Here is a 60,948-nt window from a genome sequence, read left to right as displayed (position 1 = left end):
CCTCATGGTCAAAAAACAGCTTGTAAAATTTGGACCACTTAGATCACTGCACCTGAGAGCACTACATATCCCAGAAGACCTCCCCCTCCTTGGCTATGTTGCATGCTGGGATTTGTAGTTTCTACATGGATCAGGGTAGGTGGGAGTAGAGACAGATAAGGAAGGGAGTGGGTCAAAACAAGGCTGCAGTTGCCTCAGAAAGGAGTTCCAGAGCAGTAAGGGGTGGTGACCCAGTTTTGTGATTATGTAGCCCCGATTCCTGCAAGTTCGGTGTGGTCGGCAGGGAGGGTTAGGAACACATCCTAGTTTTTTCCTAACCAGCTATGCAGTTCAGAGGCCAGGATCATGTTTCCCAGCCCACATCTGCTCAAGTGAGCTGACATCACCCCCTGGGTGCTTGCAGTTGGCTTTCTTTTCTTATTTTCCCCCCTCATCTTTCCCCCTACTGCCATCTCAGTAGGGAAGAACTGTCCACTGGTCCTTGAATGAACACCAGGGACATCTGTAGGGACACCTCCTTTAGGGCTACCCTCAAGCAGCCAAGAGTGTAGAATAAGCCTGAGAGCCAACCCACCACACCGCCTTCCTTCCACCGCCTTCCCTCAGGTGATGGGCATTTGGTCTAGAAATTGTTGTGACAATCCATTTGTTTACTTCGCTCTGGCTTCTCTTCCTCTCAGTAACATCTTACTTCTGCGCGGAAGGCCTTGTGAATCCCATGAACTAGGTGTGTGGTTTTCTAAAGAGTAACAGATAGAAGCCATGTTGGATACTATGGCAGCTGGCATAAAGGTCATGTTCCGGGTCTTGCCATTTCAGCTCTAAAGGGCTGGGATTCCGCAGGGTCTGGGGCCAGAGTACGCGGGTCGTGGTGATATATTCCTGTGTTATGTTCATGGCTCCCCACGGTCCGGGCTCTGTTGGTGGGTCACGTGGTGGGTAAGTGCTCACTAACTCGGGTACACGTGTACCACGAGGGCTGGTAGAGGTTTCTTATGGCTCTGCAACTTTCCCGTCTTTTTATTAATACCCTCAGTATTTCCCCTACTTTTCAGAATTGAAAATCTATAGAAACACATAAGTAAAAACTACAAACTAAGAAACAGGTTTCAGACATATTAGGGTTAGGCAGAGGGTGGGAAGTAGCACCGTACTTTTAATTGGAGCCCTGGTGACAGAGGGGGTCAGACAGAAGAGTTTGCAGTGGCAAATGGTCCAGGCTGGATAGGGTTGAGCCGACTTAGGGTTGAGGGTGGTGCTGATGATAGGCGGCAGGAGATCTCTCAGCATTCCTTTTTTTTTCAATCTTTGAGTGAGAGAGCGTAGGCAGGGGAGGGGCAGAGAGAGGGGGGAACAGAGAATCCGAACCAGGCTCTGTGCTGATAGCAGCAACCCCGATGCAGGGCTCGAACTCAGGAACGGTGAGATCATGACCCGAGCTGAAGTCGGATGATTAACCCACTGAGCCACCCAGATGCCCCTCTCTGCATTCCTAACGGGGGCTTCTCCTGCATCTAGCTTGCCAGTGGTGTTTTGCTTCTAACTGGGGTGCTTATTTACTATGAGCATCAGTTTTCCCATCTGTGAAGTGGGATAGCACTTGGTTTACAAGGCAGTAATCCCCCTTGTAGTGACAAGGGAGGGGAACTGGCCACACCCCCCTGGTTCAAACGCCTTGCCTTGGTTACTGGCGACACACTGGTGTCTGGGGCACACTGCTCTCCTTTCAACTTCTGATTCTAGTGCTGTCAAGACCTCGGACAACTGAAGTTTCTTTTTGTTCCAAACATAAAATCTGATTAAAACAGCTTAAGACCCAAAGGAAATTTCTTTTTTTTTTAATGATTTTTTTAAAAAGTTTATTTATTTTGAGAGAGCGAGAACAAGCGGGACAGGGACAGAGAGAGAGGGAGAGAGAGAATCCCAAGCAGGCTGTCAGGGCAGAGCCCGATGTGGGGCTCGAGTCCACAAACCGTGAGGTTATGACCTGGGCCGAAGTTGGATGCTTAACCGACTGAGCCACCCAGGCTCCCTCGAAAGGAAATTTCTTATAAAAATACCAGGGTACTCAGTATTTGAAGGAAGGGTTGACTTAGTACAGAAGAAAAAGGGCAGTTTTGAGACCTCAGAGTTTCATGGACTTTGTCCCTGAGTGTGGCCACAAACACCACTTGGTCAATCTGCTTTCAACCTCTGTGTCTCTGGGCTCCGACGTTCAGGTTCCTGGAGTCCCGTCTCGTTGGTCTAGCTTGCAGACAGGTCAGCTGTCTCCCTGAGAACCAACTTTCTATGGCTGGTGGCCCAGTGTTAACAACAAACAGATAATTTATATGAAGCACTAGGGTGGGTGTACGAGAGGTGTTGGGGACACTCTTCCCACATAAGGTAGGATTACTGAGAAGACACCCCAAGAGGTGTTTGCTGTCTTTCCCTCTATACAGACCACTTTCTTTTTTTTAATGTTTATTTTTTTATTTTTGAGAGAGAGAGAGAGAGAGAGAGAGCAAGCAGGGGAGGGGCAGAGAGACAGGAGGACAGAGGATCCAAAGAGGGCTCTGTGCTGTCAGCAGAGAGCCCAATGTAAGACTCGAACTCATGAACCATGAGATCATGACCTGAGCCGAAGTTGGACGCTTAACCAACTGAGCCACCCAGGCGCCCCTATACAGACCACTTTCTATACCTTTGACCAGCATGATCCGGCCAGCCCGTTCATGACCACACTTGCACTCCTTGACTCCTCCTTGCCCCAAAGGGTCAACCCACAGTCACACTCCGCCATTGTGGCCACAACATCATGAGCTGTCTTATCTCAGAGTCCAGCATCTCTGTTGTTTGTATTTTGCTGACTTGTTCTTTAGCACATGACCATGACCATGATATCGAGGGCTGCATTATGACTTCTGTGGGCTCTATGCACATTTGCCTTTCTGGACCCTTTCCTCAAAAAAAAAAAAAAAAAATCAAAACTCTATTTTATGACTGTGTTCATATACAGATAAATCTATCAATATTATATATTGATATATTAAGATATTTTCTTCAACCTAAAAGTTCATTTTCTATCTTTTTTAAGTTTATTTTTTTATTTTGAGAAAGCACAAGTGGGGGAGGGGCATAGAGAGAGGGAGAGAGAGAAAATCCCAAGCAGAGAGAATCTGCACTGTCAGCACAGAGCCCGACATGGGGCTCAAACTCACAAAACATGAGATCATGACCTGAGGTGAAGTTGGATGCTTAACTGACTGAGCCACCCAGGTGCTCCTAAAAAAAATTTTTTTTTTAATATTACTTTTTTCAGTTTCCATTTTGAATACTGTAAATATATATAACATAACATATACACAAGGAAAGCCTTTTGGGGTTTTCAATAATTTTTAAGAGTATAAGAGAATCCTCAGGGGGTAAAAATGGAAAATCACTAATCTAAAAGAACTCTTATAAAGATTACTCATGCCCTGTCCCCACCCTCAGAGATGTGGATTCAATTAATCTGGCATGGGGCCCGGGCAAAGGTACTTTTATACAAGTTCCCCAGGGGGTTCCAAAATGCAGCCTGGGTTGCAAACCTCTGCTTGGAGACATGTGTGTAAGAAATAAGCAAAGGGACAGAGGGAGAAAGGCCACCAAATGCCCTAGGTCTGAAAGGGCCTCTTGGGACCTGCTGCATCCAGCAGAAATGCCTGCAAAGGCAGGCACAGAAAACCCAAATAACAGTGGCCAAAAGCACATAGAAATTAATTTTTCTCATAACACAAGAAATCTGAGGAAGACATCTGCTAGTGTTGGTTTGACCACTTGTCGGTCGATGCTATCAGACTCCAGACTGTATCTTTGTACTTCACTATCTCACAATGTTACCCTTCCTTCCATATGCTTGTCACTTCATGTCCCCAAAGTGGTTGCTGCATCTCTAACTATCACTTCCTCCATCATCCAAGATGGAAGAAGTAAGTTACAGGGATAGCAACATCTATCGCTTTAGCAAGCTTCTGCTTTTGGGTCACACAGCCATCCCTAGTTGCAAGGAAGTCTGGGAAAGGGAACAAGGGGTCAGGACGAGTGTGGTGTGGGGTCAGCCAAACCACAGTGTCTGCCACACACTAGTTGAATCAGTATGTGGGAAGTCAATATCCAACTTCCTTCCCCGGGCAGGACTTGCAAAGCTGAACAATGGTGTTAATTTTAGACCAGGTTAGCCATTAAGTCAGCAACGTATGGCACCACTGGGCAAATTCTTACATATTTTCTTTGGCTAAACTATAAGCACATTTTTTTTTTTTTTGGTTATAACTGTTCTGTTTTATGTCACTGTCAAACATGACACTCGTCAACTAAGAGAAGGTGTGTTAGAACTATCTGACACCATGGGAATGCAAGCTGGTGTAGCCACTCTGGAAAACAATATGCAGGTTCCTCAAAAAACTAAAAATAGAACTACCCTACCACCCAGCAATTTCACTACTAGGTATTTACCCAAAGGATACAGGTGTGCTGTTTCGAAAGGACACATGCACCCCCATGTTTATAGCAGCACTATCAACAATAGCCAAAGTATGGAAAGAGCCCACATGTCCACCGATGGATGAATGGATAAAGAAGATGTGGTATATATATATATATATATATATATATATATATATATATAGGATTATTACTCAGCAACCAAAAAGAATGAAATCTTGCCATTTGCAACTACATGGATGGAACTGGAGGGTATTATGCTAAGTGAAATTAGTCAGAGGAAGACAAAAATCATATGACTTCATCCATATGAGGACGTTAAGAGACAAAACAGATGAACATAAGGGAAGGGAAACAAAAACAATATAAACACAGGGAGGGGGACAAAACAGAAGAGACTCATAAATATGGAGAACAAACTGAGGGTTGCTGAAGGGGTTGTGGGAGGGGGGACGGGCTAAATGGGTAAGAGGCATTAAGGAATCTACGCCTGAAATCATTGTTGCACTAGATGCCAATTTGGATGTAAATAAAATAAAATAAAATAAAGCTATAAACAAATTAGAAAAAAAAAAAAAGAAGAAGAAGTATCTGACACCATTTGGGCGGTAGGGACGCCCAATACCGCATTGTTGCGTCTTTAAAGAGCAACTTTAGGGTATTGCAGTTATTTTGCAGATACTAAGTCTCGTATCCAGCGCGCTAAGATGCGGCCCGGGAAAAGTATAACTGCCACTGAAGCGTGCTATTGATTTATGACCACAAATAAATCTCCAGCAGGTCCTGAGGGCTGGCCCACACTCAACACCCGCCCACCGGCACGAGCGGCAGTACGTGATACCCTTCCCTGTCCCGTTTCTGAGGCTCACGGAGCCTCTTCGCTCCTTACTAACAAGCACCGTGGTGGCGTGCGGCGTGAGACAAGGCACCGCGTAAGGTGTGATTGATTACCCAGAAGATGAAGAGCTTCTGAGCAAGCTGTCAGTGAGAGGCCTGTGCCAGGACTGGAGGAAGGCATTGCGTCATCTTCCTGTATCTGATGCTGGAGGGTGATGCACACAGTGAGAGGGCCATTTTGTATGTCTGGGCGTCTACTCTTGTTACGTTTTGGCTGTGAGCCAGAGGTGCGGTGCGTATCGCTTCGGCTTGGTTTGAGCTGGGAGAAACCGAAAACCCCGGGAGCAGTAATGGCTTAACCAAGACAGACGTTTATCTCGTTCTCACGCAGAACCCCAGGGCTGGCAGGGTCTTTAACACTGTCAGGGATTCAGATTCCGTCTGTCTTGTTCGGCCAGCCTCACCATTACTCTTCCTGCTCTGGTCCGATGTGACTGCTTGAGTCCCAGCTTTCGTTGTCTGTATTCCAATCAGCAGAAAGGGGGAACGGCAAAGAAGGACCCATTTCTCCCTTTTTATAAGGCCACTTTCCAGAAGTTGCACACAGCAATTCCGCTTACGGTTTGCTGGACAGAATTTGTACCTAACTGCAGAGGAGGGTGGAAAACTAGTGCTTACTCTGGAAGCCGATGTGCCCTCTTAAAATGGAAAGTTCTATCAAGGAATCAGGGATTATGGATATTGGGGAACAATTAGAATTCTGTCTTGCCATTGTCTCTAAACAATTTCTTTTTTTTTTTTTTTAACGTTTTACTTATTTTTGAGACAGGGAGAGACAGAGCACGAACGGGGGAGGGTCAGAGAGAGAGGGAGACACAGAATCTGAAACAGGCTCCAGGTTCCGAGCTGTCAGCACAGAGCCCGAAGTGGGGCTCGAACTCACGGACCGCGAGATCATGACCTGAGCTGAAGTAGGCCGCTTAACCAACTGAGCCACCCAGGCGCCCCTGTCTCTGAACAATTTCTTGAGTAAGGTCCAGAAACGGGGGGATTGTGCGGTGGCTTTTACCAGTAAAGCAGTGTCATAATTTCCATACAAATCAATAGTTTAAAAAGTCTTTTTTGCCTTTATGTGTGTGTGGGGGAGGACATTCCAATGAAATCTACCTACCGGTTCTAGGCAAAGCATTAAGCGGCAGTTTAAAAACAAACAGGCTGCCTGTTTTGTTTTGCTGACAAACTTCCCACTAGGGATTTCTTGAAGTCTTTGGAAGCTGGTTTGGAGGCACCTGGAGCTTGTATCTAAGACACAGCAACACACTTTCCTCCATGTCTCCGCCATGAGTTGCCTCTATTAATACGCTTGTCTTGAGGGTCTGAGGTCATTGGCCTTACTAGAACATCAGTAGAATAGCTCCAGTGTGCATCCTTTCAAGATGATTGTAGTTTGTTAGCAATGCCAGCCAGTTGAATTCTCAGAGATATATGCCGTATAGTTATGTATTCCTTGCTCAAAACTCCAGGGATCTATACACCTGTTTGGCCTCTAAGGCAGTACTAGCCAATGGAACTTTCTGTGATGTCAGCGATATTCTACATCTGTGCCATCTAATACTGTGGCCACTAACGCCATGAGGTTATTGAGCACTTGGAATGTGGTTAGTGCCCCTAAGGAACTTTATTTTTAATTTCATTTAATTTTAATTAACCTAAATAGCCAACGTAGCTAGTGGCTGCTGTATTAGCACAGCTTGAAGGTATCTTGCAGTTTAAGGACTCATCTAAGTTTGGAGCCATTTTTACGAATTTGGTGAAGAGACCCAAGGTTAATATGGATGTGGGATATGCAGTTTTTAGAATTCAAACATACCAATTAATTCGTGTTCCTCTTTTTTGGGGGTAGGGAGTTTCAAGGACAAAGGGTTTTGCCTGATCTTGGGAAGAATTTTTCTTCCCAAAAGTTTACTGAAAATGTAATCATAAAATCGATAGGGGAAGACAGAGTTTTGGGGTGCAGTGCTTTTTAAAAATCAGGATTACTGAGATATAATTTATGCACAGTAAAACTTATCCTTCTTAACTGGATTGTTCTATGAGTTTTAAAAAAATGTTTATTTGTTTATTTTTTGAGAGAGCACAAGTGGGGGTAGGGGCAGAGAGAGAGAGGGGGACAGAGGGGCGAGCCCAATGTGGGGCTCGAACTCACTAACCACGGGCTCATGACCTGAGCCGAAGTCAGACGTTCAACCGACTGAGCCAGCCAGGCGCCCCTGTTCTATGAGTTTTGACAAACATTCATTGTGTAATTGCCACCATAATCAAGATAAAAGATATCTCCTCTCCCCCTCAAAAAAAGTTCCTCATGGGCACAATTGTTTTCAAGTGAACCCTGGTTAACGTGTCACTAAGTATAATGAACAACTTTAATACTTGAGGTGGATTTAGGTCATCTGTTTAAATTCTGTTTTATGGGATTATGCCTCAGGGTAGAAGAATTTACTGTGGTAATATAGCCAGCGTGGCTTGTTGGGGCAGCCAAGTGAAAGCAAACGGCTGGTGGTGAACATAATTTATTGGCATTAAAAAGAATACATCAGCCAGATGGATGCATGCATGCTGATCAGGGACTGATTTGGCAAGATGCTTTACTGAGGAAGTGATATCAGGTACAGGGCTGAACACATTTTATTTATTTATTTTTACAACTAGGTGAGTTAAATGTATGGACTCAGAACAGTTCCTGGTGCTTGGTAAGTACTGCTTAAGTAAGGATTAGCTAATCTTCCTAATATTGCTATAATTCACAGTTAACCCGAGATCCACCTACCTTTTGACTGGCTAGAATAAGCTGTCAACGAGTTCTGTTGGTAGGATTGGCATCTCCAGTTTCTCCAACTATTTTATCATGATTTATATTTTACATATTCTCCTAGAGACTTGACACTTTCAGATTTACATATATATGCATTTTTTTTTTTTTGGAGAAAGTGGGATTCTAGAGGTTCAAAGCGGAAGCTTTTCCCATTTCCAGAATTGCATTAGTAAATTCAAATAACACACCCAGGGAAGGGTGAAGTCACCGCTGAAACTTTTTTGGTTTCCTGTAATCTCCTTTAATGTTACTTCAACCCATCATCTTAGATACTTTGTCCTCCACGTGCCCCAATATTCAAAATAGCCCCCTTACTAGGTTAGGTTTTCCTAATTGAAAGTTGCTCTTGATCCATATCCCAAGGTTCCTAGAATTCTAGGATATTTTCCTTAGTTCAAAAGTGTTTTAATAGAGTCTAGGGTGTCTCCAGACAGATTTAACATTGCAACAGGTCTGGAGGGACAGACCTTGGGGCCATTTGTGCTGTCCTACGGGAGGATCTGGCTTGATCTTTAAGGCAGAGCTCTTTAAAGTCACAGGGCGAATCAGCGGAAGTGTGCTAAAGTGCCCCCTTTTCATGTGTACCAGGAGAAATGTGTTGGGAACGTTTATGAGTTCTTTGTCTTCGTGATTCCTTTTGGCTTGGTTCCCAGCACTTTTAAACCACGTGAGTTGAAGGTTTGCCAAGATTATTTGTATGTCTGTGGCGTCTGTATGTGGTAGAATTGGATTGTTGATACTTCCTTAACCTCTTTTGTGATTTTTTTTTAACATTTATTTATTTATTTTTGAGAGACAGAGAGAGACAGCGTGAGCAGGGGAGGGGTAGAGAGAGAGGGAGACACAGAATCCGAAGCAGGCTCCAGGCCCCAAGCTGTCAGCACAGAGCCCGACGCGGGGCTCGAACTCACAAACCACAAGATCATGACGTGAGTCGAAGTAGGACGCTCAACCGACTGAGCCACCCAGGCGCCCGTCTTTTGTGAGTTTTTTAAACTTGCTAGTGGGTCTGGTTTTGGAATTCTGATATCCCCAAATCTAATGAGCTGTGACCTGACCAGGCATTTTATTTCCATCTTCCCTTGCTTCTCAAATCCCTTTTCATTTTTCAATTTTCTAGCAGTTTCGCCTGAAGGTGGTCCTGCCTCCACGGAAAGCTACTAAGAGAGAGTCTACATATTTTTAGAGAAAGATTGTAAACCGTACTGGCGAGTCCGGAATGGTAGCTACTAGTCACATATGGCTATGATAATTTAAATCTAAATAATTTAAAATTAAATGAAAAAATCCTACTCCTTAGTTGCACTAGCTATTAGCACTTTCAATGCTGAAGAGCACATGTGGCTAGTGGCTGCTTTATTGGACAGCTCAGACACAGGACATTTCCACCATAGCAGAAAGTTCTATTGGACAGTACTCTCTCTAGGTGTTTTCCGATGATCCCACTAACTTTACAGATACTAGCGCTCTCTAGTTATGTAGTCCTTCTCCTTTCCAAAGTTGATGTTGAAGGGTTTCCTTCTGTTGGTATGTTTTCTTTATATTCAGTTATGTAGACATGTGATCAGGGTTTGTTTAGTGACAGAGCAATGATTAGCATATTTTCACAGCTGCTGTTAAAGGCATAGCCAAAGCACAGAAGCGCTGGCGCTGCCAAAGCATCTACATTTGGCCACATTTATTTTGGTTTCTGTACGCCTGACTTTTTCTCTAACTTTTTTGTTAAAAATGTTGGAGTATTCCCAAATTGACAAATTCCCTCGCTTCTTATTCCAAGTGTAGATTCCACTGTTGGCCACTAGGTGGCAATAGGCTCCTATTTAACATTCTTGAGCTTCAGAGACCATTTAAAACTCATTCAGATCCTTGCAATGGGTAATCTGGCTTTTTCCTCAGAAAACTTAGAACATTACTCATGAGGATTAAAAATACTTTCCCAAGTCTCTGTTGTACGTTCTGGCATGGAAAAACAGTGGAAATTCACAGTGACTGAATACATATGCCAAACCCTAGAAGCCTCTTGCTTCTACCTGGTACCAGTGGGTTCTTCATTTTTTTCCCTCCTAATTTAATTGTAGAAAGATAAACTTTCTTCTTCTCTTAAGAATATTTTTATGTTTGTTTTTGAGAGAGAGGAGAGAAAGCAGGGGCAGGGTGGAGAGAGGGGGACCAAAGCAGGTTCTGTGCTGACTATAAGAGACTGATGTGGGGCTTGAACCCACGAACCACGAGATCATGACCTAAGTCAAAGTCAGATGCTTAACTGACTGAGCCACCCAGGCACTCCATCTGTGATTTTCAAACTAAAGAAGTACTTTTTTACCTTTTTTTCTCTCTCTCTCTGCTTTGAGTCCTCACTCATTTGATACAAGAAACAATGCTTAAACTCAGAACTGTTTCAAATACAGCATCAATGTAGATTAAAAAAGAAAAAAAAGAGGAAAGGACAGAAGCACTAAATAATTTACCTGTTATAAAAAAAATACCTATTATGTTTACATGTGACAATCCTCTACCTTCAAGAAGGCAAGCTTCAGAACCCTACTCAATGGTTAGAATTCAGAGTTAACTCACAGTGTTATGACTGTCCTCTGATGATACCATGTTAGGAGGAATTGTTGGCCAAACCAAAAATCAGGGAGGCCTCCTTCTCCTTGTCAAACCCTACATTAATGTACTGGTGCTGCTTTATAAGCAGAGGGTGAACTAAGTCCCTTTTAATTATGACTCAAGATAACATACATATATATGTAAATATATATATATTTGCGGCTGAAATACTGCTCATATTTATTAAAAAGGCAGAACATAATGCATCTGTAGGGATCCAGAAGATAATATTAAATTAATTATTAAGCATTATAAATGCTGGTTTATCAGTCTTATGCTGACAAGGTTTGTTTGTTTCTTATCAAAATTCCAGGGGCTCCTGGGTGGCTCAATAGGTTAAACCTCTGACTTCGGCTCAGGTCATGATCTTATGGTTCATAAGTATGATTCATGGTTCATGAGTTCAAGCCTCGCATCAGGCTCTCTGCTGTGAGTGCAGAGCCTGCTTCAGATCCTCTGTCTCCCTCTCTCTCTGCTCCTCCTTGGCTTGCATGCACGCACTCAATCAAAAATAAACGTTAAAAACATCCCAAATAGTGAAGTCTCTCCTTTTTAGGCAGGGGCAGGCAATGAGAGTCTCATTCAGAGTCAAACTTCTTGGATGTAAAATTCTTTGGATTGCCTCCCTCTGTTTTCCAAGATGATTGACAGTGGATATACTGAATTACAGCTTCACTTTCTCATTTGGGACCCTGAGAGTTGGGAGACTATACTCTCTGCTAGAAACGTCACAGACTAGAAGACATGTGTAATTTCTCATGGCATTGAACAAAATAAAAACCAAAACCAAACCAACCCCCCCCCTCAAAAAAAACCCCAAAACCTTCAGAGAATAGAATATTTTCATCTGCATCCTTTGTACTTCAGCTTTTCAAACACTGTTAAATCCAGGGGCCCTTGGCTAGCTCAGTTAGTGGAGCATGTGACTCTTGATCTTGGTCATGAGTTCAGGCCGCATCTTGGGCACAGGGATTACTATTTAAAAATTGCTTAAGTGCTGGGGCGCCTGGGTGGCTTAGTGGGTTACGCATCTGACTTTGGCTCAGGTCATGATCTCACAGTCTGTGAGTTCGAGCCCCGCGTTGGGCTCTGTGCTGACTGCTCAGAGCCTGGAGCCTGCTTTGGATTCTGTGTCTCCTTCTCTCTCTGCCCCTCCCCTGCTCATGCTCTCTCTCCATCTCAAAAATAAATAAAAACATTAAAAAAGTGTTTTAAAAACTGCTTAAATGCTAATAGAAATTCATAAAACATTTGTAATAATAATTCCACATCATGATAACAGAATGAAAAATAATTATATGAATTTAGCTCCATGTCTTCTGCAATAACCCGTGTTTCCAGGAAACTAGGATTTAAGGGTGTTTTCTGTATCAGTGTATGTCTTTCTTTGATAAAAATGGATACTCGTGTGATTTTGAAAATTGTCACCAAAATGGATGGTTTGTTCCTGTGCAGAAAAGCAGTAACACAGCAGGCCCGCCTACCATTCTTTGAAAGGTCTGCTTACAAGGTTGGTCCCTGCCTGGCATCTGGGAACTTGGATTTTGAAAGGGTTTCCACCATTCCCAGACCCGTTAAGAATATGCCTAAATTGTGTCTAAACCGTATAAAAATTGGTTTATGCTGAACACCTGCTTTCCTTCTGCGAGTCTGGAATTTTGGAACGTGCTAGGCAGAGGGTGCCTCCACCACCAGGCCCCAGTAAAAATCCTGAGCGCCGAGTGCTGAGCTTTCCTGGCAGACAGTATTTCACACCTGTGGTCACACTCATGGCTTCAGGAATTAAGCATGTCCTGCGGCTCCAACAGGAGAGGACTTTTGGAAGCTTGCACCTGGTTTTTCTGGGCTTTGTCCCATGTGCCTTTTCCCTTGAATGACTTTGCTTCATAAACTTTGACTGTAATAAGTCACAGCCATGAGTACAATTATATGAGTCCTCCTAGTGAATCACCTAATCTGGGTGGTCTTGGAGACCCCTGAAATGGCCTCTTACTTGATCACAAGATGTCTATCTTGTGATAGTTAAAATCACCAAAAACTGATGTATGGTCATAGTTTATGATGATATTTGCTCAAACCGGGGGCGCCTGGGTGACTCAGTAGGTTGAGCGTCCGACTTAGGCTCAGGTCACGATCTTGCAGTTTGTGAGTTCGAGCCCCGTGCTGGGCTCTGTGCTGACAGCTCGGAGCCTGGAGCCTGCTTCGGATTCTGTCTCTCCCTGTCTCTGCCCCTCTTCCACGCACACTCTGTCAATCTCTCTCTCAAAAATAAATAAACATTAAAAAAAAAACCTGGTTTTACATAGTCCCATGCAAGAAGGTCAGTTAAGAAAGGAAAATTCTTTAAGTTTGGTTAAGGCCTTGTTGGTTTTGAAAAATGACACTGATCTATGAATATTACAGGAATTAGAGGTTTTCCTGATTACTATTATATAAAATTTGGGCTTAGATGGCACATCATGCCATGAAATGACTGAAGCAAATATGATTTCTATCTTCGTCTCAAACATCAACTAAAAAGATTTACAAAAATCATAAGAAACTGTATTCTATAAAGCAGGCCTATGTCTGAAAAACCTGGTATCACCTCTCTTTGATGCTTTTGAAACTGGAGATGTACTTCCTACTGCATGGCTCAAAGGGAAAGGAGTTTAGGGTGATCTGATAAACATGGAGTCATGGGGTAAGTCTGTTTCTATACCCTGATGTGAATAATATAAAAAGAGAGCTATAATGTTAACATACTACACCTGTGATCTACACCTGTGAGCAAATATCATTTGCTACCAATTCTGATCTTATGTTGATTTTTGCACTTGGAAAGCATATTCTTCATGGTTGACATGCTTTATCAGTCCTGTATGAATGTCAATGGCGAAATCCAGGCTCAGTGTCTGTTCCATCTGGGATTTCTAGGAGTGATGGTTCCACCCCTCAACTAGTAAAAATGCAGAATGAATTTGGTCATCTACAATGAAGTAAAGCGAATTTTAGGAGGTCCTCTATCAGTTGGCCTCTTATTCAACAAGGAGAATCGATCACCATCAAGAAGTGTATTATTTCTCCATGCCTGGGTAAAACAACAATGACCTGTCCAGTGATCACCAAACCCTTCAACCATAAACATGGCCACATGATCATCTCCTTCCTCTCAAAAAGAAAGAACAACAATATTCGATTTAGATGGTTCATGTTCCTCAGGAAAGGTCCCTCAATAGACTGGAAGAACTTGAGAAAGAGTAAGTACATTGAATTAAAATGCAGACACTCAGAAACTGGTGTCAGGGGCACAATTTAGCCATAATATCCTTTTTGGAAGTGGAGGATTGCTGGACAACAGGAGTATTAGAATCACTTGTTCCAAGGCTACATGTGATAGTTGAGATCAGTTCCGGAGTCCTGTGAAGAATACGAAGAACGTAAGGGGTGTCTGGGTGGCTAAGTTGGTTAAGCGTCCGACTCTTGATTTCTGCTTACAGCTTGTGAGTTCAAGCCCCGTGGCAGGCTCTGTGTTGATGGTGTGGAGCCTGCTTGGGATTCTCTCACTCCTTCCCTCTCTGCCCCACTCCCCGCTTGTGCTGTCTCTCTTTCAAAATAAATAAACTTTAAAAAAAGAAGAAGAAGAATTTAAAACAATCTAAGCTCAAAGACTACATTTCCTTTCCCTCTGGAGTCCCAGGAGAGAAAAATATTATAGAGAGAGGCTGAATGCTGGCCTAAGAAAAATGGAAAAGTTTCTGGACTTTCCTTCAGTAATGGGGCAAAGTCATGTTCTGTGGCCACACCCACTTACAGATGAAAATGGGATCAAGAGTTGGGGGCAATTTGACTCAACTTGAAAAAAAAGGAGCAGCCTCTGAGAGTTTCTCCTCATTCTCACGGCACTGCCTATGACATATCCTGAACACAGCATCCTTATTGAATGCTCCCAAACTTATGTTGCAATGAAATGAATTATATCCCAAGAAGGAAGAAGGAAACAGAAATACCACCTGTTGGCTGAGGTCCCTGTCATCCTGAAATGAAAGTAAGAGGGGAAGATGAATTTGGTCACTGAGAGAGTAAAGAGTGACAACACGTGAGAAAATTAACCAGATGTTTGCGCTGCGGCCCCCGTGTCACCGGGAATGAAAGCAGGGCCCACTCTGTGGGTGTGAGTCTACCCCAGGCTTCAAAGAACACCCTGCAGAATAGGGTGACCAGCAGCTTCAGGTGTCTTACTGGGTCAGATCTCCGTCTAGCTGTCTTCCTCCCTACAGGCTGTCTTTGCCTTAACAGAATCTGATTTCAGTGGCCTCTTTTGCTCTGTTGTTTTGTTTTTCTGTCCCAAGTTCATGACTGAAGAAGAGGGGAGTGAGACAGTGGAAAGACAGTAGCAACCACTTTCAAGAAGTTTCTTACCTCAACGGCTTCTAAAACGGAGAAGGAGGCTCACTCCGAGAGCCACGAACCCTAGCACGAAGCCTCCGACTCCAGCCAGCATCTTGCTCCGGGCAGAATCAGACTGTGCCTCTGAGAAGAACGAACTCAGGGTCAGTCCTGTCTTCACCTGCCACAACCCCAAGGCCTTGTCTGATGCCTGGACCCTGATCTAATCCACTGTGGAGAGAAAAGGAAGAGGATAAGGCCAAGCTTGGAGCCACTATGGAGTAGGAGCAGATGTGGACAGCACGCTAATGTTTTGGGCCTCAGAGTGATGACTTCCACAGGAGGCAAACGCTGGTTTTATTCAGCCCATTAAGTCTGAGCTTATGGGACTGAATGGAGACGAAAGAGAGAGGCAGTTCCCATGTGTGAGGGCCAGTCATGAATGCAATTGCCTTTCTGAGTTTTTGCTTTGACAAGGAGAGATCCTTTAGACCTGCCCAGGGCAGGATACATGTGTGCTCGAATCGCCAGACCTTTACTGCTCCAGCAAAGATGGCGGTTAGGTTGATGAGGAACAATATGGGGTGGTGTGACCCCAATGTATAGTGAGTGACACAAGACAGAATGAGAAGCCCTCAGAGCCTGGAGTTCAGGGAGCAACTCACTCCACTCCATGGTGACAGGACCGTCCAGGCTGGGGTGCTCCACCTGGCAGGTGTAGACATCTCCCTGCTGGGGGGTCATTTCCAGCATCACCAGCATCTGGAAGTTCCAGTCTCCATTATGGATCGGGTTAGTGGATAAAACCCCAGCTGTTTCCTCCTGTCCATTCAGGAACCAGCGGACTTGAATGTGGCCGGGATAGAAATCTGACACATGGCAAACAAGCAGGTTGTGGTGCTGCAGGTGCCCCTTCTTGGAGGGGGAGACGTTCACGTTAGGCTGGACTAGGAGGGAACAAGAATCTTGTTACGACAGCTGAGACCACCAAAAACAGTGCATTTAGCGATTTTTTTTTTTTTTGCCAAAATGACTTCTTAGATGTTAAACGTGAATCATATCTATTAAGGTATTTAGAGGCATAAGATGGAGCACATAGTAGGAAAAACAGAATGAAACATTCAGTTGTTCTAAGAATGACCTTGTCATACCCAATAAAGAAAGAGCAAAGAAGAACAGGAGAGGGTCAAAGTTGGTGCTAACACTTTTGCTGGAAATGTAAGAGACAGCAACTAATATTTTTTTGATCAGAAATGTTTGAACAGGCTATGCCTTGAATTTACATTTTCTCATCTTGTTCAAAAGGATGTATAATCTTGTCAAATATTATCTCGGAATCAGGATATAGTCAGTCAATAGATTTCCTTTGATCTTGCAGTCTGATATTTTCATTAAAAAAAAAAAGTCTGGGGGCGCCTGGGTGGCTTGGTCGGTTGAGCGTCCGACTTCAGCTCAGGTTATGATCTCACGGTCTGTGAGTTCGAGCCCCGCGTCGGGCTCTGTGCTGACAGCTCAGAGCCTGAAGCCTGTTTCGGATTCTGTGTCTCCCTCTCTCTGACCCTCCCCCATTCATGCTCTGTCTCTCTCTGTCTCAAAAATAAAATAAAAAACGTTAAAAAATAAAATAAAAAAAAAAATTAAAAAAAAAAAAAAAAAAAAAAAAAAAAAGTCTGTAGCCAGATCCACAAACCTAGTGTTCTTCGCTCTTTCATGTTTGATTAGCAGGGAGTCTGGCCCTTTCCGCACTGATCTTGGCTCCTGTGCACCATGACGGGCTCTGAGCCCGGGTGGGGTGGCCTCCCCAGGGTGGAGGGGGGGGGGTCCCCTCTCCTCTGCTGCCCAAGCCCACCCCTTCCAGAGTCGTCACCTTCCCACCCGCCCGTCACCTCTGCGTTGCAGCGTGAAACCCTCGTCCAGCTCGAAGTTGTGCTTGCACACCGTGTCCACGGCGCTCCGTCTCAGCTCCAGGAACTCCTTCTGGATGTTCCAGTTCTTGGCAGTTTCTCGGCCCAGCTCAGACTCCGCCACAAACACCCCCGCGGCGCTGTCACTGTCGAACTGGATGAACAGCTCTCTGTTGTACACGTATTGTTCCAGGAAGCGGTGTGTCCCATTCAACTCGTAGCAGACACTCCGCCTCTGGTAGAGGTAAAGCTCTATGAGGAGTAGACTATGAGGTTAATATCAGAATGGATAGCTGAGTGTGATAACGAATAGGGGGGGTGAGGAAGCATTTCTTGAGCAAATTTGAATCACAAGGCAAAAATAGAATGAAAGGAATGACATTAAATTTCAATACTTCTGTTAAGCAAAGTGCACCACTAAGAAGTTACTAGGGAATAGGAATAGACTCGCCATGCCTACAGTTGACATGGGACTCATATCTAAAATATATAAGCAACTCCTAAAACACAAGCAAAATAAAGGACTGTGATAGAGAAGTAGGTAAGGAGCGGGATGGGGATTTGTAGGAGAGGAAACTTGCAAGGCAGACTGCGGCTCATCAGTGGAAAGAAAATCGAAAATTCAGAAGGAAATGAGACTGAAATCTATCAGACTCAGAACAATTAGAGAGTTAGATAGTTCCAAACTGGTGGCTGGGGGTATGGAGAAAACTCACATATTGCTTCATGGAGTGTAGCTGCCTCAGATGGTCAGAATAGCACTCAGGGGACACTCGGTCAAACTGAAGAGATGTATGTCATATGACGCAGCACTCCCACAACTTGTTAGACATCAAAAATGTTCACACAGGCCCATAAAGGGACAGCTAGGGGCTGCTGCTGGCTGTGGCAGTATTTGTGAAACTGAGGAGTTGGCAGAAATCAGTCGGTGTGATCATCCCTGGGACAGCAAATACCTAAACTGTTGTCATGTGCACCGTGGAATATTATGCAACCCTTAGAAGAAACCAAATGATTGTACTCTTAACTCTCTTGTCAGATCTTATGGTTATTATGCTGAGTGACAGAAAAAGAAAACAATATACTTTATAACATTGTGTAGGAATGTTAAAAATATAGACACATGGGGGGCACCTGGGTGGCTCAGTCAGTTAAGCATCCGACTTCAGCTCAGGTCATGATCTCACGGTCCGTGAGTTCGAGCCCCGCGTCGGGCTCTGTGCTGACAGCTCAGAGCTTGGAGCCCATTTCAGATTCTGTGTCTCCCTCTCTCTCTGCCCCTCTCCTGTTCATGCTCTGTCTCTCTCTCTCTCAAAAATAAATGAACATTAAAAAAATATATATATATATATATAGACACATGAGAAATACATATTTTGAAAGAATGCATAGGAACAAAAACTATGTAGGAAACCCATTAGAATGGGTGGGTGTGGGGCGCCTGAGTGGCTCAGTCAGTTAAGTATCTGACTCTGGATTTCAGCTCAGGTCATGATCTTGTGGTTCATGAGTTTGAGCCCCATGTGGGGATCTGTGCTGACAGCTCAGAGCCTGTTTGGGATTCTCTCTCTCCCTCGCTTTCTGCCCTTCTCCCACTCTTGCTTACTCTCTCTCTCAAAATAAATAAATAAACTTAAAAAAAAAGAATGGGTGAGTGCATTCTCTGTGTGTTTTAGAATCTTATCACAATGATCACATTAGGGACACTCAGACAATGTGATTTTTTTCCCATGTCTTATCCTGTTCTTTACACTTGAACATTTTAAAGCAAGTTACTCTTTTGTTTGTATCTGTATACAGCATCTAACCTTAGTCTTAGTAAATACTTATGAATCAGAGAATGGGCAGATAATTGATTTTGTTTTTTTACATATGTTTCCAGTTTTATTGACATATATTTGATGATAAAAAACCACATGGGGTGCCTGGGTGGCTCAATTGGTTGAACGTCCGACTCTTGATTTCGGCTCAGGTCATGATCCCAGGGTTGTGGGATCAAGCCCCACCGGCCTCCAGGCTGAACATGGAGCTTGCTTGGGATTCTCTCTTTCTCTCTCTCTCTCTCTCTCTTTCTCAATCCACCTCCTCTCCCCCTCTTCCCCACTTGTGCATGCTTTCTCTCTCTCTAAAATTTAAAAAATCATGATAAAGCTTGATGGCCTGATACACGTGTACATTTTGAAATAGTCACAAGCCAAATGGCATATTCACCATCTCATATAGTTACCAGTTACCTTTTTTCTTTTTTTTTTGTAGTGAAAACACTCAAGATCTACCTTCTTAAATTTCAAGTACACAATACGATACTGTCAACTATAGACACATTGCTGTATGTAGTTCTCTAGAACTTAACTCATCTTGCATAACTGAAACTTAGTACTCCTTGCAAAATACCTCCCCATTTTCACCTCCCCTAGCCCCTGGTAACCACTTCTATGGATTTGACTATTTTAGATTTCACATACAAGTAAAATCATGCAGTATTTGTCTTTCTACATCTGGCCCGTTTCACTGAGCGTAATGTCCTACAGATTCAGCCATGTTGTTGCAAATGTCAGGATTTCCTTCTTGTTAAGAGGCTGAAGACTATTTCGCTGTGTGTATATGCCACATTTTCTTTATTCATTCATCTGTCCATGGACATTTAAGGTGTGTCCGTATGTTGGCTATGTGAATAATGCTGAAGTGAACATGGAAGTGCAGATATCTCTTCAAAATCCAGATTTCATTTCTTTTGGATATATACCCAGAAGTGGGATTGTTGGATCTTGGATCATATGGTAGTTCTAATTTTACTTATTTGCTTACTTAATTACTTAATTAATTTAGAGAGCAAGAGAGTGTGAGCAGGAGAGAGGGCAGAGGGAGAGAGAGAGAGAATCTTAAGCAGACTCTATACTCACCGGACTCTGGGATCATGACCTGAGTTGAAATCAAGAGTCGGACACTCAACCAATGGAGCCACCCATGCACTCCTATTTTTAATTTTTTTGAGGAGCTTCCATACTGTTTTCCATAATGGCTGCACCAACTTATATCCCCACCAGCAGCGTGCAGGGTTCTCTTTTCTCCACATCCTAGAATCATTAATCTTCCATCTTTTGATACTAGCCATTCTACCAGGTGTGAGATGGTATCTTATGGTGGTTTTGATTTGCATTTCCCTGATAATTAGTAAAGTTGAGTACTTTTTCATATACATGTTGGCTAACTGTATGTCTTCTTTGGAGAAATGTCTATTCAGGTCCTTTGCTGGTTTTTTAATCAGTTTTTTGTTTGTTTGTTTTCTATTGAGTTACATGAGTTCCTGTACTTTGAAAATAAATTTAGTAAATTTAGTAAGTTGCTTGTTAGTTTAATGCAATTTTGTTTGTCTGTTTTTGCTTGTTGCCAGTACTTTTGATGTCCTGTCCAAAAAATCATTGCTCAAACCAATGTCAAGAAGGTTTTCCTGTATGTTTTCTTCCAGAAGTTTTATAATTTCAGATTTTACATTTAAGTCTTTAATCATTTTGAGTTGATTTTTATATATGGTGTGAGATAAGCATCCTATTTTATTATTATGCATGTGGATATCCAGTTTCCTCAGTATCATTTATTGAAGACTATCTTTTCCCCATTGTATGTTCTTGGCATTCTTGTTGAGTATAAGTTGACTGTAGATGTGTGGATTTATTTCTGGGCCATTATGGTCCACTGCTCTATACGTCTGTATTTATGTCAGTATCATACTGTTTTTTTTTTAAACTTTATTCATTTATTTTGAGAGAGAGAGAGAGAACAAGGGAGGGGCAGAGAGAGGGAGAGAGAGAATCCTAAGCACTAACAGCACAGAGCCCGACATGGGGCTGAACCCCACAAACCCTAAGATCATGACCTGAGCTGAAATTAAGAGTTGGATGCTTAACCGACTGAGCCACTCAGGCACCTTAGATTATACTGTTTTTAAAAAAATTTTTTTTTAACTTTTTTAATTTTTGAGACAGAGAGAGACAGAGCATGGGTGGGGGAGGGTCAGAGAGAGGGAGACACAGAATCTGAAACAGGCTCCAGGCTCTGAGCTGTCAGCACAGAGCCCGATGCGGGGCTCGAACTCACAGACCGCGAGATCATGACCTGAGCCGAAGTCGGATGCTTAACCGACCGAGCCACCCAGGCACCCCATAGATTATACTGTTTTAATCACTGTAGCTTTGTAATATATTTTGAAATCAGGAAATGTGATGCTTTGTTCTTCTTGCTCAGGATTGCTTTGATCATTCAGGATCTTTTGTGATTCCATATGAATTTTAGAGTTATTTTGTTCTATTTCCATCAAGAATATTATTGGGTTTTTTTTTTTATTTTTTTTTATTTTTGGGACAGAGAGAGACAGAGCATGAACGGGGGAGGGGCAGAGAAAGAGGGAGACACAGAATCGGAAACAGGCTCCAGGCTCCGAGCCATCAGCCCAGAGCCTGACGCGGGGCTCGAACTCACGGACCGCGAGATCGTGACCTGGCTGAAGTCGGACGCTTAACCGACTGCGCCACCCAGGCGCCCCTATTATTGGGGTTTTGAAAAGGATGGCATGGAATCTGTAAATCATTTTGGGTACTATGAATATTCTTCCAGTCCAGTCTTTTTTGATTTCTTTTGCCAATGTTTTGTAATTTCCAGTGTACATGTCTTTCACCTCTTCGGTAAAGTTTATTCCTAAGTATTTTACACTTTTGGTTGCTATTGTGAGTGTGATTGTTTTCTAAACTTCTATTCAGACAGTTCATTGTCTGTGTATAGAAAGGTGATTGATGTTTGTATGTTAACTTAATATCTTGCAACTTTACTGAATTTTCTGAAAAGTTCTAATTGTTTTTTTGTTTTTTGAGTCTTTGGGGTTTTCTGTCTATATGAGCTTGTCATCCACAAACAGAGATAATTCTACTTCTCTGTTTCTGGTTCGGATATCTTTTATGTCTTTTTCTTGTCTAATTGTTCTGGCCAGGACTTCCATAACTATGTTGCAAAGAAGAGGCAAGAGTGGATATCCTTGCCTTGAACCAGATCTTGGAAAACTCTCAGTTTTTCTCCATTGATAAGGTAGGCTGTGGGCTTTTCATATATGACCTTTACTGTGTTGGGTTTGAGTTCCCTCTATACTTATTTTGTTGAGAGTCTATTGTGACTCTCACAAAATTGTGAATGGGTGCCAAACTTTCTCAAATGTTTTTTCTGTGGCTGTTGAGATGATCATGTATTGTTTTTCCTTTTTGTTTTATTAATGTAGTGTATCGCACTGATTGATTTGTTTATGTTCAACTATCCTTGCATCCCAGGGATGCGTCCCACTTAGTCATGGTGTATAATTCCTTTAGTATGCTGTTGAATATGGTTTGCTTGTATTATTTTGAGGATCTTTAAAACACTTTTACATGTTTATTTATTTATTTTCAGAAAGAGAGAGAGAGCATGAGCATGTAGGGAGAGGGGTAGAGAGAGAAGGAGAGAGAGAGAATCCCAATCAGGCTCTGTGCTGTCAGTGCAGAGCCAAACATGGAACTCAAGCCCACCAACCATGAGATCATTACCTGAGCCAAAACCAAGAGTTGGATGCTTAACCCATTGAGCCACCCAGGTGCCTCTCTTTTGAGGATCTTGAATATATATTCATTATAGATATTGGCATGCAGTTTTCTTTTCTTGTGTTGTCTTTGTCTGGTTTTGTTATCAGCATAATGCTGGTCAACAAAGAGTTGATTATACATTACTGGCTGCCATTGGGGGTCCACAATTGTCTATTGAAGGAGTCTTTAAATTGCAGCTTCTCTATGTGACTTAAAATGTATCATCAATGGAAACTCCAGAATGAATTTATGGCACAACTTCCCAGACCACAGAAATGAGGGCAATGCGGCACAGTGGCAGAAGTAAAGGATGTTTGAAGAGCATGTCAACACGAGGCTCACCATGTCAGTTCAGGGTTGAGCTCGGGGAGCCCAGCTCCAGATGAAGCTTCTCCTTCTGCTCAAGACCCTCTCCGAGTGGCTGTCAAGGGGCCTTAACAGGCCCTCCTAAGAGTCAGAGAAGGGTGTGTGTGTGTGTGTGGGGGGGGTCTAGCCATTGTCTCTGTCACTGCAGAGATGACTAGAGTTGATTTGGGTGGTCTCTTCAGAATCCTTGTCCTTCCTCAGGGCTCCATGTGTCCCAGTTTGAAGTTGCTCAACTGGTTGCTCAGGCAGGGAGGAGGAAGAGTAGCCTCAGGAGCCACCACACAAGCCTCAGGGAGCCCCATTCTACTTTTAGTGGCTGTGCCACAGGAGCACTTCATTTCTCTCAGTCTCCTGAGCCTGTCTTCTTGCTCTATGCTCTGCCCTCTCAGCCTCTGAGCCTCTGGCCCCATCCAGTTTGGAGTCTGTGATATCTATCTTCTACCTGCCCTGCCTGCTCTCCTCCCCCACATCCAACTCCATTCCCTGTTCCACTAAGAGGTTTCCCCACCTGTTTTTCCATCAGAACACAGTTCTGCTAGTTCTCAGTAGTGGTTGCAATGCTTTCTTTTTTTAAAGCAATTGACTTAAAAAATTTTTGATGTAGTCCCAATGGTTTGTTGTTGCTTTATTTTCCTTGCCTCAGAAGACTTCTCTAGAAAAATGTTGCTATGACTGTTGGTGGGAATGCAAACTGGTGCAGCCACTGTGGAAAACAGTATGGAGATTGCTCAAAAAATTAAAAACAGAAATAGTAAAAAGTTAAAAATAGAAATAAGAATCTACTCATTGCATTGCATACCCAAAGAATATGAAAACACTAATTCAAAAGGATATGTGCACCCCTGTGTTTAATGCAGCATTGTTTATAATAGCCAAATTATGGAAGCAGTCCAAGTGTCCATCGATAGATGAATGGATAGAGAAGATGTGGTGTATAGATACAATGGAATGTCATTCAGCCATAAAAAAGAATGAAATCTTGCCATTTGCAATGACATGGATGGAGCTACAGTATAATGCTAAGTGAAATAAGTCAGTCAGAGAAAGACAAATACCATGTGATTTCAGTCATATATGGAATTTAAGAAACAAAACAAATAAACAGAGGGAAAAAAGAGACAAACCAAGAAATGACTCTTAACTATAGAGAACAAACGATGGTTACCAGAGGGAAGGTGGATGGGGGGATGGGTGAAACAGGTAAAGGGGATTAAAGAGTACACTTATCTTGATGAGCACTGAGTAATATATAGAATTGCTGAATCACTATATTGTACACCTGAAACTAATATAACACTGCATGTTAACTGTACTGGAGTTAAAAAAATTTTTTTTAAAGTAAAGCAATTGACTTTCTTTTTCCCATAATGAGATCTTATTTTCAAAGCAGACAGATGTCATACAAAGGGTCTCTCAAAACTGTCTTGTATGTGTACTTGAAAAGTATCACAGAGTTTGTAAAACTCTTGAAAACATCTGAATTTTCTAAAGTAGAGCTAGAAGAGTTCTGGCATAAAAGAAATCATCTTTTCAGAATAGGACATATTAAGACTATGTAATTACTATAGGATATAAGGAAGGCAATGTGGTCAGGGCAGTAAAGATGTCCACAGACCAGCTGTGTGGCCTTGGGCAAGTAATCAACTTCTCAGAGTCTCAACTTTTTTACCTATAAAAAAGGATGTTGTTATCATTATTATTTTTTTACCTTGAAGGACTACTTTGATTTAATTTAAAACTCAATAAAATGATATAAATAAAACCTAGAGCATAGAGTCTGGCCCTGGTCACTGGAGGCTGGAGCTCTTCCCCTTGTCAAGCTGTGATGGGGTAGATTATGTGGAGACAGAGAGAAACGAGGGACAGAGCCTGGTTTGTTCAGAATGGCTCAAAAGGAGCTGCCCTTTGAAGCACGACATTAATGCTTGAAAAGGAGCTTTTATTAACTTAATGCTGATAGTTTTTCTTTCCACCTCTTCTTTCACTTGGGAAAGGGAGGCAGAAGAAGGGGAGTAAACAAAAGCTTAAATCCCCAGGTGTCTTCTGCTGCCCAGGTGTGTGGTAGGCCAGAGTCCCAGGGCCTAAGTGCCAGGATGGAGAATGCCCTGAACAGAGGATGTTTCAAGCGGCTCTTAGAGCTCCTGTTTCATCCATGAGTCGGATGCTTCCTTTCTCCACAATTTTCTTCATGATCCAATAGGCACTAGTATTTTCTCAACAATCTCAGTGTCACCCAGGTCCCGTTAAGCGAGGTTCTCCCCTTTTCTCTCTTTTTATTTCTGCTCTGTTGGAAGTTGAGGAAACCCCGAGGAATTGGAAACATATGAAGGAAATGGAGGAATATGCCCAGGCCCATTGGGTCCAAGTTTCCCGGACTCCACGTTTCACCCAGCAGTGAGTTCCTCAGCATCAAAACTGTGCCGAGAGCTCTGGGCCCACCTGCTCCCACCCCCCAGTGGTCTCTCTTGCAGGGCAGGGAAATTCCATTTGTTCCTCTTATGTCTGAACCCACTGGCTTCTCCACCTCACCCCACCCCTCCCACCACCCACCACTCTCTGTTCACTCCAAAGCAGACCCCAGACCTGATTTCAAATGTACTCATATCAACGTCCACCGCTATCACTACCCACCACACCAGAATGGTGATGCCTCTCCTCTCACGTCCTGTGGGACACTGTCCCATCTCACCAGCTACTTCCACAGCCCCTCTAGCAGTCTAGGATTCTCGTTTCTCCATTTCTTCTCTTATGTGCAAGCACACGTGTATGGCTGAGATGCCCTGTCCAACTCTCTGTCCATCTGAGTCATAAATGTCTGAATTTTTCTTTTCCCTCTATCTGAGAAATGGGTATATTGGGATGGAGTCTGAGCAGATGGATTTGGGAGTTTCAGATGCTACTAACTCTGGAAATTGAGGAAAGAGCCCCATAGTACCTGATCCTCAGGAGGAAGTGGGGCTGGCCTTATGGATGGGGATGAAGAGGCTGAGAAATTTTAACATAAACAGATTCACCTTTCTATCATACATGGTGGTGAATCAGAACTAGAAAAGGTCATTTCCTGTTTCTCACTTCTTCTCTGGCTCTGTCCTGATGTGCCCTGACCTGACTCCTGATGTGAGGGACAGCTGCAACTGGTATCCTGCTGGCCTTAACCATAGCTTGTGCCCGTCACCCTCTTCTGCTACCCTGGCCAACAATGGTCATGGAATGAGGGTTCTTGCCTGGTTCTGCGGACCCTTCCACAGAACCTACCAGCACCTAGGTTCTGGAGCGCCTACCTGGAGCACTGATTCGATAGAGAGATCTTCAGATTGTGGACAATGCAAACTAACCATAATTTCCCCTTTCTGATCTTTGATGTTGAAATGCCGTTTTGATGATCCCTCTGTGAGAAACTTGTCCCTCCAAATCACTCCAGATCACCAGGTACCATTGTCCCTTGATTTCCTTTCCTCTCTGGTGAGACTAGCAGCTTTGCACGATATCAGAGCCCCAAAGCCTTCCTCAGGGAGTGGGCCCATATGGAAGGCCCCCTAAGATCATTTCCCTGAGGGAGGTTCTCCAAGAATAGCAGCTCTGCACTTACCTGGGGTGTCTCTGCTCTGAACCAAAGGGGAGCTCAGCGTCATCAAGGACATCATGAGAGCTGCCATCCCCGGGGCCCCAGGGACCCTCAGGACCACCATCCTGGAGCCTGGGAGAAAGAATGGGGGCTGAGATATTTGCAGTCAGAGCAGTTCTCACTCAATGGGATATCAGAGAGGTTGGACAGCCTTCTATAGCCTCTGGGAGTGGCCAGATTCTGAAAAAGGAACCAATAATCAGGAATTGTCACTCACCCAACAGAAGTTTGGGGCAAAGCACATGATTCTTTAAGGTGTAAGATTCACTGAAGACAGTATAAGGAGAGAGATTCTCATTTTGAGCAACTGGCTGAGCCATAAAGCTTGATTATTTTATATGTTTTCCTCCCTAGGAACATCATTCCCCCTCCATGGTGAACACCATCCCCTATTTAAAATAAAAAAATCAAATCATCTTCCTCTTAATGATATTGTTTTGAAATATGTCATTGAAGTTATCTTGTATTTTTTATGGGTAGTGACTTTTGTGAATGGATAACTTTTCTTTAAAACTTCATGTTGATTCTTAGTATCGTACAAGAATTCATTTGTTATCAAATGATATTATGTGTACCATTTTATGCCTTTGATAATTTTTATATATACCTTTGGTAATTTTGGAGGAATTGTTTGATGTTTCCAGGCAGATAAGCAGAAAGCAAAAAATACTTAATTGCTTCATTTCTAATTGTTACTCTTTTATTTCCTCTTCGTATAGAATGTGGTGATATAAGGCACCTTTATTTAAATGTTAAACATTTAAATGTTACTATTAAGGACAAATTCCCTAATCATTTCACGTTAAGTCTAATGGTACATCTTTCTCTGACGTGTTGTTTTATTATAGAGGGGTTTGGAGCTACAGTAAAGGAGGGTGGATCTACAGAAAGTTCCTCTGGTGTTTATTGTTAAAATTACAGAATTTATATTAGTGGAGCAAATAATACATTGCATTTGATAAAGAATTTCATGTGTTCTGAACTAGTCCTGCATTGTAATAATTAACATTTCTTGATCCCTTACTATGTGCAAGGCTTTAAGAGATCCACAAATTCTGAGTATCATCCCAATTAGATTTCACAATAAACCAATGACATAATAATTTCCATTCTACATGAGAAGCAGTAAGTCACAGTGGGTTTTTAAAAAAAGGCAGGAAGTAGCAGAAAGGGCCTGATGCTTTGCTATAATGTATCAGGAACAATTTCCTAATAGAAAACTTAAATAATTTTATCTGCTTTTATTCAGTTCATCAGCACTTTATTTAAGGACTTAATACATTAGTTGGAAATTGTATTTGTTTTGTCATTGTCTTTTTAGGTTGTGTGTTCTGGGGGAGTATATTTCAGGAACAATCTGTATTGTTTGTTGGGATTATTTGGTGTTTAAAAGTTACCAAAAGTATATACATATGTTGAACTGAAAAAAAAAAAAAAAGAATGGTCTTTGATAACTTCATTGGTCTATTCGAAACTCTCAGATCTGTAACTTTCTGAAGCATTTTATATGGATGCTCCCATGTCACCCTCACAGAATTACTGATACACAAGTGCGACCATCTCCATTTCAAAAATGAAACTGTGGCCCAGAAAGGCCAAGTAATTTGTATAAAGTGGTACAGTTACTTCCATGCCTTATCTGGTATAATCCAGAGACCCTTAGTCAATCCCCTTTTTACTTCTAAGATCTACAGAACTGCTGAGAGGAGAAAATACACACCACACACCTTGAGTGACTGCCTGTACAGCTCCCAGGACTAATTCTGAGTTCTGGGATCGACAGTCTAACCTTCTAAATGGTTAACACACTGCTTAGGACTTGTGCTGTCCCAGAACACGTCCATGCAAGGGGGATGGTGTTCACCGTGGAGGGACCTTAAGTAGGATCCATGCCCAATGTGGGGCTTGAACTCACAACCCTGGGATTAAGAGTAGCATGCTGTTATTGACTGAGCCAGCCAGGCGAAGAGGAAGATGGTTATGATGTCTCTTCCATAGTTTTCTTTCTCTTATTCCCAAATCCCACATAGGTTGGGACTTTCCGGGCCACCTTCATCCTGACAGCTCTCCCACTCCCTCTCCCAGTGGTTCTATCATTTTCTTTCCCGGCCAGAGATGCCTCTTCTGACATTTTCTGGTTGAGCTGTTTCACCTCCACCCCTTCTCCCTCAACGGGATAGGGAAGTAAGTCCTGGATTCAGAACTCCGCCCTGCCCTGCACTACCTCATTCTCTCTTCACAGGCTGGTTCACAGCGGTCACTGCAGATGCACCTTGAAGACATAAGGTGCCAGACCCAAGTCATGATCCTGTGTCATCTCCCTGGCTGCCCTTCTGAGTCCCCATGGAACTGGGGCCATCAGGGGTGAGTGCTCTGGTGGGCCAGAGAGGGTGTGGACTATAAGGAGATTTGTAGCCCACAGGTGCTGTTTTCTCTCCTGTTTCTCCCCTTCCTTCTTCTTCCTCTTGTATGAGGTGTTCTGCTTTTTTCTTTCTGACAGCAGCAAGAACCAGTGTTTATTGAACCTGACCAAGTGCCAACTCTCATTTCATTTTCACAACAGCTTTTGCAGGAGTGCATTTATTATTCTCAACCTAGAAATTAAAAGGCAGAGAACATGTCTCATGAGCTCCATGTCACAGTGTGGATGAGTGAAGAGCCATGGCTCTGTGTCTTCTGGACAATCTGTGTGTCTCTCTTAAATTTCAGAGGTAAACTTCTTGAAATTGGAGTCTGGAATGCCTGTTTTGGACTTTCCCCTGCTTCACTCAGTCCTCAGCCCACTGCATTCTCCCTTTTGTCTCCTCACATCTGATGCTGCTCTCAGTGGGGCCACTAGTGGTCTCCCTACAATGAAAACCAGTGGTCACTTGTCCGTGTGGATCTTACCTGTGTCACTAGTAATATTTGCGACATGACCACTTCCTCCTTCCTGGAATTTTTCTCTTGTTCTTTGTCTTGAGGAGCACACTTCTTCCTTGTTTTCTTCCCACTCATTAGTCATCTCCTTTACAGACTCTTTTTAAGAACATTTATTCAAGTGATTTCTACACCCAGCGTGGGGCTTGAACTCATGACCCCGAGATCAAGAGTCACATGCTCTTTCAACTGAGCCAGACAGGTGCCCCCAGCCTCTTTTTTGAATGTCCATATTTGTTGCCAGGACGCAGGACCACACACTCCGACCCTACTGTGATGACTTTGTACACTTCTTGGGTGACTCAACCCAAGCTTTTAACTTCACCTACCATGAGGACTCCTAGTCTATGTCACCGGCCCAGTCTAGCCTGAGATCCATCCATTATTTCAACTGCCCTCAAATCAACTCCAATTGGTCACCCAGAAATTCAAACTCATTATGTCCCCCAAAGAACACTTTTTCTTCTCTCAACCACTTCCTTGTCCTTCATTACTTTTTCAGTCACTGATGCCACAATTCTCCATGTTGCTTGGATATTTTGGACTCCTGCATAGCCCTATTTCCACCACAGTACTTACTGAGTCCTGTGGCTTCTTATCTCTTCACTGTCATTCAAATTCATCCTCTCTTCTTCTTACCCCATGTTACTACCCTATCTACACCCTCATCACTTGCCACCTGATTGCTGAAGAGTCCTACTGGTCTTGCTTACAAACGAGCCTCCTCTAATCTATCATCCTTATAGCTGCCACCTTCATGTACAAATCTGATTGTGTTACTCTCTGAAGACCCCTCAATAATTTTCCAGGGGGCTCTGGATCAAATTCAAACACCTGCAATTATCATACAATGCAGGTCCTAAAGTAGGCTCTCCATATCCTCCGAGCTGCCGTAGCACCCTCCGGCCCTCCAAGAAGTCCCATGCCTCTCTGCTCCTACGTCTCCTGCTAGAGACACCACTTCTCTCTGTCTCTGCTAACCTCGCATAAAAACCATCTCTAGGAAGCCTTACTTCTATCTCATTTTAATGCTCTCCATTTGTTCCCAAGCAGCACCTGTATGTACCCTGTGATAATGCAGTAGTGATGACCACATATATATGAATCGTCTTTGTCTCTCTCATTCTTTCAATCTCAGCTTGAGGACAAGGACCATGTCTTTTGAGTTATAGCCTTAATGCCTAGAGAGTCAAGGTTCACATTAAAGGCTTTTTTTGACTGAATGAAAGTGAACATCTGTAAGAGTATAATTTGCTTCACAATGCACAGACCTTTAGTTTTAAGACTTTGCAAAAACAATAAAATGAGATATCTTAGGATGAACAAACTATGTCCGGGTAGCCATGTCTGTTCCCTGTATGTTTTCTTCTTTCTTTTTCTTTTATCTTCTTTTCTGTAGGTGAGGATTTTGTAGCCACTAAATTCAGCGGATGTCCCCAAGCATTTGCATGAGACAATGAATCCTGTCACTAGAAGCATCCAAGGAGAGGATTAGTTCTTGTGTTGGAGCTGCAGGGTGAATCTTTGAATCTTTGATTCAGATGTTAGACCAGTGAACCCTGGAGCGTCACTTCCTCCTAATTCCTTTTCTTGTCTTAGCCCCAAACTGTCTCATTTTTATTGTTTTACTGTAATACCAATAGATTTTTTGTTATTGTAAATCTTTTTGTTGTTTCTTTCACATCAGGTAAAACTAAGATGCTATGCCATAGGTGTTTCAAATGCAACAACTATTATTTCCAGTGGAAACTACCCTTAAAACATAAAGTCAACAAGAAAATTTGTGAATGCTGTGTGAATGATAATACTTGAAAATTTAATATGCCTTAAATGAAGGTGTTGTGGACAAGGTTACATGATCTACCATCATGTAAAGCTAAAACAGTAACTAGAAGTCTGTAAGTAGCACCAAGACTCTGGACGTCTTTTCATTTCCTTCACAATTTAAAAAATTTTCCACTCCAGAAGATTTTTATTCCACTCTCCCCTTTCTCCCACTCCACTTTGTGACTTTATCATTAACTTGATATGTCTTTTTCTGCAAGGCTTCTGAGATGTTGTGGGTGTGGATGGAGAGGATGATTCCATCTTCCTTTCAGCATGAATTGTGCTACCTTGGGCTAGTTATTTAACCTCTGTGGGCAGGTCCCTAATATGCAAAAGAATGCTTTACCTGGGGGTATGAAATTGCAAAGAATAAATTGAATGCATAGTAAGTTCTCCATAAATATTACCTTATTATTGTGTTCATTGTGATTATTCTTGTACTGGAGTGATGGATGCTTAAATTTTCTGGAATAAAGGGAAACAACCTGAATTTTCAGTAAGTCATATCTCTCATTGTTTCTTCCCATTTCTTTTCTTTCAGTTTGCATTTCTCATTTTCTGTGTTCTTCATTCATGTTATTACTATTTCCTTATCTCCTTGCTTCTTGTGTTCTGTTTACTTTCTTACATAGTCACCTGTTCTTCAATCTCTCTTCTTCCTCTTCATGCAGTGGGCCACGTGTCAACGTATGTCCAGTTTGTTCAGACACACAGACCCTCTGGAGAGTACATGTTTTAGTTTGATGAGGATGAGCAGTTCTATGTGGATCTGGATAAGAAGGAGACCATCTGGAATCTGCCAGAGTTTATTCGTGCCTTCAACTTTGATGCTTGGAGGGGTATTGCTGACATTGTCACGGCAAAGAAGAACCTGAACACTCTGATCCAACGGTCCAACCACACCAGGGCCACAAATGGTACTGCTTGCTCTTGCTTATTTCTCTACTACCCAACTGCAGGGATGGGAGAGCCCATCTGCTGCATAGAGAATGGGAGACCTAGATGTCCACTCATGAATGAACCTCTCTCTCCCTGTGAGTGAACAGTATTCAGCTCACAAAGCTGGGTGGTTATGTCATCGAAGGAGACATTTTCTTCTTATTCAAGAAAAAGAAGGCTGAAGGAGGCCAGTCAGGAGTATGAGAAGCTATGACTTTGACCTGGAAGCCTGTGGGGGGCAAAGGGTCAGCCTGAGGGAGGTGGCCCCTAACCTGGAGAATATAGGTGGTGGGGTGGTGGGGTCCTTTGAGATACAGCCAAAGGCAGCAGATTCACCAGGTTCTGTCCTTTCTCAGAGCCACCTGAGGTGGCCGTGTTTCCCAAGGAGCCTGTGGAGCTTGGACAGCCCAACACCCTCATCTGCCATGTGGACAAGTTCTTCCCACCTGTGCTCAATGTCACATGGCTGTGCAATGGGCAGACGGTCACCAAAGGTGTGGCTGAGAGCATCTTCCTGCCTAGCACAGAATTCCACTACCTGACCTTCATTCCCATGGCTGAAGATGTCTATGACTGCAAGGGGAGCACTGGGGCCTGGACCAGCCACTCCTTCAGCACTGGGGTATGGAGCCCCCTCCTTTTGCCAGCACTGTCCTGACACCCTCTCTGTTTCCAGGATCCATCTTTCCACAGCACCTGCTTTTCTTAATCCCATGTGTTTTATTGCCACTTTATCCAAATTTCACCGGTGATCTCATTGTTTCTAACTCTTTATACCCCCAAACCTGAGGCCAGCTCCTGCTCTCTGCACTTTCTAACTCTTGTTTTTCCTTTGTGCCCCAGAGGCCCAGGAGCCTATCGAGGTGCCTGAGACAATGGAGACTGTGGTCTGTGCCCTGGGCCTGGTGGTGGGCGTGGCAGGCATCATCACTGGCACCATCATCCTGAAGACCAGGAGGCCCGACAACATCCCTGGGTGCAGGGGCCCCTGTGAGTTATCCCAGAGCTGGGGGTACTAGGGACACAGTGCAAAAGAGGAGGCAACATGGTATGGGTAGTGGGAGGGAAGGAGAAACACTTCAACAGGGGTTCTTTGAGAACTTCGCATTTCAGAATCACTGACCTAGATTAAAATAATACAATGATAAAGAACATTAGTTGAGTTGCTTACTATTTACTAAGCTCTATTCTATAGGCTTCTTATGTATTCATTTATGTTTGGAGGTTGATACCATTATTTCCCCATCATACAGAGTGGGAAGCAGACATGAGGAGGGTGAAGGAATCTGTCCAAGGTCACACAGCTTGAAAGGTACAGAGTCTGGATTTGGACTCGGGCATTGGGGTTCCAGAGCTCCGTCTTCTGCAATATGTAGATTATATCATCTACGGCCATTTTCTCTCTCCCTTACAATCTTCATAGCCTTGATTTTCTTTTGTTGTCGAAGTGATGTCTAGAACCTTCAATACTATGTTAAACATTTGTAATAATAAAGGATATCCTACCTTTTGCATAATCTTAAAACGAATGGATTTAATTTCTCCATAGATATATTTGCTATAGATTTTTGGTTTATAACCCTTGCCATGTGGTAAAATTGATCAAATTCTGTTTATGCAAGTATTGAGTTGAATTCATTTGAAGTTAATATGAATGTTATTTTTTGGTTTATTGACTTTTTGGGTCATATTATAGATTTTCTGACATTGAAACTTCACTGCATTCCTAGGTATTTTGTGTGATCTCAGCCTACCGATATAAAGTAATGATGGTGATCAGCTAGGAATGCCTAGGGGCATTCGCTTGGGTCCCTACTACTTGTAGTGACAGGAGCCAATGTTGTGGCCCGATTGGTCCTTGTGGTTCTTATGACTGCAAGACAATCCTCAGCAACAACCATTAGGGAACTTTGAAAAAAACAAGGTTTATTAATTTATTACTCACAAGTCCTGGAAGGCACTTGGCATGCCCAGAGCCACAAAGTGAGGTGTGGGGGGAGGGAGACACCTGGGGATCTGCCATTATTGGGGTTGAGGAAGGGGTGCCTCTGATTTCACAGGGTCACTCTTTGTTGGTGAATTTAAAACATAAGAGCTGGAATTAAAGTGCAGGAAGGCAGGGGTGCTTGGGTAGTTCATTTGGTTAAGCCTCCAGCTTCAGCTCAGGTCATGATCTCGCAGTTTGTGGGTTTGAGCCCCACATGGGGCTCTGTGCTGACAGCTGGGAGCCTGGAGCCTGCTTCAGATTCTGTGTCTTCCTCTCTCTCTCTGCCCCTCCCCCACTCACATTCTGTCTCTCTGTCTCTGACTCTCTCTCAAAAATAAACATTAAAAAATTAAAAAAAAAAATAAAGTGCAGGAAGAGAAAAGCAGGGTCACTCAAGTGGTTATCTAGGTCACCCTGGGCTTTCTAAAAGGGGAACTTCATCAGGCAGGGACCACCTGGCTCTTTATCTAGTTGTGTATCAGGCCACCCTTGTCTTTTCAATGGATGTGTTTGAGATGGATGCCTTGGCAATCAAAAGCTTAATGTCCGGCACTTACATTACAATAAAATAAGCTAATGGTCAGGGACTTAACACTATCCTAGGATAAACCTTATTTGATCCAAATGAATTATGCTTGTAATACATTGTTGAATTCAGTGACATGGCTGACATTAATCCATAATTTTCTTCTCATGTACTACGAGAAAATAGCTGGCTCTGAGAATAAAGATGCACCAGCCCCAGAAAATGATTTAGAAAGCTTTTGCTCCTTTTCTGTGTTCTAGAACAGCATGTATAAGAGAGGAACGATTTGTTTTTGAAATGCCCTAGCTGGCACATTAGGACAGGGCAAAGTAGTCTTTGCTTCCCAAGCCTGTCTTTGATGCTCATTACTCTGTTTTTCAGGTTCCTATTCCTTCCTGTAGTTTTGACCTTTGTGTTGTTCTAGAAATGTATCCATCTAATCTAAATTTTCAGATTTATTGGAATAGAATTGCTCATAACAAGCCTTTTTCATTTAAAAATGTCTGTGTTTCTCCTTTTCATTGTGAATCACCTACATTTTCCTTAAGAGTATTGCCAGATGGATCTATCAACCTCTTTAAACCTTCCATTGAATCAAATTTTGATTTTGTTTATCTTCCCTATTTTTGGTTTTCTAGCTCACTGAATTCTGCCCATGTCTCTATCATTTACATTTTTTTTTCTTTTGCTGTCTTTCTACTTTTCCATTCTCTTAATGGAAATGATTAGCACATTTGTTTTCAGGCTTCCTTTCCTGATAAGGTTTGTTTAAAACCTAGACATTTTCTCTTAGGCACTACTTTTTTTAAAAAATTGTTTTAAATGTTTATTCTTGAGACAGAGACAGACAGACAGAGCATGAGTGGGGAAGGGGCAGAGTGAGAGAGGGACACAGAATCTGAAGCAGGTTCCAGGCTCTGAGCTGTCAGCACAGAGCCTGACACAGGGCTCAAACCCACAGACTGTGAGATCATGACCTGAGCCAAAGTCAGATGCTTAACTGACTGAGCCACCCAGGCACCCCTGCTCTTGTTCTTTTATAGGTGCAACTGCTCTCTCTGCAAATGTTGAGAATTTTCTTTTTGTCTTTGAAGTTCTTACAATTTTCTTATAATGTAATTAGATATGTTTTTAAAAGAGATGTTTTTAAAAAATCTATTTGTCATCAATGCACCATGTCAAAGCTATTTCATCTTTCTATAAAGCCTGGAAATCTTTTCATCTCTTTTTACTATTTTCCCCACTTTCTAGGTGTCTAATTATCCAAATGCCAGAATGTTAGTTTCTATCCTTCATGTCTCATAGCTTTTCTTTTATATTTCCTATTGTTTAATTTTTCATATTGCCCTCGAGAGCATTCCTCTGTTGGGCCTCTTCTTTATTAATTATTCTCCAGTTGTGGACATGACAATAGTTGTTTCATGTAAATATTCTTTATTCCAACCATTCTTAAAACTCAGTTTTTCTGCTTGATTTATTGATTTCTTGTTTTTACCTCAAATTACGAATATTCTCCTTTGCCTCTCTTTTTATTTTTTTTATTTTTATTTTTTTTTAATTTATTTTTGGGACAGAGAGAGACAGAGCATGAACGGGGGAGGGGCAGAGAGAGAGGGAGACACAGAATCGGAAACAGGCTCCAGGCTCCGAGCCATCAGCCCAGAGCCTGACGCGGGGCTCGAACTCACGGACCGCGAGATCGTGACCTGGCTGAAGTCGGACGCTTAACCGACTGCGCCACCCAGGCGCCCCTTGCCTCTCTTTTTAAAACCTTTTCTTGTGAACCGGCAGACATATGTAAGAAATACACAAAACAGTAAGGCACAGCCAATGATTATCAAGGAAACACCCACGTAACTACTACTTTTGTCAAGAAATAGAACATTGCCAACACCCCAGAGGCCCTTAGGTCAGTAGGTAATTTGTAAACCTTTTAGGAGCTGGAAGCTCCTTTTACTCACAAAGCCTAGCATAGTTCCTTGTACAAAGTAGGTCCTCAATACAGGTGTCTGGTATAAGTGAGTAATATATTATTTATTTAATGTGTACTTATTGAGTACTTTGTTACCGCCAAAGATTCCAACTCTTTTGAAATTAGATACAGCCATGTGATTTACTTTGGATAACAAAATGTGAGAAGTGACATGTTATTTCTGGGAGGGATCATTAAGAGGCAGTGTATGATTCATTAGGGCCCTTTACTCTGCTTGGGAACTTATGGGGGCAGGTGTCGAAGAAGGTCTCTCAACCCATCTCCCTGAGCAACTACAATTAGCAGAGCTACCCTCCTGGCACACTGGACATGTAGCACGAGTGAAAACTAGACACCCTGTGATTTGTACATCAGTACCATCTTATTTTCATTATATAAAATGTAAGAAAGAGAAGTGTTCAGAGAGACTTCAAAGAAGCAGAGTGGCAGGAAAGTTAGAAGAATATTTCATCACCTAAGGCAAGGGAGCAGAAGTTTCAGGAAGGAGGAAGTAGCTAATGATGTTACATGTTTATAATCTGGCAGGTATGGTAAGTATCCACTGGGCCGGTATTGAAGGGTTATCGGTGACCCTTTAAAGAGCAGCCCAACTCCTACCTCCTTCAACTTTCATCATCTCGTTGCTGGGCCTCACTGTCTCAGGAGTTTCAGAGCACGTGGGCTGACAAGAGCAGGAGAGTGAAATGACATATCCTCACGGTGCCCTTTGACTTCTCACTGGTCTGCAACATCTGCTGGGAAGACCGCCTTCTCCTGAAGTGCTGATGAAGAAAGAAAATGAAAGAGACAGGCATAAAGGGATGGAGAATTCGATGCCATACTGGGAATCCTAACCCCACTATGTTTGCCCTACTACAGGGGACAATCTTTATGTGGCAGAAGACATAGGGGAGTCCCCAACATCAGATCTACTTTAAAGCTCCAGTGCCTCTGAATCTCTGTCCTCCTCAGCACCAATGACTGATGTCCCCAAACACCCCTCCAATTACTTCCTGTCTGTGATTCTACTCACACTTAGCACCTGAAAAGGGCCTGACGCATAGGAAGTACTCAATAAATGTTGAAATTTGATGTAGGTGATAATTTGGTTCCCACACAGGATGGTCTATAGGCCCTGGTCTATAGACTCCTCCCTATAGAGCATCTTTTCAGAGTAATCCTAAGGACTAATAAATACCTGCGTATGCTAGACATCTCTGGTGCCTTCTAAGACTCTAAGGCCTTTCCCCAGTCTCTATATCTTCAATTCCCTAGAAGCACATATCCTGGACCTGTAATGTGGATGTAGTTACTGCAGTTTCTGTGCCTGTCAGATCTAGAGAATGTACTTCCCTAGCCTATAGCATGGGGTAGAGGGCACAAGATTGTTGGTGTCACTGTGGGGCTGATTTGCCGTGAACTATTCCTCTCATTGTGTCCATCCTGATGCTAACCTCCTTTGATCACCTCCCTTTTATTTCACCCAGAATTCTGACCACTTCTGGACTCTGACCTTCAGCACTCCTGTCTTCCTCTAGGCATCAGAAAAGACCCATCTTTCAGTAGACACACGGTTTTGCAGGAGTTTCCTATAATAAAGGTGTTAAGCTCTTTGTGACTCAATGTTCTTTTATACCAAATCATGCTGTACTCATTAGTCCTCTGATACACCTGCCCCATCCTGTCAGGCTTTACTTTAGATCCCAGTTTGTTAGCCAGTTTACTGATGTTCAAGTCCCAATTGTCAATTAAGGTCACATCGCCTGCTGGGTCCGTGGGCCTGGAGCAAAATATGGGAATATGGATGAGTATGTGTTTCAGTTGGAGAATTTTAACATAAACTGTTTCACCATTCTATTCTTGGTGGTGAATTGGAACTAGAAATTCAGAGGTACTACGAGGATTTGATACAGAAACCTAGAAGTTATAATATTAAATTATGCATAAGGGGCATCTTAAGAAGGATGCCACTTCCTGTTTCTCGCTTCCTCTCTGGCCCTGTCCTACTGTGCTGGATGTGAGAGTTCTGGACAAGGTGCAGGGGTGGAGGGGGTAAGATGCAGAGGTGACAGTTGCAGCATGTATCCTATGGGCTTAACCAAAGCTTGTCCTCATCACCCTCCTCTGCTGCTCTGGCCATCACTGGTCATGGAATGAGGGTTCCTGCCTGGTTCTGTGGAAGGGGCCTCTACCTGGTGCACTGATTCTATCGAGTGATCTTCAGATCTTGAACAATTCAGACTAACCATAATTTCCCCTTTCTGATCTTTGATCGATTTTGAAATACCATTTTGATGACCCCTCTGTGAGACACTTGTCCCTTCAAAATCACTCCAGACCACCAGGTATCATACACGCATGCCCTGATTTCCTCCTCTCTCTGGTGAGACTAGCAGCCATTGCATGGTATCAGAGCCCCAAAGCCTTTCTCAGGGAGTGGGCCCACATGGAAGGCCCCCTAAGGCCATTTCCCTGAGGCAGGTTCTCCAAGAATAGCAGCTCTGCACTTACCTGGGGTGTTTCTGCTCTGAACCAAAGGGGAGCTCAGCATCACCAAGGACATCAAGTTGCCATCCCTGGGGCCCCAGTGATCCTCAGGACCACCATCCTGGAGCCTGGGAAAGGACAGGGGCTGAGAGGCTTGCAGTCAGAGCAGCTCTCACTCAATAAGCCTCACTCCTAAAATATATTAATATAGCATATACTATATTAAAATATTAGAGATGATGAGCCTGGCCAGCCTTCTGTATTGCCTGGCTGTGGTCAGATTCTGAAAAAGGAACCAATAAGCAGGAATTGTCACTCACCAGACAGAAGTTTGTGGTAAAGCACATGATTCTTTACGGTGTAAGATTCACTGAAGACAACATAAGGAGAGAGATTCTCATTTTGAGCAACTGGCTGAGTCATAAGGCTTGATTGTTTTATATATTTTCTTCCTAGGAACAAATCCCAAGGAATGTCATTTCCCCTCCATGGTGAACACCATCCCCCTTGCCTGGATGTGTTTTGGGATGGAGCAAATCCTAAACAATGTGTTGAAGATCTAGAGGGATTGGACTCCCTACTGTTAAACCCCAGGGTTCATCTTTTCTTTGCATTTCAATATTTTTGGGGGGTGGTAGTGAAGTTTTAAACACCAAATGATCCCCTACAAACAAATTTATATGTGGTTCCTGATATGTGCTCCTCATTTTTTTTTTTAACCCATTGTGACTAGTTTCCTCTCATGTAGAATGGAGATTATTATGGAGCCTATGTCATTGGTTTATTGGGAAATCTAACTGGGATAATATTCAGTATTTGTGAATCTCTTGAAACAGAGCCTTGCACATAGTAAGGAATCAAAAAATGTTCATTATTATAGTGTAAGGCTAATTCAAAACAGAGAAATAGTTGAATAAATACAAAACAATTTTAACAATATAAGTTCTATCATTTTGTTATTAAGTACCAGAGGTGTTTACTGTAGTTCTACACAAATTTATAAAAATATGACAATTTCTTTAAGGTTTATTTATTTTTTGAGAGAAAGAGAGAGAGAGAGAGAGAGAGAGAGCGAGCACAAGTAGGGGAGGCTCAGAGAGAAGGAGACAGAGGATCTGATGTGGATTCTGTGCTGTTAGCCCAGAGCCTGATGGACTCAAACTCACCAACTGTGAGAGCATGACCTGAGCTGAAACCAAGATCAACAGTCAGATGCTTAATGGACTGAGCCACCAGGAGCTCCAATAAAATGACAAATTTATAAAAGAAAAAGACTTTACAAAGCAGAGAGTTAATTTTACAGAGTGGTAAAGTATCAGAGAAATCTCATATAAAGAAGATAAAAATTTCAAGAAGAAATAAAAATAGTAATAATTAGGAGTAAAATAATTAATATTTTTGCATTCTGATTACATATCTGGAACCATCAAATTATTATCAGACTTCCAAAAATATCAAAGGAATGAAAGGGTAAAATATATCATTACTTAATAACAATCAGTAAATTCCTATATGATACAAAAAATCAACACGAAATTATGAAGAAAATTATCCATTCACAGAAGTCACTACAAATAAAAAATACTCAAGGATCAATTTCAAAGATATTTCCATCGATCCCAGGAAAGTGATTATGATGCCTCCATTTTGGTTTTCTTCCTCTTATCCCTGAACCCCACACAGGTTGGGACTTTCTGGGGCATGTCAGTTCTAGCCTCTGTCCCAGACACCGGGATGTCCCTTCTGGTGTTTTCTGGTCGGCTGAGCCCCACTGAGCCATTTCACTTCCGCCTCCTCTCCCTCCACCAGATAGGGAAATAAGACCTGGATTCAGAGCTCCGCCCTGCCCTGCCCTGCCCTGCGCTGCCTCATTTTCTCCTTGCTGTCTGGATCACAGTGGCCACTGCATATACACCTGGAGTAGATAAGGAAAAGAAAAACCGTGTCCTCATCCCTGAGTTATGAGGATTAAACGAAGCAATGCACTCACATAACGGGTTATAGGAGTCTTGGTTGGTTCACCATGCCCGGGGCCGTCTTCCTGGGCTTCCTCACTGAATGATCCCATCCTTTCTACAGATCCCAGCAAGCACTCCGGGGTTAGTAACACCCAGGTCTGCACTTTCAGCCTCCACCTCTCTTAGAAATGGGAGAAGCTGGTCCCATGCAGGGCATGATGGGAAGGGAGCAGCATGAGAGGAACAGGCAGTGGGAACTGAGACGGGGCAGGGGCCCCGGGGCTAACAAGATGCCGGAGACCCTTGTAAGGAGCCAGGGAGAGAGGAGGTTCCACCTTGGTATGTCCGAGATCTTCTGAGAGCTCAGTATGTGCCTCAGGAGGTAATACTCCATATTTGAGGCAAGAAGGAACACTTAGACCCTATCTTGACCTTCAGGATAATTTCATATGAAACAGAAAACCCATAATCATTTTGGATTGTAAAAGGAGGTCTATGTTTAAAAAAGAGAACTGCGTCTATTGGTTTGAGCATTTTAACACGTGTGAATTACTAGGACAGGAGGCCTAGGCGATCTGATGATTACAGACTTATTTAAAGGATAAATCTGTATCTTTGATAAGTTGTTGCATTAAAGAGGCTAAGCCTTGTTTGGTCAAGGACTATTTATCACGGTATGCAAAGAAAAGGGCTTAAGTTTATTACATTATATTTCTAATTTAAAATTCTGATTTTAATTTGATTTCTGAATGGTAATGGTAAAATATGCTTTTGGCAATCATGTTGAATCAGTGCTGCATGAGTATAGGTTGTATAACACAAAATTCACTGTGGGCTCATCCTTGAATAACTAAGGATGGTCTCAGATCTACAGGGATGAAGGTAGAAAACATAAATATGGGACAGTGCAAAGATAGAGTGTGAATTCAGAGGTGGTCCATGTCCAATTTGTCGCCTTTCCCAATAGTTAGGATATCCCCTTTCCATGTTTTCCTTCTTGCCTTATGTATACACAATAATGAACTTCTTCATTAACTCCTACTGCTTACCAATATCCTCAAAAAAAGCAATGGCAGAGGTGATTTGGTGCGCATATTCTTAAGAGAAAACAGACAATAACACTGGCTTTTTATTACCTATGGAACTATAAAAAGGGAACTTGGATAGGGCCCCCCTGAGAGAAAGTGTGCATGGAATTAAAGAGAACAACTGTAGAAACTAGTTTCATCCTCTTGGGAGGCTGAGGTCTGTCCAAGAACCAGCCTCTGGGACTGAGGAAACTTAGAAAAATACTTGTTCCAGGGCACATACAGGTCTTTGGGTCAGATCAGGAATCCTATGGAGGTAAGGAGAAAAGTTATCTCAGGTTGCTGATCTCTCTTCCTCTAAGTATCAGGAAAGAAAAATTTGGCGACAGATAGGGTCTTAGCCTGATGAAAAATAAGATTTTTCTGGGCTTCCTTCATCAATGGAACAAAGTCACACTCATTTTCCACACTCATTGAAGGGATGAAATTGAAGACCCTTTTCCCAGTAGGTATCTCAGAGTCACAATGCAATGAAAGGACTTTCTGCAACCCACTTCCTACAAAGCAGGAGTATTACCTGGTTTTCAAGATCCTCATTACATTAAAATAAAAGGAGAAAATCAAATGACCTTCCTGGTCATTAAGATTCTCACTGAAGTTGAGAGCAATGCATGAACAAAGTGAGAATTTCAGCAAAGAAAAAATGGTAAGTACCAGATACAAATCATAGAGCTAAAGAATACAATAACTGAACTGAAAAATTCAATAGTGGTGTTCAATAGGAGACTAGATCAAGTAGAATAAAGGATCAATGAACTTGAAAATAGGTCAGTGGAAATCATCTAGTCAGAGGAGTCAAAAGAAAAAGTAATGAAAAGAGTGAAGATAGCTTAAGGGAGTTTAGATGTCATCAAATGTACCAATACACACATTATGGAAATCCCAGAGGAATAAGATGGAGGAAGAGGAGGAGGGGAGGAGAGGAGGAGGAGGAGAAGACGAGGAAGAAGAAGAGAAGGAAGAGGAGGAGGAGGAGGAGACAAAGATGAAGATGAAGACAAAGACAAGAAGAAGAAGAAGAAGAAGAAGAAGAAGAAGAAGAAGAGGAGGAGGAGGAGGAGGAGGAGGAAAGGGAGAAAGGGAGAGAGAGAGAGGGAGAGAAAGAGAGAGGCAGAAAGTTTATTCAAAGAAATAATGCTGAAAATTTCAATCTGGGAAAGGAAATAGGCATTCAGATCCAAGAAGCCTAAAGAATATTAAAGATGAACCCAAAGAAACCCACACTGAGGCCCATTATAATTAAATTATCCAAGTCAAATACAAAGAGAGAATTTGGAAAACAGGAGGAAAAAAGTGACTTCAATGAAATTATCAGTAGGTTTTTCAGAAGAAACATTGCAGGCCAAAAAGAGTGGGATGAGATATTTAAAGTGCTTAAAGAAAACAAACCCTGCCAACCAAGAATGCCAAATCCAGAAAAACTGTCCTTCAAAAACTAAGGGAAGATAAAGACTTTCTCAGATAAACAAATGCTGAGGGAGTTCATCACTAGATCTGCCTTATAAAAAATGTTAGAAGGAGGTGAAATGAAAGGATGCTAACAGCAAAATGATAACTTAATAAAGTATGAAACACATTGGTAAAGGTGTAACATTGGTAAATATGTAACAGTGGTGAGCAAATCACTTTTAATTCTAGTATAAAAGTTAAGAGACAAAAGCATTGTACATAACTATAACTAAAATCATATTAATGGATATAAAACATAAATAGATGTAAATTGTGACATCAATAACATCTAATGTGGAGGTAAGGGGAGAGGTAAAAGTGTAGAGTACTTGTATGCAAGTGAAGATGAGTTGTCACCTTAAAACAGCTTAAAACAGAATGTTATAACTAGAAGATATTTTGTATAAGCCCATTGTAACTACAAAGAGAATACCTACAGAAGCCACACAAAAGAGAAAAGAATTAAAACCAATCAATAGTATATTAAAAAAATGAACACAAAAGACAAAGAGGAACAAAGAACTATAAGATGAACAGAAAACAGTTAACAAAATGGCAATATTTAAATCCTTCCTGGGGTGCCTGGGTGGCTCAGTCAGTTAAGCATCAGACTCTTAGTTTTGGTTCACGTCATGATCTCACAGTTAGTGGGTTTGAGCCCTGCACTTGGTATTCTCTGTCTTGCCCTCTCTCTCTGCTGCAGTTGGTATTCTCTCTCTTGCACTCCCCCACATGTGCTGTCTCTGTCTCTCTCAAAATAAATAAATAAATAAATAAAAATTTAAAAAAATCCTTCCTAATCAAAAGTTACTGTAAATGCAAATCGCTTAAGTCCCCAATGAAAAGACATACATAAAAAATCCAATTTCCAACTATATACTGTCTATAAAAAACTTACTCTAGATTTAAAGATACACATAAGCTGAAATGAAGGAATGAAAAGAAGATATTCTGTGCAAATAATAATCAAAAGAAAATAAGGATGGCCATAAATATATCAGACAAAATAGACTTTAAGTAAAAAACTGTCTTTAGAGACAAAGAAGGTCATTACATTAAGATAAAAGGGCCAGTTCAATAGGAAGATATGTGAATATAAATGCACCCAACATCAGAGCACCTAAGTATATATAAAAAATACTGACAGATCTGAAAGGAGAAATTGATGGCAATACAATAATAGTAGGAGACTTCAATACATTTTCAATGGGTGGAACTTCCAGACAGAAAATCAATAAATAAACAGTGGAGTTAAACAACACTATAGAATAAATGGACTTAAAACATACACACAGTATTTTCCACCCAACAGCATAAGAATATATATTCTTCTCAAGCATACACAAAACATTCTCCAGGATAAACCACATATTAGGTCAAAAAATAAGTTTTAACAGATTTAAGAAGATCAAAATCATATCAAGTATCTTTTGCAATCATGATGGAATGAAATTAGAACTCAATAACAGTGAGAAAATGGGAACATTCACAAATATGTGGAAATTAAAGACCATATTCTTCAACAGTTGGCCAAAGGGAATTTAAAAAAAATATCTTGAGAAAAGGAAAATAAAAACACAACATACTAAAACTTATGGGATGCAGCAAAAGTAGTACTAAGAAGGAAATTTTTAGCGAAAAAAAGAAAAAGAAAAAAGAAAAAAAGGAGAAGATCTCAAGTAAACAACCTAAGTTTACACCTCAAGGAACTAGAAAAAAACAAACTAAACTCCAAGTTAGCAGAAAGAAAGAAATAAAGATTAGAGCAGAAACAAACCAAATAGAGAATAGGAGAATAGATGGTATCAACAAAACTGAGAGTTGGTTTTTTGAAAAGATTAAAAAAATGGATAAGCTCTTAGTAGACTAAGAAAAAAGAGAAAAGACTGAAATAAATAAAATCAGAAGTGAAAGAGGAAACATTAAATGGATGCCATAGAAATAAACAAGATCATAGGGAACTTTATGAACAATTATATGCCAAAAAATCAGGTAGGCTGGAAGAAATGGAAAATCTCCTAGATAATAACAAGATAGAATCAAGAAGAAATAAAGCTTAAAAAGACCAATAAAAAATTAGAAAACTGAAGTAATAATTAAAAACCTCCCAACAAAGAAAAGCCTGGGACCAGAGGGCTTCATGGGTGAATTTTATCAAACACTCAAAGAAGAATTAGTACCAATCCTTCTAAAGCTCTTCCAAAAAATAGAGGAAGGAACATTTCCAAACCACTTATGAGCCCAGCATCACCCTGATACCAAATTCAGATGAAGACAACGCAAGAAAAGAAAACCACAGGCCAGTATCCCTAATGAACACAGATGTTAAAATTCTCAATAGAATATTAGTAAACCAATTCAACAGCACATTAAAAGGATTACGCACCATGACCAAGGGGGATTTATCTGTGGGATGGAAAGATGGTTCAATATTGGCAAATCAATCAATGTGACACACCATATTAACAGAATGAAAGAGGGGTGCCTGGGTGGCTTAGTTGGTTAAGCGTCCGACTTCGGCTCAGGTCATGATCTCACAGTTCGTGTTGGGCTCTGTGCTGACAGCTCAGAGCCTGGAGCCTGCTTCAGATTCTGGGTCTTCCTCTCTCTCTGCCCCTCCCTCACGCACACTCTTTCTGTCTCTCTCTCTCAAAGATAAACATTAAAAAAAGAATGGAAGATAAACACAATTATCGCATGATAGATGAATAGACACAGAAAAAGCATTTGACAACATCCATTTGGGATAAACGCTATCAACAAAATAAAGGTAGAGGAATTTACCTCAACACAAAAAAGGCCATATATTAAAAGCCCACAACCTACCCCATAATCAATGAGGAACCCCTGAAATCTTTTAAGATCTGGTATAAGGCAACAATGCCCACTCTTGCCACTTCTCTTCAATATAGTACTGGAAATCCTAGCCAGAGCAATTAGACAAGAAAAAGAAATGAAAGGCATCCAAAACAGAAAGGAAGAACTGAATTTATCTTTGTTTGTAGATGACATGATTATACATGTAGAAAACTCCAAAGATTAAACAACAACAAAACTGTTAGAACTAATAAACAAATCTAGTAAAGTTCCAGGACACAAAATCAACATATGAAAATCAGTGGTGTTTGTATATACTAACAAGAACTATCTGAAAAGAAAATTAAGGAAACAATCACATGGCAACAAAAGAAAACTAAAATACCTAGGAATAAACTTAACCAAAAAGATGAAAAATTTGTACACCAAAAATTATAAAACATTGATGAAGGAAATCCAAATAGACACAAATAAATGAAAAGACCTCAGTACTCATGGACTGGAAGGATATTGTTAAAATGTCCACACTACTCAAGGTGATTTACAGATTCAATGCAATTCCTGTCAAAATCCCAATGGAATTCTTTATAGAAATAAAAAAAAATAATCTTAATCACAGGAAACACAGAAGACCCAAAATAGCCAAAACAAATCTGAGCAAGAACAAATCTGGAGGCATCACATTTCCTAATTTTTTTTCCACAGAAAGTGGTTTATTGCTTTTAGAACACAGTGAGATGCTTTCAGAACTTTTGTTAGTGAAGAAAAACTGTTAGAGCTTGAAAACTTTTCTAAAACATTATTTTGTTAGTTGACAAAGTAGGCACTTCAACACATAAAACTTCCCACTTGCAACTGTGTGGAGCCCGAGCTGTCCGATTAGATAGAGGTAACTGCTTGCAAGTGGGGCTCGTGCTTATGGCCGGTGTACTGAGTGCCAGGTCTGACCTCCTTGCCCTGGTGCTTGTGTTGCTCCTTATTCTCCAGCACTCACTCGGGGCTCTTCCTCACCACCCCACTTCTCACAATCCTGTACAGGACCCTATGGCAGGAGACACAGCTCTGAGTGGGTGGATGGAGTGGCCTGGCTGGCACCCAAGCTAATCCACATAGGGAAAAATGGTGATCCTTTCTGAGTTAGGTGGCCTCAGATGACCCTTCTACAACACAAGTCCTCACTTGTGGGCACCCTCTCCTCTCCCAGTAATATCCCCTGGGGCCAAAGCAGTTGTTTAGTAGGAGAGCAGGAGGTGAGAGGCCCCACTCCCTCACAGGGATCTTTGTTGTAGATCACTACCTGTTTAGGTGTTTGTTAGGTGTTGCCTATGGGGCAGACAAGGGGCCAAGCTACTTTTGGGGCAACACAGGCCACGTTCAGCCCATGAGAACCTAGCACTATCTGAGGAGAGCTGTAGGCCCCATGACCAGTGTTGCCACTTCAGACCCTAGTCTGGCTATGGGGTTGGCATGCCTGGTATAGACCAAGTGAGGGCTCCCAGCAACCACAGATGTCTGAGGCAGGAAAACAAGGCTGCCAGCTTGTGGCAGTCCTGACAATGATCTTCAAGGGCTGATCTTGCCCTCCAGACCTGGCCGAGGAGAAAAGGGGCCCCCCGCAGTCCCGTGGGAGAGAGGCCCTAATGTCAAAATATATTACAAAGTAATCGAAAACAGTATGGTACTGGTATAAAAACCGACATATAGGCAAATGGAACAGAATAGAGGGCCCAGAAATAAAATCAGTGCATCTATGGTCAATTGGTCTTCACAAGGAGTTTCAAAAACATGCAATGGGGAAAGGAGAGTCTCTTCAATAAATATTGTAGGGAAAATTGGGTACGTGCATGCAGAAAAATGAAACTGGGCCCTTGTCACACCATATATGCAGATCAGCTCAAAATGTATTAAAGACTTAAACATAGGCTTGAAACCATAAAATCCCAGAAGAAAATATCGGGGGAAAGCTCCTTCACAATGAGAAGAGATATCTCATACCTGTTAGAAGGGCTATTATCAAAAGACAAAAGATACGTGTTGCCGAGGATGTGGACAAAAGGCAGTTCTTGTACACTGGTAGTGGAAGTGGAAATTGATAGAGCCATTATGGAAAACAGTACGGAGTGTCCTCAAAAAATTAAAAATAGAACTACCATATGATCTAATAACCTCACTTCTGAGCATATATCTATTGTACGTATGTAGGAATACATATATTGTATATATATATTATTATGCATCATACACATGCTAAATTAGCTATATGGCTAACACTATGCAAAGTAAAATAAGGCAGACACCGAAAGACAAATACTACATGTGGGATCTAAGTGAAATTCATGGAGGCAGAGAGAAGAATGGTGGTAATTAGGGGCTAAGGGGAGGTGGAAACGGGGAGATATTGGTCAAAGGGTATACATTTTTAGTTATCCAAGATGAATAGGTTCTGGAGATCTTATGTACAGCATGGTGATTGCAGTTAACAATACCGTATTGCATACCTGAAATTTGTTGAGGGTAGATCTCATGTTCTCAACACACACACACGTGCGTGCGCATACACAGAAAGACAATGGCTACCATGTGAGGTGATGAATATGTTAATTAGCTTGATTGTAGCGATCATTTCACAATGCATACATACATCAAAACATCAAGTTGAACACCTTAAATATATATAATTCCTATTTGTCAATTATACCTCAATAAAACTGAAAAAAAAATCTTCAGGGTCTGCCATCACTTAATTGGCTATATGGGAGTCAGTAGAGAGCTAATTAAAAATACAGATTTCCAGACCTCACCACCCACTGAATCTGGATCTCTGGGCAGAGAGTCTGGGGAATCTGTGCTTTAGGGAAGATTTCTAGGAGATTCTGGTGAGCAGGGCTTGGGGCCCTTTGAAGATAAACCCAAACTTCTTAGGCTGGCATCCAGCACTCTCCGCTATCTGGCAGCTGATCATTGCTAGAGAAAATGATGCCATTCAGCAGATCTGCAACCCTACAAAGTCTGTACGAGGCCCTCAATAATTTACCATTCCTATTTCTCGTCTTTGGGCATTTCTCCCACCTAATTAACTTGGCAACTTGCCTTTTTAAAAATTTATTTATTTCGTTTTTGGGAGCATGCAAGCTGGGGAGGGGCAGGGAGAGGGGGACAGAGGATCTGAAGTGGGCTCTGCGCTGACAGGCTACAGGCTGACGGCAGTGAGCCTGATGTGGGGTTTGAACTCACGAACCGCAAGGTCATGACCCGAGCCGAAGTCGGAGGCTCAACCTACTGAGCCATCCAGGTGCTCCAGCAACTTGAATTTTATTTATTTATTTATTGTATTATTATTATTATTATTATTTTTTAAACATTTATTCATTTCTGAAAGGCAGAGAGAGACAGAGCGTGAATGGGGGAGGGGCAGAGAGAGAGGGAGACACAGAAACAGAAGCAGGCTCCAGGCTCTGAGCTGTCAGCACAGAGCCTGACGCGGGGCTCGAACACACGGACCATGAGATCATGACCCGAGCCGAAGCTGGCTGCTTAACCAACAACCACCCAGGCACCCCAACAACTTGAGTTTTAAAAGATGTCACTCTCTTGGGGCACCTGAGCGGCTCAGTTGGTTAAGTGTCCGACTTCAGCTCAGGTCATGATGTTACCGTCAATGAGTTCAAGCCCCGCGTCGGGCTCTGTGCTGACAGCACAGAGCCTGGGACCTGCTTCAGATTCCGTGTTTCCCTCTCCCTCTCTCTGCCCCTCGCCCAGGGGGCTCTGTCTCTCAAAAGTTAAAAAAAAAAACAAAGACTAAAAAAAAAGATGTCACTGTCTTAATCCCCACCCGATTTGTCCACTATCTCATTCTTAGCAGATGACCTTGTCTTCCACTTTCCCAAGAAGAAACAAAAGCTGGGGACACCCACAACCAGTCCCTTCTCTCACCCTTCATCCTTTCCTTTGTCTCTGTGACAAGAGTCCTTGTTTTTGTTCACAGCTCACTCCTCCACTCCTCAATGCTATTCTCGCTGGTCTCTTCCTCTGCACAAGGTGCCAGAAAGCTCAGCTCTCTTCTCTGTATACTGATTCCTTAAAGAACAGCACCATTGAGCCCCAACGCTACTCTATGCCCAGCGATGGGAAATCAAAGACAACTAAAATGCCATCTCAGCCCCCATAGATCTTAGGCTCCACACTCACCCGCCTTACTTCTCAGCTCCTGCTCCCGGTGCTGCAGCCAGCCTGCTCTCCCCGTCTCCCTGATTTCCCAACCCACATTTCAACCTGTCTTCATCTCCCCAAGTCATTGTTCCCATTGGTTTAGTCACCCTGTCGACCTCAGTTTCTGGCACACTTCTCTGTCCGACTCTCCTAATACCTGCTCTTCATTTTCTGGTTTCCTTCCCAGGCTTTTGTCTGTTAGCCAACATCACAACTGTCTAGGTTTCTGAGGGTCAGTCCTTTGCTCTCCTCTCCCAGAATCCGCTCTCCTCGATGATCTCACGAAAGCCAGAGCCTTCTCATCGGCTCCAGACCCTATTTTATAGTAACTGTTCACCTGTGTCCCTCAAGCGTCTCAGACCCAAAGGTCTTTCCCCACCAGCGTTTCTTCCTACTGCGCCAGGAGGCGGTGCTGCGCTTGGAGGCCGGGTCAGCACCTGCCAGTCCCACAGGCCACGCCTGCACTCCCTGCCTCCTCTGTTCCTCTCGCCCCCACGGCCAGCCAGGTGCAGGTCTGCGAGCCCCGAGGACCTCGCTTTCTCTTGTCTCCTGCCCAGCCCCTCCTGGCCCTGCCCTCGCGTTCCAGACCTGGCTCCCTGTCCCTCAACCGCAGCCCCAAAGCCCCCTTCCCGCCACCAGCGACATCGCGAGGGAGCCCGTACGCTCCTGCACACACAGTCTGCACGCCCCGCCCCTCGGCCCGCGTCCGCGCCGGGACCCGCTTCGCCCCGTTCCGGGCCCTTCAGCAGCACCAGCTCCGTCACTGGCGTGTCCTTCCCCGGTTCCCCGCGGAAGCGCGCCCTCTCCTCCCGGCTACGACCTGCCCGTCCAGACGCCGCACCCCGGGAGACGGCCGGCGCCCTCGGCGTCCCCGCGACACGAAGTGCGCTGCGAGCAGCAGAGGCGCAGAGCTGGGGGCACCCGACCCCCACTCCCCGAAAACCCGACGACCCCCCGGGGCGGACCAGGGCGGTCAGGACCGCCGTTCCCCGTCCTCCCGCCTCCCCCCACCCCTGACTCCCAGCTCCCGCCCGACCTCAAACCGGCGCCACCTCCCGCCGGCGGAGAGCGCTGACCCGGCGCCCCCGGGGTCCTAGTGCCCACCAGATTGCGCTGCTTTGTATTCCTCGAGCTTCCACAGCGTCTGTCTTGCATTTATTGAGAGATGGCCTGTGAAAATCAAAGCCGAACGGAGGCCAGCCTTGAAAATTATAAACTGACAAACCAGTTTGATCATACAAAGCTTAATTTAGCTTATTTTGCAAGGCTAACTTGACCTGGATCATTTCTGGCTTGTGCTTTCGGAAATAATAAGCAAAACTTGAACTGTGTCCCAAGGTTGATATGAGGGAACCCCTGAAAATTCTCATATTGTAGCCAATTTGTGAAGAATAAACAGTCACTGCTTTCTCACGGCACAAGCTGCTTTATAACAATATACCCTGAGACTCTTTACATGCTCTGGTCTGAGAGCTCCTGGTCTGCAAACTGTATTTTTGGTGTGTGCACAATACATTTTTACTAATTACTTTAGTGATTCATTGGTTTTTATCTTGGCTATTTCGAACTTTTGACAGCATGTTATATTAATGTGCACGGTTCTAGCTATCCTTCTCAAAGTTTCACCTCAGGGCTGGATTTTTAAAAACTATCTTTTAAAATAGTGAGTTAGGTGACCTTAGTCACAGAAGCTTTCTAGGCCTTGGTGTTCTCACTTATAAAAAGGAGAGGACTTAACTCAATGATTTCTGAAGTTCTTTCTACCTTTAAACAACAGGGCCTTCACAGGGAACAGAAGAAAATCAAGTAAATAAACACGCATACATATACATAAATATATAAAATGTGGCTCAATGCTAAAGGAGATTCAGTGATATTTAGAAAGCAATGGTCATACTAAGGAGAAAGCAATCAATTCTGCTGGCAGCTGGAGGAGGAAGGGGGAGGTGATATTTCCTGTCGGGTCCAGGGAGAAGCAGAATCCCACTAGTGGGAAAAGGCCTCAGAAAAAGGCATAGCAGTACAGAAAGAGTTGGGGAAATGGAGAATGATGCTGTTCTGACTGCCTTCCTGCTGTGCTGGTGCACAGTCTTGGCTCACGTCACCTCCTCCGGAAAGCCTTGCCTATTTCTTTCTCTTTTCCACAGTGAGCTTCTCTCTCTTCTGTGCCAGTATTATATCTTAAATATACCTCTGTTTTTTTGTGTGTGTTACATGCTGGAAATGTAGAAATAAATTTTGTAAAGCTTTCTTAAAGCCTGGTGTAAGAAAGGCCTCTTAGCTTGCAAGTTAACATATCTTTTCACTTTTCTTTAAAAAAAGATTTTTTTAATGTTTATTTATTTTTGAGGGGTGGGGGAGGAACAGAGAGAGGGAGACATAGAATCTGAAGCAGACTCCAGGCCCTGAGCTGTTAGCACAAAGCCTGATGCAGGGCTTGAACTCACAAACTGTGAGATCATGACCTGAGCTAAAGTCAGCTGCTTAACTGACTGAGCCACGCAGGCGCCCCAACATATCTTTTCACTTTTCAAGTGCTGCTGTAGAGAGACTTGACCTCAAAAGTGTGGAATGTACCTTGATCCATGAAAATAATCACAACCTCCAGGTAGCATTTAACCTAAATACCAGCAGAATATTTTTAAAAATGTAATGCATTGACTTAAAATATCATTTAGAGACAATAGAAGGCAAACTGGAAAAGTCACAAATTTGTGGAAGTTAACTAAAACACGCAAACAATTAGTAGATCAAAGAAGAAATCACAAGGGAAATTAGGAGATACTTAGATGAATAAAAACTAATACACAACATACAGTGCAACATACGTAAGAACAGCAGTAAGGGGGAAATTTATATCTGTAAACAGTTACATTAAAAAGGGAGACTTCAGGGGCCCCTGGGTGGCTCAGTCGGTTGAGCGTCCGACTTTGGCTCAGGTCATGATCTCGTGGTCTGTGCGTTCAAGCCCCGCGTCGGGCTCTGTGCTGACAGCTCAGAGCCTGGAGCCTGTTTCAGATTCTGTGTCTCCCTCTCTCTCTGCCCCTCCCCTGCTCATGCTCTGTCTCTGTCTCAAAAATAAATAAAACATTAAAAAAAAATTTTTAAAAAAAGGGAGACTTCAAACCAATCACCTACTTCACAGCCTTAGGAACTAGCAAGAGAAGAACAAACAACCCAAAGCTGGCAGATGGAAGGAAACAATAAAGATTAAATCAGAGATAAAGAAAATAGAGAATAGACAAATATACTGAAAGTAAATAAAACCAAACATTGTGTCTTCAAAAAGATTAAGAAACCATTATATAGACTGGTGGAAAAAAAGAGACAGAAGATTCAAATTACTAGTTAGAGATGAATTGGGGACATTACTACTGATTCCACAAAAACAAAAAAGATTAAAAGAGAATGTCATGAACAATTGGATGACTAAAAATTAGATAACCTGGATGGAATGGACAAATACCTAGGAACACAAAACCTAGCTAAAGCGAATCAACAACAAATAGAAAATCTGAGTAGAACTATAACTAGTAAGGTTAAGTCAGTAGAAAGAATCTTTGGACAAAGGAAAGCTGCTCTTCACTGGTGAATTCCACTTAACTGTAAAGAACTAATATGAATCCTCCTCAAGGAATTGAAAAGGAGCAGGGCGCTTGGGTGGCTCAGTTGGCTGAGCGTCTGACTTCGGCTCAGGTCATGATCTTGCAGTTTCTGAGTTCCAGCCCAGCATCGGGCTCTGTGCAGACAGCTTGGAGCCTACTTCAGATTCTGTGTCTCCCTCTCTATCTGCCCTCTCCCACTCACACTCTGTCTCTGTCTCTGTCTCTCTCTCTCAAAAATAAATAAACATTAAAAAAAAAGAACTGAAAAAGAATTGAAAAAGAGGGAACACATCCTAACTTATTCAATGAAGCTATTATTGTCCTGATACCAAAGCCAGACAAAGGCACTACAAGAAAAGAAAACTAAAGACCAATATCCCTTATGAATATCGATGCAAAAATCCTCATCAAAATACTAGCAAACTGAATCCAGCAGTATATGAAAAGAATTACACTCCAATTAGGAATTATTCTTGGTATGCAACCATGGTTCAACATATAAAAATTAATCAATGTTATATACGACATTAACAGAATGGAGGAAAAAACCCAAATGATCATTTCAATTGATGCAAAAAGGCATTTGACAAAATTTTGACACTCTTTTATGGTGAAAACACTCAACAAACTCGAAGTAGAAGGAAATGACCCCAACATAATAAAAGCCATGAGTCCCACACCTAACAGCATAATCAATGGTGAAAGAAATCTATATCTATATCTATATTTAATTTTTTTTTCACATATGAGTTTTAATGTTATATTTCAAACTATCTACAGATACAAAAGAAGAGTGATTTGGGCTTAAAATTTTCAATTTCTTCCCAGGGGATAAGAGGTTGGGGCTCTGGGATTTAGAGAAGTCAGGGAATGGGAGGGGTAAGTTCTTGGCGAAGCAAGCAGCTTGCAGCAACATGACAGAAGTTCAGCGCCTGAAAACATGGCCAGCAAGAGACCAGCTATGGTAGGGAGCAGCCTCAAAATGACTGGTACAGTGTGCCCGGAGCAGGAGGTTGGGGCAAGAGGCACCGAGGACCTGGCATGTTGGAAGCACACACTTGTGTCACTTCTCTGTCCAGGAAACTCTGGGGAGAGAACTAGACCACTTGAAATCCTGAAATTGTCTGCGTCGGAACTACTTAATTAATTGCTAAGAAAGGATCACCCCAGAAAGTTGAAGACCATATGAACATTCATGTTGCCCATTAATATAATGACTTTGATTTTTCTTGCTTTCCACATCATAATTAGTTGTTTATAGACTTCTTGATAAATTGAAATAGCTGGGATGACAGGAACCGTAATTGTGGTCCCAGAGCGTAGCATGGTGCCTGAAGCAAAACAGACCAAAGGTAGTTAAATACATATATACATACATAAAATAGATCTAAGGTCCAAAGTTGAAACAGTGAAAAGTAAGATCGCCCTCTGGTGGAATCTCTGGGTGGTCACAAGAAAGGACCCCCAGCCCCTGGCAAGGAAGCTGCTGAAATGGAAGAATCTAAGAAAATAATTGAATGGCTAACTGGTAGCCAACCATGAGTAACCAGAGCAGCACTGTCCGGTAAAAATATAATGAGTTGTGTATTCAATATCATATTTTCTAGGAGCCACTTTAAAAAGGTAATAAGAAAGAATGAAATTAACAATATATTGTAGGGGCACCGGGTGGCTCAGTCGGCTGACTGAGCGGCTCAGGTCATGATCTCCCGGTTTGTGAGTTCAAGCCCCGCATTGGGCTCTCTGCTGTGAGCGCAGAGCCCTCTTCGGATCCTCTGTCCCCTTCTCTTTGCCCCTCCCCGACTTGCGCTCTTTCAAAAATAAACATGAAATATGTGTATATATATATATATATATACACACACACACACACACACACACACACACACACACATATAAAACATATTTAAAATATTGCCAATTAAACATTAGTTAATATAAAAACTAATAATGAGATTATATTACTTATATATAATTAAAATTTCTTTAATGTTTATTTATGAGAGAAAGAGAGAGAGCGCGCGATTGGGGGAGGGGCAGAGAGAGAGAGACGGAGACACAGAATCTGAAGCAGGCTCCAGGCTCTGAGCTGCCAGCACAGAGCCCAGTGCAGGGCTCTAACTCATGGACTGTGAGACCATGACCTCAGCCAAAGTCGGATGCTTAATCTACTTGTGTCACCCAGATTCTCCGTTATATGTAATTTTAAATGTATAATACATATATTTTTTACAAAGTCTTTGAAATTCAGTGGTTTTAAAATTTTATTAATTTTTGACAGAGAGAGAGAGAGAGAGAGAGAGAGAGAGACAGAACATGAGTGGGGGAGGGGCAGAGAGAGGGAGACACAGAATCCGAAGCAGGCTCCAGGCTCTGAGCTGTCAGCACAGAGCCCAATGCGGGGTTCCAAACCACAGACTGGGATCATGACCTGAGCTGAAGTGAGACGCTCAATCGACTGAGCCACCCAGGCGCTCCTTGTGGTTTTCTATTTATAGTATATCTCAGGACTAGCCATATTGCAAGTGCTCAATGACCACGCATGGCGGTGTTGACTATATAGGACAGCACTAATCCTAAGGGAAGGGGCCATGTCCTGCTTTCCTCTGTGTCTCCAGGACGCAGTAGGTGTTCCATAAATATGTGTTCAATGAATAATATCTCCTAACACCTACCTCAACTTATGCTCCAGAGAACATGATGGACACAACCATGTTTACTTCAAAGTCAATGTTTTAGACGATTTAGAGTAACTGAATTTATGTCATATTCTTTTTTTTTTTTTTAATTTTTTTTTCAACGTTTTTTATTTATTTTTGGGACAGAGAGAGACAGAGCATGAACGGGGGAGGGGCAGAGAGAGAGGGAGACACAGAATCGGAAACAGGCTTCAGGCTCCGAGCCATCAGCCCAGAGCCTGACGCGGGGCTCGAACTCACGGACCGTGAGATCGTGACCTGGCTGAAGTCGGACGCTTAACCGACTGCGCCACCCAGGTGCCCCTGAATTTATGTCATATTCAAAGAGCAGACACTTTACTCAGATGTTAACCCTGTCTTTTATTTTCAGACTTTGTTTCCTGTACTAGAATGTTTCTCTCTCTCTCTAGGACCACTGGTATTCACCTCATTGATTTTTATTTGTTGTCATCTATTTGTTCATTTGACAAGCATTTATTTAATCCCGTGTTAGCATCTGCAGGAAGAGAGGGGGTTAACAAAGAGTCAATGAACCACGACCCTTTGACATTTCTGTATGAGGGGATGTAATTCATACATAAATATTATAGGAAAATAATGGAGAGACCTGCTTCCTGCCAGGATAAATTTGCATGTGTTCTTGGCTCCCAACTCTTAAAAACCAACCCTGGAGAAACTGTGGAGGGAAACCAGTGGGAATCCCTAATGACACTGTCAATTGTTTTAGGGTGGGTTGCTTGTTGTGACAAGATTCATTAGAAGCAACCTGTTTTTGCTCTTCGCCAGCATTGGGCTTGAATAATTATTGTTTGCCCCACAATGCAAAAAACAGTGGTGAGATCCTGATTGCTCATCCTGCTGTAGAGGGTTGGGGAGAAAGTCTAGGTTGAAATCCCTGCTGGGGTGGGGAGGGGCCAGGACAATAGGTGCCCCTGATGCCATAGCCATTCACTCTTTAGCATTCTATCTACCAGCCCCAGGGCTGGGTCACTAAGAGAGAGGACTGGCCTCTTCCAGCACTTTTTATCCTGAAGCCCTGACCTGAACTGTCACCAGCAAGGTGACATTAAAAGGGTGGTAATTGGTTTTGTGCTGTCCTAGGACTCCAGCCCTTCCCTCCCTTTACATTCATTATACTGACACAGATGGGCACTCTCAGTCCAAAATAATAACTCCCTCCCTTTGGGGACTTCCACACCCCAAAATAAAAAAAACAAACAGGCCCATATGTGTCCTTAAAGAAGTATTAGAAAATATAGAACAGCCACATAAAATGAGCATGAAAAGTGCATTAAAAAATAAGAAACGCTATTATAATGTGAAAAAACAAGGAATAAGGGAAAGCTATAAAAAGTTCTAGGCATGAAAACAAATGTAAAAGTCAAAATAAAAACCCCACCAACCAGGGGCGCCTGGGTGGCTCAGTCGGTTAAGCAGCCGACTTCGGCTCAAGTCATGATCTCGCGGTCTGTGAGTTCAAGCCCCGCGTCGGGCTCTGTGCTGACAACTCAGAGCCTGGAGCCTGTTTCAGATTCTGTGTCTCCCTCTCTCTGACCCTCCCCTGTTCATGCTCTGTCTCTCTCTGTCTCAAAAATAAATAAACGTTAAAAAAAATTAAAAAAAACCCCACCAACGGGAATAAATAGTGGAGACATACAGTGGAAAAACAAATGAGTAAGTGGGAGGACTACACTGACAAACTCTCCTAGAATAAACAAAATTAAAAATAGAGATGTCAATGGGACGCCTGGGTGGCTCAGTTGGGTAGGCTTCTGACTTTAGCTCAGGTCATGATCTCACAGTTAGTGAGTTTGAGCCCCACTTTGGGGTCTGTGCTGGCAGCTCAGAGCCTGGAGACTGCTTCTGTTTCCCTCTCTCTCTGCCCCTTCCCTGTTTATACCCTATCCCTCTCTTTCAAAAATAAGTAAACATTAAAAAATTTAAAAAGAAGAAAAAGAAAATAGAGATGTCAAAAGAGATTGGGGAGAGAAGTGCCTAAATAGAGACAATAGGAATTTCATGAAGAGAAAAAAATTAGGGACGCCTGGGTGGCTCGGTGGGTTGGGTGTCTGGCTTTGGCTCAGGTTACAATCTCTGGTCTGTGAGTTCAAGCCCCGAGCCCCGCATCTTGCTCTGTGCTGACAGCTCGGAGCCTGGAGTCTGCTTCCGATTCTGTGTCTCCCTCTTTCTCCCTGCTGGCGCTCTGTCTGTCTGTCTGTCTCTCTCTCTCTCAAAAATCAATAAAGATAAAAAATTTTAAAAAAAGAAAAAATTAAAACAGAGAGGAGGAAAGTATTATAGAAATAAAGAGATGAATCTCAGAATGAAAATCTACAGAGGATCCATAATATCCCACGGCAAGAGAAGGAAAAACCCTTTTTAGATACAATATAACAAAAATTTAAAAGATCAAAGGTAATGAGAAAATTCTAAAAGCTTCCAGACACAAAGATTGACTGAATTCTTAACTGAAACACTGGATGCAAAAAGACATTGGGATGGTATTAAAGAGGAAAACACCCGCTGGAACCCAGGACTGCCTGACCTAAGCCCTGTGAGCCTGCCAAGGGCAAGGTTCTTTTTAATTTTATCCCAGCCCTTTAAACTCCTAGGGACTTTATTTTATTTTTTATATTATATTTGTTATGTTATTTATTTTATTTATTTATTTTTTATTTTAGAGAGAATGTGCCAGTAGGGGAGAAGGGCAGAGGGAGAGAGATCCTACTACCCCTGGATCATGACCTGAGCCAAAATCAAGAGTCGAACGTTCAATTGCCTGAGACACCCATGTGCCCCTAAGCTCCTAGGAATTTTAATGTTGAAAACATTCCCTATGCATGGGATTCACTATTGTATGGTTCATTAGGATCTGTTGTGGCTTGCCTTGGACATATTTTGTTAACAAGCAGAAGATCACGTTGGAGTAGGAGGATTTATCTTGGTGATGTGATGATGTTGGTTCCACTGTGGGTATAATTATGCAAAGCTAAGAATCTGTGAAAGAACTGCCAGAGGAGGAATTAAAACTAAGATTTTACATGAAAGCACCCACCTTGATCCTGAAAGAGAACCAACCAAGGGCAACAGTAGCAATTGAGCAAGGTCAAGCATAGGAAACCCAAATGCAACTCATTGGAGTCAGTGTGAACAAAACTGAGGTCAGCTCCATTAAACCTGTGTATCCCATAAGGCTTTCAATCAAAGGGGAAAAAAGTGTGTTTTAGTTGAAAAAAAAATAAAGAAGGATAAAAGAAAAACATCTTCCAACTTATAATTTAATACATAGCTAAACATTATTCAAAAGTGATGATATAATAAAAATATTCTCAAGCATACAAAGTTTCAGGAGATTTGCCACGCAACTACTCATGCTTCAAACATTTTTGGAAGAAGTGAAGTTTCTCTATTCCAATAAGAGAAAAAATGTCAGGAGGTACCACAAAAAGGACCAGAAGTAGTAACATTGATCAAACACCTTGGTGAGGAAGAGAGGAAGTCTATGAATAATTTGAAAGCATGCTAAAGTTCTTATCTGGTAAGAGGGAAGATAGATAAGGTATAGATAACACTTTATTTATTTATTTATTTATTTATTTATTTATTTATTTATTTATTTTTTAACGTTTATTTATTATTGAGAGACAGAGAGACAGAGCATGAGCATGGGAGGGGCGGAAAGAGGAGGAGACACAGAATCTGGAGCAGGCTCCAGGCTCTGAGCGGTCAGCACAGAGCCTGATGTGGGGCTCGAACTCACAGACCACGAGATCATGACCTGAGCCGAAGTCGGACACTTAACTGACTGAGCCACCCA

At 42.4% G+C, this 60,948-nt stretch overlaps 1 protein-coding gene, 1 non-coding gene and 1 pseudogene across 2 annotated transcripts; 1 reads left to right on the top strand and 2 right to left on the bottom strand.

Moving 5' to 3' along the window:
- Positions 1-13,821: 13,821 nt before the first annotated feature.
- Positions 13,822-51,769, bottom strand: LOC131514017 (HLA class II histocompatibility antigen, DP beta 1 chain-like). Its single transcript, XM_058733519.1, has 8 exons — positions 50,552-51,769; positions 39,331-41,221; positions 37,438-37,601; positions 26,614-26,829; positions 17,038-17,307; positions 15,817-16,098; positions 15,185-15,295; positions 13,822-14,182 (listed from the first exon to the last, which is right to left on the bottom strand). The coding sequence occupies exons 4-7, from the start codon at positions 26,711-26,713 to the stop codon at positions 15,186-15,188; spliced, it is 762 nt and encodes a 253-aa protein (XP_058589502.1). The 5' UTR covers positions 26,714-26,829; positions 37,438-37,601; positions 39,331-41,221; positions 50,552-51,769; the 3' UTR covers positions 13,822-14,182; position 15,185.
- On the top strand, positions 31,859-33,853 carry LOC131515389 (RLA class II histocompatibility antigen, DP alpha-1 chain-like; annotated as a pseudogene).
- On the bottom strand, positions 48,125-48,255 carry LOC131515627 (small Cajal body-specific RNA 20). The gene has a single exon (XR_009263681.1). It is a non-coding gene; the product is annotated as a small Cajal body-specific RNA 20 (non-coding RNA).
- Positions 51,770-60,948: the final 9,179 nt, after the last annotated feature.

This window comes from Neofelis nebulosa, chromosome 6, assembly GCF_028018385.1.
Source record: "Neofelis nebulosa isolate mNeoNeb1 chromosome 6, mNeoNeb1.pri, whole genome shotgun sequence".
In the NCBI taxonomy this organism is placed as follows: domain Eukaryota; kingdom Metazoa; phylum Chordata; class Mammalia; order Carnivora; family Felidae; genus Neofelis; species Neofelis nebulosa.
Note: the sequence above shows the minus strand (reverse complement) of the source record. Positions and strands in the feature narration are given on the sequence as shown.

Excerpts from the sequence above, each read along its gene's own strand:
- LOC131514017 (XM_058733519.1), bottom strand. The coding sequence starts at position 26,713 with ATGGTGGTCCTGAGGGTCCCTGGGGCCCCGGGGATGGCAGCTCTCATG. Across the intron at positions 16,099-17,037 it reads TTTCACGCTGCAACGCAGAG|TCCAGCCTAACGTGAACGTC; the intron begins GTGACGGGCGGG and ends GTTCCCTCCTAG. Across the intron at positions 15,296-15,816 it reads TCCTGTCACCATGGAGTGGA|AGGCACAGTCTGATTCTGCC; the intron begins GTGAGTTGCTCC and ends CGTTCTTCTCAG.